This window comes from Mytilus galloprovincialis, chromosome 6 (genome assembly GCF_965363235.1).
Source record: "Mytilus galloprovincialis chromosome 6, xbMytGall1.hap1.1, whole genome shotgun sequence".
NCBI classification, from domain to species: domain Eukaryota; kingdom Metazoa; phylum Mollusca; class Bivalvia; order Mytilida; family Mytilidae; genus Mytilus; species Mytilus galloprovincialis.
Window position 1 is genome coordinate 23,875,772 of NC_134843.1, and position 71,588 is coordinate 23,947,359.

The 71,588-nt window shown below is 32.6% G+C and overlaps 1 protein-coding gene across 1 annotated transcript; it reads right to left on the reverse strand.

Annotated features, from left to right (window-relative positions):
- Positions 1 to 3,035: 3,035 nt before the first annotated feature.
- Positions 3,036 to 38,204, reverse strand: LOC143078546 (uncharacterized). The gene is made up of 6 exons (XM_076253407.1): positions 37,945 to 38,204; positions 24,387 to 24,512; positions 17,428 to 17,452; positions 4,828 to 4,856; positions 4,579 to 4,581; positions 3,036 to 3,043 (listed from the first exon to the last, which is right to left on the reverse strand). The coding sequence occupies exons 1-6, from the start codon at positions 38,162 to 38,164 to the stop codon at positions 3,036 to 3,038; spliced, it is 411 nt and encodes a 136-aa protein (XP_076109522.1). The 5' UTR covers positions 38,165 to 38,204.
- Between the last annotated feature and the right edge of the window lie 33,384 nt (positions 38,205 to 71,588).

A 71,588-nucleotide genomic window follows, 5' to 3' on the forward strand; every position in this document is an offset into this window, starting at 1 on the left:
TCGGTATAATTGTACCAGATTTTATATTTACGACACATATTTTCAAAAACTACACAATTTCAGCTTTCCAATGAGCTATTAAAAACCCATGTGGTATTTAGTAAATTAAATTTCTAAAATTGTCATCTCCGCCGCTCTACTAAGGCGAGTTCTGACAGATTGTTCAATGGAATTATACCCTGTTACATAAATGGGGCGAGTTGGTAAACAAGAGTGGGACGATTTTTTAGAAATGTGGCGATTTAGTGTTGGCCGATTAGACAGCCGGGCGAGTTTACATGGTTTTATATTTAAACATTGTGTTCGAGGGTTCCTAAAGGATATATACAATAATATATAAAGTATATTATAATGGTTGTGTGGCGCTCTAAAATATATTTTATGAATTGTAAATGGTTTTTCGTCTAATCTTAAACAGCTGGGATGTAAAATACTTATCCCATTCGGACCTGGCCATCGGGATGATCTTACACTTACACTGCGTCCTCATGTGCTAAATATTACTAAAATTCTCCCTCGCCATGTGCGTCCGAATTTAAAACATTTCTTTTTCTATGAAATATTTAAAACAACAAAACTCTAGGTATAGGTTTAGTTGCTCGCAGTAACTTTTATCATCTTTTCTAGCAAGCAATTTTAATAACATTGTAAACCAACATATTATAACACCATTATTCAAAATACAAACACAATTGTACAACCGCTTGTCTCATACATACCATTCAGCAGGTCGGTTATTTTGAAACCAAATTTGATGCATTAAAACATTCCGACTTTCGTAAAATAGTCATTCAAAAACTCGAGAATGATGGTCGAAACTAAAAAAACAAAAATGTTGAGGATGGTCGTAACGTAAATTTGTGATGGTCGTAATTCTGTTTTAAATAAGACCGGATAAGGCAAGTCAAGAGATTTAAACGTGTCTTTTATTATATGCATATATCATCCTGGATTTTAAGAAGTCATATTGTTGTTTGGTGAAATCAGGTGATAATAAGGTGCACATGTATGTCCAATGACGAGGTCCATGAGTAGTAGCCATGATTTTTAGAAGTCATATTCAATTTGTTGTTTGGTAAAATCAAGCTGCTAATAAGGTGCACAGGTATGTCCAATGACGAAGTCAATGAGTAGCTTGTAGCCATTCATACAATATAAACATATAGCATAGGCATAATTTTTAACATGCATACCGGAGTTTGTATGTGATAGTATGCGTAGTACATTTAGTTCTACCTGAGTCCTTGTAATATTATCCTGGCTACAAGCTTAAGCCTGGCTACAAACTAGTATTTTGTTTTACCCTTAAATTCAGCGCGTCTAGCAGTGTAAAATATATATCAACAATATTCCTACTTTCGAGGTTAATACAATGTTCATTGCGACACCATGGATTCAGTTTTCTTTCCGTACCAATACTTAGAACTAATATCAATGAAAACCCGCAATATATAATCGTAATGTAATCGATAAAATAATTCAATAATTTCATCTCCCGACATGATTGCAGATAAAAAAAAGTCATGAATAAAATAAAATTAAAAACAAATATGAGGGAATACACATGCATTTGATAATTTTATGCCTTAACGTACAGTAAAAAAAAACCTCAAACTTAACGTACTTTTTGGCTTAATGCGAGTTGATTAGTTTTCGCCGTTGCTCCTAAATGATGAGCGTTTGGAATACAACAGAACTGTGTATATTTAATAATTCTCTAGCTTAATTTTTACATACCATTATCAGAGTTACAAATAATATTGTTTCGAGCAAATCACATATGACATCTGAATATATTGCTTTTACTTTTAAAATACATTAATAAGAGTTTGTCTAGCTACTCGAGTTACGGTCATCTTTCAAAGTTATAACTATCTTGTGTCGGTTACGATCATCATCCAAAATACTATAGTTGAATTTACGACCATCACACATTTAAAGTTACGACCATCATGCTCGAATTTTTGAATGACCGTTTTACGAAAACTGGAATGATTTTATCTATCACATTTGGTTTCGGTATCAACAAACCCACGAAAAGTGTATATGAGACAAAGGGTTTGGCTCAAATGAACCTTTAACTGCACGAAAATCGGAAAATAAAAACTTATCCCCAGAGTTGTCTCCCATCTCCGGATGGTCATTACTTTTAGTTACGACCATCCGCTTACCACCAGTGTATAATATAGCGGAACCGCCGAAGTCATTCACGTGCATATATTACCCATATAATATTTACAACCAAAACACAAGAACCCGTTATACAACTACTCTCACTAACCAGTTTTGGACTTACAAACTATAACACAGGGAAAACCCCAAGTCTAATCGAAAAGAAATTTAATTAGGGAACGATCATCTGACTTTAAAAAAAAGGGGGGTAAATGGTTATGATTTTTTCCTTTCAAATATTCTGATCCCCAATTTGATAAAAACACAATTGATTAATAGAGTTGAAGAACTGAAATATTTTAGACATTTTGGTGATTTGCAGAAACTACAGATGTTTCGATTACGAAATAAAATAGTAGGCTGCAGCGTGCTTACAGACAAAAGGATTGAGATGTTTAAAATTACTGCATGTCTATCTTTTCTGTTTTTTTTTTAAACGGAATTTCTCCTCCAAGGGGTATTTGGCACAAACACAGGATTGACAACCTGTTTGATGTTGGGCAGTCTACACGTGTTACACAATTACAAAACGAAAGTTGTAGTTTTGCTTGAACAAAACGGTCCCGAGTTTGAACCAAGAGCACTTTTACACTCCGATGAAGTTTCAAAAAGAAGCATTCATTCTTAAATAAAAATCAATTGGAAATATTTCTGTGCATCAGAATCATCTCATCTCGACTAATCGATTAATTGAAATTAATTTGCAACTTACATAGAAACGAACCTTTTTGGATAACAACTGTTGTATTCTTGACAGGACATTTTGTTTTAGAAAAAATGGTGAGTTGAACTGGTTTTGTGGCTAGCCAAATCTCGCGCTTTTATGGCAATGTTAGAAATAACACTAAAAGGACAACATTACATCATAGGACTACAATACAAATAAATAAGACTCATCAGTGACGCTGAAATAAAAATAGTCAGGAAAACAAATAAGTATAAAGTTAAAGAGCATTAATGACCCAAAATTCCTAAAAGATGTGCCAAATACGACTAAGGTTATCTATGCCTTGGATAAGAAAATATTATTCATACTTTTGCAAACAGTTACATTTATAAAAAATGACAATGTAATTGATATTCATGTCACCACATGAGTGCTGACTACCACAAAAGAAAAACAAACACGTAAAGCAACCTAGCACAACAGATCCACGCATTGTCTACCACACGACTTTGTCGACGCCAAAAAAGTGACGTCCTACGTAAATTTCTAAAAAAATGATATACAAAATAGAGTTCAACATAAGGTTTGAAATAATCGTATTTGATGTATTTATAACAATCACTATCAATACATAATTGTGTTTAGTTAGGAATTAGATACATCATTGTATTATCTAACTGTGTCGATATTTCTTCTGAATCAAACTGTGAAACAAACAAACCGTGTACGTTGATTTGCTTTATACTAAATTCTCGCTAATGATCTGGGTGATTAATTATCTATACTTTTATATACGAGTAGGAAGTAAACAAATATATAACTACAACTACAAACGATAATACATCAAACAAAATACGATCAGAATTATAAATACAACATCATAACCAAAAACATGAAGTTTTGATAAAATATACGTTTTATAGCAACGCGAATTCACACTCAGCAAAACAGTCATATTCGGGAATAGGTCATTTTGGTACTTAGCGTACATGGTAAACTATATAATCTGAGACGTGGTAAAATTGTCCTTAGTTTAGGCAAAGACACATCGTACGGATAAACCAATTCGTGATGATGTTCATGAAATTTACGTAGTGTATTTTTAGTCTTTCTTCATTATAACTTTGTGAGAGCAGTTTCTGCATAAGGAGTACACCCCTGTATATGAAGTCCAGAAAGTGTAAACATGCTGGAGCCTAACGTATCAACTGAGATATGTAAACACCATACGATGGGACAGAAGGTAAATTACTGTGTCAATATTGAGAAAAGATAAAAGTATGAAGCAGTCCTTCTAGTATCAGTAGTATCCCTAATTTCAAATTCACTGGGATATATGATATATAGGTAGTGACTGAAGTATGAGTTATTCAGTGATAGGACATCATCAATATATCTAAAAGTAAAATTAAAGAATTTCGCAGGGTGCTTTTTATTTTTGTCCTTTAGAAGGCTCTGAATGAATTCTGCGTAATACGAATACAAAAACAAATAGGCCGGAAGGGGGCACAATTAGTACCCATTGGATTACCGACTGTATGTTGAAATATCAATCCTCAATAAATATATTGTCGATAAAAAAGTTCAGCATTTTGATATCATCTGCAGTATATTTTTCTGGTAGTCTAGTAGTTACTCGGTTAATCTATACTTGATACTCGGTACTCTTTATTCAATCACTTTCCCCGTTTATCTTATTCTGTTGAAAATATGCACAAACGAAACACATACATACATACCTTCTTAAATCAGAACAATACTCAAGTATTAGTGGATCTGTATCTACTTACCCTTCCAGAGGACCTGATAACAACCCCAGTGTTTAATGGGGTTCGTGTTGCCAAGTCTTTATTTTTTTATCGGTTTAAAACTACCACTCAATAATTTCATATCTACCATACAATGTAGGACAAGAACAATAATTACACGAAGTTTTTTTTCCACAATGTTCTTCTATATTTCATTAGTATAAGGCAAATCAAGCTTACCTTCATCTTCATCTGTCTCATTTGATAGTCTAGAAAATAATCATAGTGATAGCAGCATTATAAAAGACATTTGGTTATAACTAACAAAGCAATTCACTATTACTGTTATCACAAATCTAGTATCAATATGTCTGCAGCTACCAATGATAATTTGACGCATCTGCTACGTTTAATATGACACAGCTAATATTTCGATTTAAAGGGCTCGACCATTAAATCGCGTTATCAGAGGAAGACCAGCAATAGTTCATTAGCAGGTCAAAGTAGACGCGCATGTCTAAATTTATTACACTACATATAAATTAACTGCTCTTGCATTCTCATCACAAATATTGCAAACGCTATCTTCAAGGATTTATATTGATCTAAGGTCAGACTATTGATTTAATTTATTATACATATGATTACTTGATATTAATTTTAATACATTCAATCGATTTTATTTGTTATATATATGTTTATTATATGTCTATATAACGAATTATGATGTTTAATTTAATTTAATTTTAGTTTCATTCACATTATTGCTTTGTCTTTTATTGAGGCATCTACTGTTGATGCTATCCACGCTAATTGCATTTTGTTATGCAGATTATTTTGGCAACTTCCTATGAGGTATGTAATTTATATTTAATATTCGATGCTCGCCGGGAGTCATCTAATATGGCTAGACAATACAATTATACATGGTACACCTAATTGCTATTTGATGTTGCAAATTATTTAAGAGAATTATACTTAACTATGCTTCCGTTAAGAAATATTTGGTAAATGCTTTAAATTGACATTTGATTAATTGATTTATCATCAATTCTTTTCCGTCACAGATATCGCGTTGTTTATTTCATGTTTACTTTTATATTTAGTTAAACATATATTTTAGGATTGGTAACTATTTTTTATTTTACACTGTGTTTATTTATTGGAAGGTTAGTGATGCCTAGGGGAAAAACTGTCGCGAGGGGAAAAGGAGTTAAAAGAAGGAGAACAGCCCGTGTTACTGATAATGACAGGACAGCTGCACTGTCTCAAACAGAACATGATGTAGTGCCGCCACGGACGCAAATTACAACATCTAATGCATCAGGACCATCTACCACATTTAACAGTTCAGTGGATTTACCGAATAATGAAGAGTCGTATTCACAAACCATCAATGAACAAGGTACATTTCAAAATTTTGAATCTAATGTTAATTCTGTACATGAAATTGCTAGCATCAGCAATGATTTGGGTAATAATGTGTCTTGCAATATCAGACAAAAAATCTTAAATGGTGAATATATTGATCTGGGTTGTTTATTGTCGAACCCAGTACCTATTGATGATAATTCTAATACTTTAATAATTAAAGATGGTGTTCTACAATCTAAACCAAAAGCATCAACAGTCAAGATTAATAGTATTAGTCAGTGGACTGATGCATTTCTGATTTTCATTGATATTTACCTGTCAAGTCATTTGGGAGAGGCAAGAGGGCTTCTGAAATACATGAGTAACATACGACTGGGAGCTAGTAGGGTTCCCGGTTTAGGCTGGAAGAGGTATGACGAGCAATTCCGTTTAAAAAAAATAAGTTTATAGTTTATAGCTTTATAGTTTCCACATTAGACAGTGACAGTCATTTTTTTAGCAGCAGACTGTTCATGTCACAGGTGTTGATCAAAACGGAACTTCACATAAGTTTCCCCCTTTTTTCTTTTTTCATTGTGTCCAAGTACATTGAACAATCGGCTTGAACATATTTGTAAATTTCATGAAGGTGGCGGGAGCAAATCACATTCTGTACAAACAGCATCTTGTTCATCATGGTCTTCATCACGATTTTCACATGTTCTCTCAAGTTTGTTCTGACTTTTATGTCCTCTGAACAAACATTGTCATAGTAAATGCTTATCATTGTTATAAAACTGACCAGCTATTATGAGGAATGTATACAGATATATTTATATTAGATTTAAAGTGTAAAATATGTTGATTTAAACAAGCAAAACATGTTGCAGACGTCTGTCTCCATTTTGTGTAGATAAACAAATGACTTTTTCTATTTTTAAACTTTGGTGAGTTCTAAAAAGGGAAATAACTCTTGTAGATTTCAGGCAATTTTTGGCATTTTTATCCAATTTTTACTAAAAAAATCTAATGAGCCCCAAAAATGTTTTTGCAGAAATGAGAAATATACATCTTTTGGAATAAAAGCTATTTTTTAGTTTATTCAGGAATGGATGCGTTTTTTCATAAATTAGTAGAAAAATTGGTTCATAATTGCATTAGAAATTGCCAAAATTCATACTAATAACCTAGATTAAAAATGTCAATTTGAGTTTAATATCAGAAAAAGTGAAAAAATGTCCCTGAACAAGTATTTAAAAGAAACTGATATGATATAAACTGCGCCAAACATATTATGCTGTATATAAGTCACTGTAAGTCGAGAAAAGCAAAAATCAGCTATTTTCAACATTTCAAAGCCTGTTGCCATGGTAACCATACATAATTCAGAGTGGCATGTACAGACTTTTTTCATATTTTATATAAATGTTTGTTGTCAGAAAGTTTCAACAAAATCGGTGACCACCCGTGCCCAACTTTGGTTGACGGTTACAGAGAATGGGTGTTAAATTGTTATTTTTCTCGGATGTTTTTTTTAATTCAAAATGTCACACTGAAGTAGGTACAAGCCCAAAAACTCGATGATTTATTATATACATGTAGCAATCACAACGAAAATTGGCCGTAGCAGACAAATTTCAAATCAACGAAAAGTTTTTTTTCTAAATCTTCAACAAGAACGTTTTAGAAAAAGTATGATATGTAACAAATACATTAATTTTATCGTTAATTCCCCAACTGTGTAAATACAAGTACTAATTACTTGTCAAAGGTACCAGGATTATAATTTAGTACGCCAAACGCGCGTTTCGTCTTCATAAGACTCATCAGTGACGCTCATTTCAAAATATTTATAAAGCCAAAAGAAGTACAAAGTTGAAGAGCACTATGTTCCAAAATTCCAAAAAGTTATGCCAAAAAACGGCTAAGGTAACCTATGCCTGGGATAAGAAAATCCTTAGTTTTTCGAAAAATTCAAAGTTTTGTAAACAGGAAATTAAAAAAAAAATGACCACATTATTGTATGCAAGTCAACACCAAAGTGTTGACTACTTGGCTGGTGATACCCTAGGAGACGAAACGTCCACGAGCAGTGGCATCGACACAGTGGTGTTAAGAGTTATCAAAGGTACCAGGATTATAATTTAGTACGCCAGACGCTCGTTTCGTCTTCATAGAGAATTTTACGTTTCAAATGAAACTTACGTACGTTAACGCAAGAAACTTAATAGGCTTAAAATTAGACGGACTTATAAGACATAATATAATTTGTGGTTGTCTCACTTCGACGGTTTTTATATTTCAGATTTCAGTCGCCTTAAAAGTTTATCCATGCACCCCTCTCCTGCATCCGTATCAAAAAACAATGACCATTTATTTAGCTGAACGAAAATAAAATGTGTACAAAAAATAAAAAAGAACACATTTACAGAAAAATAATCTACCACAAACGTTTCTGGTATTTGAATGTCAATATTTTCCATTCCTTTTTATCCGTCTTCCGTCTTCTCGGGACTGAGGGAATTATCGACCTCACTATACCAAAATACAAATAAGTCTGCATGGTCGGCATTATATCGAACTGACAGAAAGGAGTTCAACTATCTGACTATACCTCATAAGGTCGGACCGTTGAGTCAATTAAGATAAACGGTACTGTAGTTCCATCGGTTTAACTTAAGAAGTAAATCGGCTAGATAATCTTTGTTCACAAGTTGACAGAGTAACATGTCGACAGGTGTACACAAGAAAGGTTGACAAGTTGTTCATATAAAGGTCTACAATGTTGACAAGTGTTAATGTTAAAGTTTGACAGGTCGACACATTGAAAAGTCGATAAATGCATAGGTCGACAGGTTGACACGTGTAAAGGTTAAAAGGCATAGGTTGACAGGTCGACATGTTGAAAAGTCGATAAAATGCATAAGTCGACAGGTTGACAAGTGTAAAGGTTAAAACCTAGGTTGACAGGTCGACATGTTGAAAAGTCGATAAATGCAAAGGTCGACAGGTTGACAAGTTTACAAGTAAACAGGCCTACAAAAAAATGTAGGTTGACATGTCGACATATTGACAAGTCGATAAATGCATAGGTCGACAGGTTGACAAGTGTTAAGGTTAACTCTCGTGTATTGTTGACTTATGCGTTGGACTTGCAATCAAATAAAATAACACCCAAAACGGACTGATTATAAAATTTTAAAATGCCTAAATATTAGAAAAAAACTACAACCTACATGTATATATTAATTAACCTTAACTACTGAACTTGTACAAAGTCCTTAATCTTTTATCAACTTCATCTTTTTTTAGAATAAATAAGTTCAGAAACTCATTTTCCCGTATAATCTATGAACGCGGCACTACATGTTCCCAAATTAGTTGAAAAAAAACTATCTTTTTTTTAACAAAAATAGGAAAGTAAACATTGTTAACTGTATATCATTCAAAATATACCTGTGTCCCCTGCGAACAAAGTTATGTATGTTCAGATATATGACAAGTGGAAACTCTCGCTCGTGGAATAGGCTATTTCAAATAGATTTGAACTAAATGGAAAAAGGGAGGCAAACACAATTATACAACGACCAAGTTAAGGTGTATTACGTACGTCAAAATATAAATTTATTGAAAATAAAAACATTTTTGTCTGCAAGTTCAGATAATCATTGAGGATTAAGTAATATCTACTGTGTAGTAATTTTATCTGGGGTTAACCATCTGGTGTCTAGGGCAGTATTGTACATCATGAGTGTAGAAACTTTATCTCCCGCCTCAGGCCAATGTGTGCTATGGTCAAATAAGGAAATGGATTAGCCAGTTTTGGGAGGGACAATTAAGATCAGATTATTGCATGAACTTGGACATGCCGTCATTCAGCTAATTTCTCTGAAAGAAAAAAACATCATTTATTTGAAACTTGGAAAATATTTTTTTTAACTTTTTGCAAAAAGATCGCTGTGTATAGCTGAAGCTGAAATTGTGAGGTTGTAGTTGTTTTTCAAAAAAGGAGGTTACTTATTGTATGCAGATTTGGGTTTGATATTCAGAGTGCCGACTGCATTTAAAGACTTTGCCAGAGCTGATTTCCAACTACTTGTGAAATTCCATAGATCTGAGGAAGGTCCATCTTTGTTGAAAGTACGGCTATTTTTCAAGTAAAAGCGAACCTTAAATTATTTTTTTTATAACTTAAATTTTTGCTTTTAAACCATGGTCAGACGTGCATTAATTTTTGGTGACTCTTTTGTTCATAGATTAGAATCATTTGTGTTTAACAATGGCTACCAGGGATGGTTTAATTTGGGGTTTGATGGTACAGACATTCAAGTAGAATATTTCGGTTTGGGTGGAAGCACACTTCGTCCGGGCCCAAAATGCGTACAAAGGCAAGAATTTATAAAAATTATTGATGATTATATACCTCATTGTGTTTTTATTCAAATTAGAGGCAATGATTTATCCACTGAATCAAATCCCGCTAGATTGGCAAAGGATATACTAGTTTTTGCCGATTACATAATCAAATGCTATAATAATGTTCGTCACGTGATTATAGGTCAGTTGCTCCCGAGATACTCCGGGGGTTTGAAAGACAATTATAATAACAAAGTTATAGAGATAAAAAAAAAGAGCTACGAAAAACTGTACATCAACGTTGTGATATAAGCTACTGGCAACACAGGGTTTTTTGGAAAAACACTAGAGCACTGTTATCAAATGACAAGGTGCATTTAAAAACTATAGGCATGGTCAAATATGCAAAGAGTATTCGTACAGCTGTAGGTAGTCCAGCTCGAAGTTAAATAGTTAATTTATCACTTTTGTTTGATACTGATGCAATTATTAATATACAAAAATTTAAGATGGAGGCTCTTGTCATGTGGTAAATTTTACTTGACAAATATTATAGTAATTTACTGAAAATATGGTGCTCCATTACTACTTAATTTATATTATTTAACATATGTTTCCTCTGTCTTGCTTTGGTTTATTATGGTTGTGACACAAGAATGGTTGACATTGCTATTATGTCTTATATTATTAATGGTTCAGTTGCATGTAATGTTTTACATGTGGATTAACTACTTAATCATTTTCCATGTACATACATGTGTATTGACTTTGGTTCAAGCAGAGGAACATGCTAAATTGTTTTTACTCTATATAGTTGTGTCACAATAGGGTAAATTGTTTGTAAAATTTAATTTTACATGTTTTTTATACATATATTATTTGAAGTTCTGGAGTTACTATATCAGTATATTTTAGATTTTAAATTCAAGATTGGTTGAATCTATGTATTTATTAACACATGAATAGGATTACAAATATGCCAAAAAAAATAATTTGTGGATCATAATTTCCCTCAATTGGCCATATTAAGAAAGAAACTTTTGTATTAACAATTAAAATAGTATACACAAATATTTTTTTTTTCAGTCTTAATTATTTCAGTCAGAATGCCAAAGCAAAGAACAAAAAGAAAAGCTGCTCCTGCAAATTTGACTGAGGCGACAATTAGGGATGTGTTTGAGATGGAGACTACTGCCATGCCGCCATTAAATAGACCCAGGGCAAAGAAATGAAGGAGTACTAGGACACAACCGCAACAAGCTGATTTGACGGACGATACTATTATAAATTCTTCCGACAATAATCTCCCTAACAGTCCATCCGCTTATGACATTGCTGAAGCATTATTTGCAAAGTTGCACAGTTCCGGCATTCAACTAGTAAAGGACAATAACGTGATGCCGACTAGTGCGATTTCAACCATACTGAATCCTTCATTACAAACTGGTCATGCAAGCTCAACACAGTGTATGCAGATTCCATTTATTACAAGTATACCACCGTTGACAACTATGCCAAATGACAACAGTGATGACCATGACTCATCATTAACATTATTTCAGCCACCCTTATCATCAGATGCGGATGTCATACCTGGTTATCAGTTCTACTCAAGCTCTGATAATGTAGACACTCCCTATGCATGTCATATGTTAAAACATTCAATACCTATAGATTTTCATGTTAGTTGTAAGCTAAAAAATGATGTTTGGGCAGACAATTATGTAAGTTTTGACTTTTTGCTGCCGTCTAATATTGAGGAATATTCCTCAATTTTGTTTAAAAAATATTAACATCACTATTTCAAATAGGACAAACAAAAGGGAGCTCCAATCAATTCATCAGTAGATGAATGCTTTCGACATATTTATGTCCATTTATTTAGGGAAGTCTTTGAATTCTGCTTTGGCCTTGATAAATTATGGTTATACTATTCGTGGTTTATGTAAATCTTTGGGGTACCAAGCAGCTAGAACATATGATGAGAAATTTAGAAGGGTTAGAAAAATTCTAGATTTGAGATGGGATACTATAAATGACGAGTTATGGAGGTCAGTATCTCTGGTCCAATAGCAAAATGAATAGTGTCACATCTCAAGATAGGAGCTCTTTTATGAATACCTCTAAAAATACATTTCCAAGAAGGGTCCAACGACATTTTCAGTTTCCCATCGGTTATTGTTGGGCCTTTTGTAAGTCCGGGGAATGTACCTAAAAAAACTATACACTTAGACACCAGTATGCTCATTGCAGCACAAAACATTGTATCCTCACTTGTACAGAGGGCCAAGTTAAACGAGTAACCTCTGCCAAACCTTCCTTCTCTGGTAAAAGTTCATGAATTGAATAAACTTTTATCAGGTTACAAACAAGAGAAATTGATACATGGTTTTACACATGGGTTTTCAATCAATTCTTCTTTTTCAAGATCTGAATTAAATGTTCCTCGAAATCATAATAGCGCCAGAGAAAATCCAGTTGTAGTACAATCAAGAATTGAAAAAGAATTGAGGCTTGGGCATATTAAAGGTCCCTGCAAAAATGCACCTTTCCCTAATTTTGTTTTTTCCCCTAGTTCTAAAGAAAGAGCCGAATTTATCTAGATTAATTCATGATTTGTCCTACCCTAAAGGAAGTTCAGTTAATTCATGTATTTCTCCAGAATTGTCAGCAGTGCAATACCAAAATATTGAGACAGTTATAGAATTAGTTCAGTTGTATGGTTCACGCTGTCTAATGGCTAAAAGTGGCATTAAAGACGCATTTCGCTTAATCATCATTTATTAGGATTTCAGTGGGATAGTAAATATTATTATGACGCATCTCTACCAATGGGGGGATCTTCGTCCTGTCAGTTATTTGAAGCTTTTTCAACGGGACTTCAATGGATTTTAAATGGGAAATTTCACATTCATGGGGTATCTCACCTACTTGATGATTTTTTCTTTGTAGGAAAGTCTGGTACTAGTAATTGTTTGACAGCATTGCACACTTTTATGAGCCTTGCTGAGAAAGTGGGGGTTCCCATAAAAATGAAGAAAAAAAAACAGAATTCCCAACAACATGTCTTGTAATATATGGGATTGAAATTGATTCCGTACAGATGGTTGCTCGTTTACCTGATGAAAAAATTAAAAAAAATCACTATTACTCAATAAATACAAATGTAAACGTAGTGTTAATTTAAGAGAGTTACAGTCATTATTGGTTCTTTTGAATGTTGCCTGTGGAGTCATTGTTCCAGGTAGAACTTTCTTACGCAGATTATTTGATTTTAACTATGGGTCATACATATCCACATTATATAATAAAGTAAAATTCTGAAGCAAGGCAAGGTCTTAAATTATGGGATTTCTTTATTAAAGATTTTAATGGTAAATCATGTTTTTTATATAACGAATGAGTTTCCTCAGATGTTTAGAAACTTTATTCGGATGCTGCTGGGACACATTGGATTTTCTGCTGTTTTTGACAGTAAATGGTTTGCAGGTGAATGGCCACAGGAGATAAGAAATTTACCCATTACAATAAAAGAAATTTTCCCAATTGTTTTGGCAATTGATATTTGGGGTTCGTTTTTAGCCAACCATAATTTTTTTTTACCGATGATGCAGCGGTTGCTGCAATAATAAATAAAACATCTTCAAAAGAGAAGAATATTATGAAAGTGGTCCGGAGATTGGTACTAGCTGCTTTTAAATACAATATTCATTTTCGAGCTACATGTAAGCATATTCCTGGAAAGACCAACGTAATTTGCGACCTGTTGTCTCGTTTTTCTTTTCAAAAAGTTTATCGGATAGCTCCATGGCTAAATCCTTCTCCTGTTTACATTCCACCTCAATTTTTAAATCTGTAACTAATAAAACTCATTGGTTTTTATTTTGTCGAACATTCTGGAATTACTAGTAGAGGTCAACATGGTTTGCTCTACAGTCTTTTGTACATTTAAGTATATTTGGGAAGAGATCAACATGGCTTGCTCTACATTTGTTTTTTATTCATCATCCAATAAATGGTGTTTTGTGAAATAAATATTTATTTTTGTTGGTTTTGTTTTTTCTATATTATTATTTCTAGTGAACATTTTAACATGACTATCATTAACAATTTTTTTAATTTTTTTTTCCACATGTATTTTCGTCTATATGGACAGTAGCGTTCACCTCGGCTTGCTCTGCGTTTAAGTGATCATTAAGGGCTTATTTTCCTTAGCTTTAAATACTGTCTTCCCTAGTTCTGGACAGGGAGTCCTCGGGTGGGGATCGCCTTTGGGGATTTGTGGCATTTTCTTAACCCCACCTTTGCTTTTTAATTTCATTGTCATTTATTTGCTACTATTGATATTGTTAATATGTCATTCTCAATTAATGATAAATTTTGAACAAATAACATTTTGCTCAACTTCAGTTTTATATTAACAGCAAACTTAGCTCGGCCTCCTCCATAGGTTTGTTGAACATCATCTTTAGGAACCTTGGCTGTCAAAAATATGATTTTTATTAAATTTACAAGTTTTAAAAATGGTCAACGGGAGGTAACAGTGACCATTTTTTGAAATGTTAAGGTATGTTACGTATTACGTACGTCAAACACCTAAAATTCTCTCATAAGACTTATCAGCGACGCTCATATCAAAATATTTATACTAACATTGTTACATTTTACCAGCGTCTCAACACAGTTACCTAAGTCTTCAGAATAATACAACAGAACAAATCAATGACACTACAATCGGACTGTAGGTAAAGCATCAATAAAGTGTTGAATCTGTACCAAAACAAATGATCGATACATTTGGTACAATCAGAAAAGACAATATTGTTTGTTACACAAGCCGTTCAAGTACCAACTGGTGTAAATTGTTGTCTGGCTCACATAGACGGTAAACTTTAAAAGACGGAACAGTGAACAGATATAGATAAATCCATATTGAGGAAAACAACATACCAGTTGAATGCGTCCGATATTTTTTGGGTTTTTGACATTAAAGCAGAGATGCTGATTGATATCAGATAATTAGATTACTAAATGTTTCTTTTATTTATATTCAACCGTTTTTTATGCGCCACTTAGAAGCTATACGTTTTTCGGTATTTGAAACCGTTCGTTCGTTTGTTTGTCTGCCTGTCCGTACCCTCGTTTGTCTGTCTGTCTCGTTTAACGATAAATTGTTTTGTTCAGGTGGTTTGTGATAACTATTTTGATCTGAGCGTCACTAATGAGTCTTATGTAGACGAAACTCGCGTCTGGCGTATTAAATTATAAATCTGGTACCTTTGATAATGCCGGAGTCACAAATTGGCGTATAGACCGGCGTGCACCAGACGTACAGAGAAAATTGACAAAGTCCGTATAGGTTAGTTGCACGCCAGAGGAACGCTAAGCAATCGTTAAAAGCGCGTTGCACAAGTTTGAAGTACGTCGAAATACAAAGGTATACTCTTGGTGAACGCTATAACTCCCGGAAATTGTTATGCAGCTTAAAAAATTTCATCTAGCTCAAGCGTTAGTCAAGCGTATACCTGTACGCTACACGCACGTAATACATACGCTACATGCGCATTGAAAACGCCACATATAAGTTTGAGACACGTTTAGGGCACGTTGTGTACGTTTCAAGGTCGTTCGACTTTTAACTTAAACGTATGCGGGTGTGTTTGTAGCAAACAACCAATAATTAAACGTCCCAAAAACGCCGAAAGGACGAATTATCGTTTAAGATACGACCGGGAAGCGACTGAAATACGTTTAGGGGACATTTTTCTTAGCGTGAATTCCATTTACGTTAGACAACCGCCATACATACGCTTACATACGTTACATGAACGCGCGATACACGCTGATGTACGCTTATCGTACGCCTTATACACGTTAAAGGCTCGTTGTACACGATACATATCTGATTGAAAAGTTGAATGCATCCATCCTTTCTCAATTTTATCCAAAATTACAAGCGTATTGGCAGCGTACATGATGTTTTACCACGCCCGGCGTACGTTGGAGCTATACGCTGATATGTGACGCCGGTATAACTATTGTACTCAAACCAACTTAAAACTTAGTCCACATGATCCCTATGATATGATATTTCTCATTTAATGCTAAGTTACAGTTTTCACCCCAATTTAAAAGGTTCACTGAGCATAGAAAATTATAGTGCGAATGGGACATCCGTGTACTATGGACACATTTTGTATAATATTTTGTTAGTTTTAAGTTAAAAAAAAGCTATGAAATACATGCCCGCTACCAATCACCTACCAACATTAACAAGTTAACTGAAGCACCATGTTTTTTTAATAATAAAAAAACTAAATTTGAATATCTATTAGTGGATAATTCATATTTAATGCTATTCAGGGGGCATTATCATTGGTTTTAATAAATAAAATAAACCAATAGTTTTAGCCTTGAAAATTGTTGGAATACATGTATGAAAGTAGATGCTTTGACTTATTTTTATATTCTATAACTAGCATCCATCGGGCTATTTAAAACAAGATTTACCAAGTTAATCAAATGAAAAATCTCACGGGAAAATGGCAAAACCTCTTTGTAAACTTTAAAACCAAAACGTGCAAATCTGACGTTTAATCGCAAAGCTAATAAAACACTTTGGTATCTTATCTTAAATTTATATTTCTCGAAGTCCAAAAAAAAAACACCACTGCTGCTTGTTATGATTTCAATGTGATTGATGTTTCATTAATTAAGGAAAATCCTTATCCGGCAGTCCTTTCACATGCCATTTTGTGTGAAAACTGTAATTTGACTAGCAGGTCGAACAACTGATGTTCTTAAACCCTGTCGGCTGCCATTGACAATTGCCAAAAAAATTGATCACAAGGTGTAACAAAATGGATCTCTATACAATTTATTACGAAGTAGAAAACAATAAATTTGCGGCAAAGATGGTAAATCTCAACAAAAGGTGATAATTGTTTTACACCATATACAAATTTCGACAATCAAATAGAGAGAGAGAGAGAGAGAGAGAGAGAGAGAGAGAGAGAGAGAGAGAGAGAGAGAGAGAGAGAGAGAGAGAGAGAGAGAGAGAGAGAGAGAGAGAGAGAGAGAGAGAGAGAGAGAGAGAGAGAGAGAGAGAGAGAGAGATTTTAACATACAAACCTTTTTATGAGCGTTTTGTCTTCACCTAAAAAATATAATACAATCACAGTAAATGTCAAATGATAGATCAAAGTTTGATCAAATTTAGAACTGTCAATAATAATTGTAAGAATTAATCATCAATTCAAATCAGAAACGATATATAAGAAGGTTTTAAAATTGGTCCGTCTTCTACATTTTTGCAGTTTGAATTACATTTCCTTCCTTGTATTATATTACATTGTTTGGAACGATACTGTATCATTTACTTAATATATCAAAAAGATAAGGATTGTTTTAAATGATAGGAGCTGTACCAACTTACAATACATGATAAACCAGAATAAGACAATACATGTATAACACGATTTCCCGTTACGTCTTTACATTATATTTGCCTGGTTTTGTTTAACAAGCTAGATATAATAGACACCCTGTAGTCTTATTAATAAGATATCGGGACCATGTTTTCTATACGACGTTTCAATTTTGAATTTAAATTTCTATATTGATAGATAAACTGGAGTGCTTAAAAAACAGACATATTAACGCATCACACTACAAACATAGAAAAGCGAAAAGAATATGCAAAACCATTTATTAAATGACTAGACCCCCAAGAGGCATCGTCTGTTGTCTGTAGTGTTTCGTTATTGTTCGTCCATTTGCAACAAAAATGCAATATTTGAACATTAAGCATTCTTTTTTCCTTGGTTAAGTTTTTTTTTCTTGTGTATGATTTTTTTTTAACTTTTTCATTCGATCAATTTCTCAAATTTAACATAACAGGAATGTCCCTGCCATACATATTGTAGTGTCTGACCACCAATATGCCAATCTAGTTAGAACATAAAAAAATCACGCATTACCAGATTAGAGCACTGAACTGAAATAGGTGCTTCTTACATGTATTATGCATGCAAAAACTAAAGGGGGAAAATATGCCTTACATTATAATGTATGTGAAATAAGTGATATTCATCAGTTACAGATTGTTCACTTTCAAAACCAATTTATTCCAAGGAGGTGTCATGTAATTGTTTGATTTGTGCCTGTTATATCATTGCAATATTCCTTGTGTTAGCTGGTGATAGCATAGTAAAATGTAAACACTACAGGAGTTCATCAACATCCAATAACTTTTTAAAGTAAAAGTTTTTTACCGTTTATATTCTTGACCTATAGAAAATGATAAATATGTCATAACCATAACTGTACTATTATTCAACAAATGTTCCACTACTGATGACTAACGAAAAACTGAGCAATATTACGTGACACTTCATTGCCTTCTTTTTTCATAACAAACTTTTAGGTAATGGTTGCAAAAAGTCTTTAAAACAGTATGAAAAGGAGAAAAAAAACACAAAAGTAAGATGTATTTTCTGTTAAAGGTAACTATTACAGTCAGTTTAAAGTGAGCCTTGAATGTTGCGGATATAAGTGACTACATATGGTTTAAATTTTACAAACTGACCAACAATTAAGAAAAAAACAACCACGAAAACCAATGACTATGATATTTATTTTCTTATTTGACACTTTAAAGTGAAAACAGTTCATTTTTACACTTTAAATTATAAAAATCGCATTTTACATACCACAATGAGAACCTTAACCTGAATTTGTGCTATTAGAGCTTTCATACATTTTGATGAAAGGTACGAACGAACGTAAAGGGAGCGTGTATTATCTTTCCAAAATAACAATTAAGAGTCTCTGTTTTATACGGTAAAACAGCATTTTTTTTTAAATCAAATTTATGTTTAAAAAATTTAGCATTTCACAAACAATACACGCGTTTATATTGAAAATACACAAAAACAGTGTCAAATACACTAACGTGCGATACGTTACTTATGATAACCATAATTACACACATTTGCGCGGGAATTGTCCAAGCATGAGTTTTATGATTAATATTTGAATGAAATTATTGAAGAGCGTTAATCTTAATTGATCAGCAAATTGTCAACGTGGCTCATCGTGATTTGCAATACAAGGATACTACAGTGTTTTGAAAAGAATATGTAGCAATTATTTAACTTCAAAAGGGGGAGGGGGTTATTGTTATTTAAAAAATTCAATTTTATTTTTAGTTTTACGACGCTTTCAATCAAATTCTTTTGTTTTAAAATTTTAACACTATATGGTATGGCGAAAATCGGTATTAGGATTATTTGTTTTAGCTTCAACTTCTGAAATATTAAGATTAATATCTCAGATAATTATGATACTGATATGATAACATTATATTTATGGCCGGTTAAGACGAATTCTTAATCTTAATTATGACATGGTGACATCGGATGGAAGGTGGGCGTTGAAAAGTGGTTTATAAGGTGTGTATAAACTTTTCCTACAGTTTGTTTTTTTTGTATTGAAACATAGATCTCTGAACTTTCACAAGATTATTAATTGTGCAGCTGAAATTTTTGAACTGATGTAGAATTTGTCACATTTTATTCAAGGTTAGTTAACTTAGCGAAACTTTTTAAACAGAGTACCACTTAATTGAAATGATTTTTTCTTATAGTTTGTATTCCTCAAATACCCTGACACATAACACAATCATAACATATATTTACTTGCTGTTGTTTATATTGGCTCACCTATTTTTGTTTTATTTCTCCTTTAGGACAAACAGGTGATTCACTATGCCAACAGATAATATTGAACTTTTCAAAAATACAAACAAAGGAAACAGAAGGCCCGGTAGCCAACCACTGCATTCAGCATTATCATTCGATAAAATTTTTAAAAGTTATCGCCATAAAGTATTTGGAACAGAAATTTACAGAAGAACTAAAGAAGCCTTTTGGATAAAAAAAAAATAAAAATTTTAGAGCCTCATGGACTCAACACAATGTATGAACGATAATGAAACATTCTATAAAAAAAAAAAAAAAACGCGGCAAACAAACATCATAATATTTACGATAACGTAAGGTATCCAAGCGAAGTAATTGTTGTTTCAATGTTTAAATAACTGACTAATATTTTTTATGCAGTTAAAGATTGGATTAAAAAAAATAGTGAGGAGATATATTCTACCCGTGGTTTTAACCAGAAGTTGATTCTCAAAAATCGGTAGATCTACTGCTTAATCTTCGATCACAATCTTTGCAATTTTGCAGCAACACAACGACTTTTGATTTTTCTATGCTTTACACTACTATTACCAATGCCCAGTTGTAAGATCGACTTCATCAACTTTCATATTTTGTAAAGAACCAGACTGAATCTACCAGAAAGTATACTGAAGATGATATTATCAAAATGCAGGAATTTTTGATCGATAATATATTTGTTGAGTTTGGAGGATTCATATTTCAACAGACAGTCGGTATTCAAGTGGGTATTAATTGTGCACCCCTACGGCCGATTTGTTTTTGTACTCGTATGATTCAGAATTTATTCAGAACCTTCTAAAAGACAAAAAGAAAAGGCACCTTGCTAAATTCTTTAATTTTAATTTCCAATATATTGATGTTGTCCTATCATCGAATAACCCATATTTCAGCCAATGCTCACATCTTATATATCCCAGTGAACTTGAAATTAAGGATACTATTGATACCAGAAGGACTGCTGCATACCTTGATCTTATCCTCAATATTGACACAGATGGACGACTTCACACGAATATTTATGATAAATGGGACGATTTCAACTTCCCAATTATCAATTTCCCATTTTTCAGCATTATTAAACATATCCTCTGCCCCTACGTATGGTGTTTACATATCTCAATTTATACGTTATTTTTGTGCATGTTCACACTATACAGACTTTATATACAGGAGTGTTTTCCTAACGCAGAAACTGCTCCAACAAAGTTATGAGGAGGACAGATTAAAAATGACACTATCACGAATTGGTTGGTCCATTCGATGTGTCTTTGTCCAAACTAATTAAGGACATTTTTACCACGTGTTAGATTGTGGTTTGTCATTACGTCGTCTGATCTTTTAATTACCGAACGTGACTTATTCTCGATTGTGACTGCTTTGCTGGGTTGAATTCGCATTGCTATAAGACGTGTCACGGTACTTTTCCATCCCAAATTCATGTATTTAGTTTTGATGTTATATTTGTTATTCTCATCGGATTTTGTAAAATGGTAAGTAAAATCTAGTAATTCATTCTTTTCAGTGTACAATTGACTATTGTTGACAATATCCTGGGTTAACAATTGACCACTTAATAACTATCAAAGGTACCTCGCTTATAATTTTATACGCCAGACGAGCGTTTCGTCTACATAATACTCATCAGTGACGCCGACAGTGAATACGTTATGTTGATAGTATATATATATATATATATATTCAACTCGTCTAAACATCAACCCAACAATGTTAGATCTGTAAATTTGCTTTCGCAAATTTTTGGTTCTTCCCTCGCCGGGATTCGAACCCATGCTACTGTGATATCGTGACACCAAATCGCCTGCACTGCAGCCGTCCCGCTAGACCACACGACCACCTGGGCTCTATATATATATATATATATACATATACATTGTATATACATTATGTACACAGCCATGTATCACCATCATTGATGGCGATCCGATGGATACATCTGTTGTAGGGTTGTCACTGACTCAGACGTACTTATATATATATATATATATATATACAACTCGTCTAAACATCAACCCAACAATGTTAGATCTGTAAATTTGCTTTCGCAAATTTTTGGTTCTTCCCTATATATATATATACAACTCGTCTAAACATCAACCCAACAATGTTAGATCTGTAAATTTGCTTTCGCAAATTTTTGGTTCTTCCCTCGCCGGGATTCGAACCAATGCTACTGTGATATCGTGACACCAAATCGCCTGCACTGCAACCGTCCCGCTAGACCACACGACCACCTGGGCCGTGTGTTACCTTTCCTCGTCAGTTTTAATCTAGCGGCGTACTACAGTACACGATATATAAGGCATGGAGATGTTATTGTTACAGATCAGCTAAATTATCTATAGTAAAGGATCTTACAAATAAATGTAATATACAGTCACAGAAAATAATTATATTTTTAAGTACATCTGAGTTAGTGACAACTCTACAACAGATGTATCCATCGGATCGCCATCAATGATGGTGATGCATAGCTGTGTACATAATGTATATACAACTCGTCTAAACATCAACCCAACAATGTTAGATCTGTAAATTTGATTTCGCAAATTTTTGGTTCTTCCCTAGCCGGGATTCGAACCCATGCTATTGTGATATCGTCACACCAAATCGCCTGCACTGCAGCCGTCCGGCTAGACCACATGACCACCTGGGCTCTAAATAATAGAGCTTTCATTGGCCGTGTGTTACCTTTCCTCGTCAGTTTTAATTTAGCGGCGTACTACAGTACATGATATATAAGGCATGAAGATGTTATTGTTACAGATCAGCTAAATTATCTATAGTAAAGGAGCCTACAAATTAATGTAATATACAGTCACAGAAAATAATTATATTTATATTAAATTCCGTTCGTTCACTTTCAGCTTTATATTGTGCAAATAATATTTGGTGTATGAAAAGATATGACTTTGTTTATGAAAATGGTGACAAAGCATGTAGCGCTCCTCTGATCAAATTTGTTTTTTTAGTAATCCAACATGCTATTTGTAGTAGCAGTAGGTCACGAAAGAACTGTAAGCATTGGTTAAACAAGGTTTATACATGCAGTCTCCATGTTGAGGACCGCACTGTGACCTATAATGGTTTTCTTTTACAAACTGTGACTTAGATAGAGAGTTGTCCATTGGCGATCATACCACATAATAACTCAGGAAATACGTGGGTTATATGATGATGAATATACGGTAACAAAGAATGTAGCTACGTTCGAAAGTTGTGAAGGGTTGATAGAATTAGTTGAATATAGAGAAATTTTAAACCTCATAATGCATGTATTCACAGAACTGGTCTCTCGTCCATTACCGTATGAATGGTATATACTGAACATGTTTTGTTTCACAAAAACCTATATCCAAAACAACTTTTTGTTGATGTATCCTTTTTGTTAATGCAAAACAATACACATGTCATTGAATCATTTCAGATTTAAGATTTTATAAACATGTCTGTGCACATTTAATTTTCTTATTAAGTATTAATACATGTATATATCTTAAAAATATCTCCATGGCAACAATACTGCAGTTTCAATTACATTTTATGATATATGAGAATATCAATTTTATAATGCTACACGAAGCAGCACACTCACAACGTTAACTGAATATTACCCTTGCTTTGCACAATATGTAATTTTGTTTTATTTGAACTTGTTTGCATTGGTGTCCATGTTGTTTGCAGTTGTACGTGCTGTATTTGTTTTTGTTGTTTGTTTAGTCTTGAAAGGCAAAACAGAGGTTTATAGTGCATTTTAAAACTTGGTTAAACCCCCACTACATACAATGCGTCCTACTTCAAATGTATCATATCTGAATCATTCGTTGATCGTTGCTGTTTGTCTATTTTTCCTTGATGAGTGATACTAGTGGGTTTGTTGTACTGTTAAATATTTTTTGTAATTACAGTTACCTCTTTTTTGTGTATTATTCATTTGATAGGTATGTTAAATATTTTCTTTTCATGGCTGACCAGTATTATAGTTATCAAAGGCTTATCATTTGGTATGCCAGACGCGCGTTTCGTGTACCTTAGACTAAGCAGTAACGTGCTGATAAAAAAAGTTAGAAAGCCAAAGAAGTTTGAAGTTGAAGAGTATTGAGGACCGACATTCAAATAGTTCAAAATACAGCAGAGGTAATCTTTGCCAGGGATAAAAAAAAATATTTAGTATTTCGAATAATTCATACTTATGCAAACAGTAAATTTATAAAAATAACCATCTCATATATATGCATGTCAAAACCGAAGTGCTGTCTACTAGGTTGTTGATACCTTGGTGTAAATAGTTATCAATTCTACATAATTTGATACGCCAGAATAACATACCATTAATGTGTCGTCGGCGAATAAAATATATGACTCCAATTACAAAAATCACTATTAAAAGAGCACTAATTGACCCAGTAATCCCTCCAACTAAGGCTGAGGACCCAGATTGATGTTTAGCTTGGTCTGAAATAAAAGTTATCAAATATTATACATAACAGACTAAGCATCCTAAATAAGATAAAATGAGCATTTCTCCTTCGTTTGTTTGTGAACTATGCACTAATTTTCACATCACTCTTTGCAGTACAGGTCTTTTGCACTAGCTTAAATTTTCTTAATAATATAGCATGAATCGACGTCTGCATTCTGTAATCATGCACAATCTGTATGCAACGCAAATGCTAGGTTACTGAAGAAACATCAATTTGATTTTAAATGTAAGTTATGGTTTGAGGACTATCTTGTCTTGTATTGTCCAGATGTGTTTGAACTTTATATTTTGCCATTTGATTAAGAACTTCCCGTTTTGAATTATTCTTGGAGTTCCGGTTTGTTGTTATTTTTCATTAAACTTTTTGTTGGGTTACACTTTATAAATACAGTTGTTTCTCAAGCAAAGTCACTTTTGGGGAGATTTATAATATTCATAGATCATCTATCTTGTTTACGTTTTGTTTCCTAGATATGTTTTGCTATCTTAATTTGGGAATGTTACAAGTACACATACACATACATATTTTATATACATATATCATATCTAGGAAACAAAACGTAAACAAGATAGATGATCTATGAATATTATAAATCTCCCCAAAAGTGACTTTGCTTGAGAAACAACTGTATTTATAAAGTGTAACCTATAAACATGATAAATAATGGATATCAATAGGTCACTAAGTTTCATAAAATTATAAGTTATTGTTTTGTAAACCGAGGTCCAACAAAAAGTTTAATGAAAAATAACAACAAACCGGAACTCCAAGAATAATTCAAAACGGGAAGTTCTCAATCAAATGGCATAATATAAAGTTGCTATCTTAACTTGGGAATGTTACAAGTACACATACACATATACATATGCATTTTGTTAAAATTGAAATATGTGGACACTCTTTAGTCGAAGAAGGGGTAGTACATACTTTTAGTGTAAGTTAAGACTTTTGGAAGTTCGGGGCATATGAACGTTGAAAATATGCCGCACAGCCCTATATTTTGACCCTTGAAAAAAATCAAATGAATCACAAATTTAAATAATTCAATGAAATATTATATAAATATGATAATAATAGAACGATTGATTACAACATAAGATTAACAAGGGAGGTTTTTACTTGTCTGATAAGAAAACTAGCTCTGATGTTCTTGTCCATAGGGGCTTCAAAGACGCTAAAATATTCATAGAAAATGAAGAAGAACGTAGTGTATTTTTGTTGTAGATATACAAGTTCTCTAATTTTCATGCTATTTTCACATTTCCTGACCGGTGTGAGAAAAAATTTCTAATCTCTAGTGAAAAATTTGTTCTCAGGAAATGATTGGTTGAAATTTTATTGTGACGTTAAATTTCCTTTGTTTCTTCCGAATTTTTCTATTGTGACGTCATGAAAAAAGGCGACCATGTCTGATGACGTCACATAAAAAGTACACAACTTTCTTCAAATCTTTGAAAAAGAAGGATACAAATCATTAGAGAAACAGATTCCACCACTATAACTCGTGTATTATGATATTTCTCCAGTCTCGACAGTTAAATTGTAACTATTTAAAAAGCTCGACAAAGCCTCGCCATTCAAATATTAAATTTTAACTGTCTCGAGTGGAGAAATATCGTGACACACTTGTTGCAGTTGTGGAATCTATATAACTCGGTCACGTCCATTCGCCTTTTTTTAGATGTTAACCAACTGATTTTTATAGTTTGTTCGTTTGTTGTACTGTAATACCACTGTCCCAGGTAAAGGGAAGGGTTGGGATCCCAATAACATGTTTTACCCCGCCACATTATTAATGTATGTGCCTGTCCCTAGTCAGGAGCCTGTAATTTAGTGGTTGTTGTTTGTAGATGTTTCACATATTTATTTTTGGTTCATTTTTTGTACAAACATTGGGCCGTTAGTTTTTTTTTTGTTTGAAGGGTTTTACATTTGTCATTTCGGGGCCTTTTATAGCTAATCACTATGTGGTATGGACTTTGATCATTGTTTAAGGCCTTACGGCGACCTATAGTTGCTAATTTCGGCGTACTTTGGTCTCTTGTTGAGAGTTGTCTTATTGGCAATCATAACACTTCTTCTTTTTATAATGATTATAATTAAAGGTATATATACTGTTTTTAATTCAAATAAGGGCTGAAACAACAACCCCCTACAGGAAGTAATCGATCTTTGCTGAAAACAAAGTAAGGTGGATGGATCAAAGCGGGAATGGACGTATCAAACAATGGCATTTGTTTCGATAAGGTTATTTCTAATCAAAATGTTCCACACATTGTAGATTTTGTAAGAATAGCGAGTGCGCTCATCAATTGTGTTCGTGCTCCCTTGATACACGATTTTGGAAATGATGAGATCAGTCAACATATGCTTCAATGATCAAGTTGTAATATCAATATTGATTTTCCCTTATAAGTCTTTGTTAGATTTACACTTGTAATGAAACTGTGCAAAATCTATCTGTGTTTCAAACTAAAAAAAATAGTGTCATCTTGTCCAGTAATATAGAAACATTTTCAATTTTCAAATAACATTTCATTGTCTGGAAGAAAATAACCATTACTTGAAGTTAACAAATCATATTTCCCTACTCTCCAGAAAATGCCTACCGTCTATTGATTGAGCATAGCAATTCGGACATTACAGTTTTAATCAGATGCTGTGCTAACATCGCATCAACGATATGGTAGCTTGGACATAGTTGTTGGTAATCAGACTTGTAGATATACCGAAAAAATCTTAAATGCTAGGGATATTCCTTCGGAAACACAATCTAGTTGGAACCAGTGACAATATAATTGTGAAAGAGTGACTCGTTTACTGTTTGTTCTATCAAGTTATTTTTATTGATATTCTTTCCATATGGGTTGAAAATAAAATGTTGACTGTTTATTCGAATATATTCTCTAACAACATTATACATTATGAATAAGTATGAATTTCCCTTAGTATTTAGATTAGATTAACATTCAGTATTTTATTACTTGTAGTTACTGATTCCACTGTAAACTGAAATTCACAATGAAGGATAACACTTTATAAACAATTATATTTACAGTAACACTTATTTCTAACATAAACAGTAAACTAGTTTTATCAAATACGAAATGTAAATGCTTTGTGGTTTTTTTTACATCTGTTTCTTTTTGGGTAAATTGTACTAACATATGTGCCATTTAAAAGATTTCATTTGTAACATAATAAATTGTTGAAGTTATTAATGTTAAGGAAAACACATCACCAATTCTGTTGAATGAAATAATAAACAAGAGGCTCTCAAGAGCCTGAATCGCTCACCTTAAATTGTTTGCTTAAATCTTCCATCAATGATTTTTGGGTTTTCAATTTATATAAATGGTTCTTCGATTCTGTCATATCTTCTTCAAAAGCAAAAAACAAGAGTGGACACACTGATATGTCTCGTTTGTCTCATGTTCATAATATAATTTATGATGAAAGTATAAAAAACATTGTATACCCCAAGCATTACATTATTGCTGTTTACAGTTTATCTACATCTATAATAATATTCAAGATAACGACCAAAAACAGCAAAATTTCCTTAAAATTACCAATTCAGGGGCGGCAACTCAAAAACGGGTTGTTTGATTCATCTGAAAATTTCAAGGCAGATAGATCTTGACCCGATAAACAATTTTACCCCATGTCAGATTTGCTCTAAATGCTTTGGTTTTTGAGTTAAAAGCTAAAAACTGCATTTTACCCGTATGTTCTATTTTAAGCCATGGCGGCCATCTTGGTTGGTTAGCCGGGTCACCGGACACAATTTTAAACTAGATACCCTAATAATGATTTTGGCCATGTTTGGTTAAATTTGGCCCAGTAGTTTCAGAGGAGAAGATTTTTGTAAACGATAACTGAGATTTACGGAAAATGATTAAAAATTGACTATAAAGGGCCATAACTCCTAAAGGGGTCAACTGACCATTTCGGTCATGTTGACTTATTTGTAAATCTTACTTTGCTGAACTTTGTTGCTGTTTACAGTTTATATCTATCTATAATAATATTCATGATAATAACCCAAAACAGCAACATTTCCTTAAAATGACCAATTCAGGGGCAACAACCTAACAACGGGTTGTCCGATTCATCTGAACATTTCAAGGCAGATAGATCTTGACCTGATAAACAATTTTACCCTGTCAGATTTGCTCTAAATGCTTTGATTTTTGAGTTATAAGCTTAAAACTGCATTTTACCCCTATGTTCTATTTTTAGCCATGGCGGCCATGTTTTTTTATGAAATGGGAATTAAAACACAAACTTTATTCTAGATACCATAGGAATCAATCAGATGAAGTTTGGTTTGAATTGGTTTAGTAGTTTCAGAGGAGATGATCTTTGAAATAGTTTACGACGGACGGACGACGACGGACGCCAAGTGATGGCAACAGCTCACATTTCCTTTTAGGAAAGGTGAGCTAAAAAAATATTTAAAAGTGAATGTATGAGAATGTGTCATGATATAGATAAATACCAATACTTTTATGTACGATCGTATGAATGAAATCAAATCGGAACTAATCAAAATGATAACATGCAATAAAAATTCATTTTTTTCAAATTAAAGAGATTACCATTTTTAAAAATCGTACCTTATCACTAGTTCCCTGGCTAACTTGTTGATAATTACTTAGCTCATTACTATTAAACTCTATGATTCTGCTAGTTTTGTTAACACAGATCGGACAATTGGATTGTTCATTCATATTTTGTCGAGTAATATGCCATTCAGTGTGATTGTCTTAAATTCAATGTTGGCAGTAACTTATCAAAAAATGTGTTGATATGCTTCATTAACCTCTAAAAACCGGCAGTATTCAAAATATGACAAATATTTTTTTTTCAATTACGAAATTCAAACTTCAGAATATAAAAGCTCCTTATTTCAACCGTTGCCAAGCACTATTTTTGTTGCTAAGCTGTTTGGAAACTAAAATATGAATAGCTTTTATTTCTCACTGATAGATATTTTCAACAAACACCACTCTTATTTGCTTTGATTTCTATCTGTAGAATAAAATAACAAACAAATTAATGTTTGTAGTTCTGTTTAATTTGATTGTATTTGGTTCTTAACCGTCAACATTTGCTTTGCTACGTTCAATACCAACTTTATTATAATTAAAAACCAATTGTTCAGAGAACCATTGATGGTCTTTCCACCAGTAAGGATCTTTTTTATATGAAAATATTAAAATTCGGTTTTAAATGTCAATTTTAGCGTCAAATGACAGCTTATTTGACGCTGATTCCAAAAATATATGGTTTCTATACAAAAAGATATACATAAGGAAGATCATTTTTTACTTCCGGTTTAAAAGATGTTATTTCCGGTATGTTTTGATAGTTTACTTGACACTGATTCCAAAAATAGATGGTTCTATATACTTTTACATTAAATTAGTACAAAAAATGGCTACTTCCGGTTTACAAAAGGTCACTTCCGGTTGGCTTTTTCAAGGTCACATTGCTTGCAACCTTTTTCCAAAAGTCCCATGGCTTTATCATGTATATATAAGAGGAAAAGTAAAGGTCAAAATCTAGAACGTTAAATTTACCTATGACCTTGAGCTCAATTTCAAGGTCATCAACCAAGGACCTCAAATCAAAAGACTCTAGGCCTTTACTTTATATTGTTAATGAGTTATATTACCATACAACTAATATTAGATATAAAAGGGGGCAAAACTCGCATTAAATGTTACGTACACTTTTAAGTAAAATTTACATGTTACGACATGTCGCAACTAGCAATTGTGTGAAAATATTTTGTCGATATCTTGTATGATTTCTGAAAATAAGAGATAACAAGCCAAAATCAAAAATTTGAACATGATCTTGACCTTTGACCTTGACCTCATTTTCATACTTTTTGAGCAAGGGCCTCAAATCAAAAGACCCTAGGCCTCTATCACTTATGGTTTTCCAGTTACAAATTTATTTCACTTATTTCAATACAAAAGGGGAAATTACTCTCATAAGGGGTCTTCGTAAAGCTTCGGTCAAAATAAAACGTAACATCCTAAGGATATAACGAGCAATTTGGAAAAATAAATTTGTCGCTTTCTTTTACGGTTGCGGAGGAGATCTGATAACAAGAAAAACAGTGTTTGGGGAGATAACTCTTACAAAGAAAAGTGTTCGGTTAAACAGGGTGAGTTTCAAAAGCGTATAGACTGTATGATCTCATATACAAAAAAACTAAGCGACTTCTTTTGAAACATTTTTACACCGCAAGAAAAAAATTAGGCGGAAGAAAAAAAAAATAATCAGAACAAAATCAATAGGGTTTCCACACGAAAGGTGGAAAGACCTAAAAAAGGATGAATAAATATCATATAGGACTGAAAACCAATTGATGGGAATTCATCTTCACACATTCTCTGTATGTTTAACTCAGTTGGCAAAAAAAAATATGTACTGTTGCTTTGCAATAATATTGTTGCTAGGTTGTTGCTAAGCATTTCTTATTCTTCACTTCAAGCTATTCTTACACAATCCTTTCGGTGAGGAATTGTGTTAACTTGCATAAATAAAGCCATAAACAAATGATACAACATGTATTTAACGAACCCGTTGCAAGCCAACTTTTCATTCACCGGAACACAAAATTAATCAATATTTTCAAGTTTCTATTCAAAGGCTTTCAAAATTATGAATTATGAAAAAACACTACAATAATTTCTGGACCAATGTGCAGTACGATTTTGATAATACGAACTATCAAACAAAAAATTAAACATTGCCTTTTAAACATGACAAGACAATGTACATGGTCATATAAACCCACTTGGAAGGCTTTATTATTCTTTAACTATCTAAACATATATGTCATTGTACAAAAAACTTTCCTGTTTGCACAATTCCCTATGGTCAAAATGCAAAACTACATTTTCTAATTGTATAATGCTACCTAAATGTTCATTTTAACCATCCAATAAATGATAAACCGAATACTAGTATGGCTAGAGAAATTAGGATAAATGAATTGAAGTCTTCCCTACTTCTTTAAAGGTATCCATTAAACCTGATCGAGTCTGTTAAAAAAAAGCGAAATAACTAATTATAGCTCCACTTCAAACGCCGTAACCAAAAACAGAAATGATATAACTACCATGATCCTGGCATCAACTGCATATATGTGTATAACGCCTTAAAAATGAATTTAACAATTTTGATGGAAAGCGAGAGGATAAGGACTATGGTGGGTTTATTTAGTGTACATACATTTTCCTGATATTCAAAGTGTCCTAGGATTCGAAGTGTTGTATCTAGGTCGAAACCCGAGTCCTATAATTCCGATGTGGAAATGACTGAGCAAAGGGGATGTATTTTCAAAGCACAAGAAGAAATATGCCTGTATATTTAGAAGAAATGCAGACAGACCGACGATCATTTGTAGTAGACTTATGTAGAATTGACGTTTTTTATTTGATAGAAACATGATTTGATTACTTTTATTAACTATAAATTAATTAATTATTAAATTCACGGTAAAATATTTAAACGTCTTGCGATTAATAATCTTCTATACTGCAACTATAGCTGTGTTTATTTCCTAAATATAGTGACATAGCTATATTTCGTAAAATGTCAATTTCATCATAGAACACTTCATGACATGTACAGTTCTTGTCTATTCGTTTTTTATGTGTTTTGTTATTTGATTATGTCATGTGATTATGGACTTTCCGATTAGATTTTTCTCTAAATTCAGTACTTTTGTGATTTTACTTTTTTTTTCCACCATCAGGGATCCATTAAGGGATTAAGATAAGTTTGACATTTGTGTTACGATTTAAAAAGCTATCAATGTATTCATTTAAGTTGCAGTATAAAAACAATATTAGGTCAATGTCATAAAAATATATAAACTTTTTTGTGCTCGGCCCAAAACTAGTGAAGGGCTCAGTAGAACCTTGCCCTTCCCCAGTTTCTTATTCTCAAACAAAAAAGTTTCTATTTTCCTGTCATTGACCTAATATTGTATATTTCTGTTGACATTTCAGCGAAGTCATCCAATAACTTTTTTTTTTTAGTTCCGGCTAAACTTTTCCGACACTCTAGCGCATGGATATGGATTTATACAATGTTGCTAAAGACCTTCGAAACTAGCCATAATTTTCATTCTCACTCTTCTCGAGTGATATAAAAATTATCACAAAGAAAGATCAAAGGAAAAACACAGATAATAGCAATACTTACTGATTATCAAAATATATGTCATGTCTGACCCCTACTGATATAATTTCAAAGTACGGACATAAAAAACAGATGCCTACGATAATTGTTAAATTATTATTCATCTAAGTTGTGTGCTATATTCTAAATATCAAATAAACAGAAAATAATTAACTTTGACCATGTCGCATCTCGATTTGACCCACAATACATTATAAGATTTTCGTTATAATAGAAATTGTCATAAGTACATTAACTTGTACAGACTAAAAAAAAATATTACAGTCTGTGTTGAATTGTGCAATTTAATTCCATCTTTATTAAAAGCATATTGATACCTATAATCTATAATAATATCTAAAAAATAGTTCGATGGATTGTTTATAACATAGTTTTCCGAAAGTAATGTCAAATCTACTAATATACTAGTCAACAAAAGAAACGATACATGAGTTTTTTCAAATTGAAGATAAAAATTTCCGTTAATAAGACCAATATTGAAGGTAGTAATACTTAATTATTTAGAAATATAAATCCGTTTAAAAAAAAGTTTTGCTTGCATGACGTTTTTGGCGATTTAATTTTACAAAATTTACATAAAACGACAATTTAAAAAACAGAACTTAGAAATGGAAAGTTTACAATGGGAAAGCTGAAATCATCTCTTGTGTCGTAAAGTTTTGTTTTCAACCGACCCTCATTGTCAATTTCTAGATGTAAGACAAGATATGAGGCCGACTTAACTGTATCTGTAGTATCCTTTATCTCTATCTGGTTCGATGGGATAGATGCGTTCCACATAGTCACTAAATTTTGAATTATTTAGTGAAAGAACATCATCTATATTGCGGAAAGTAGAGTTAAAGGATATCGCTTACTTCTTATCTTTCTTCCTAAGAAGGTCCTATATGAAGTTATAATAATAACGAAACAAGTCGGCAAGAAGAGGGGTACAATTTGTTTTCATTGAAATGCAGACAGTCTGTTAAAAAAACACGTCCTCCGAACGTAACAAATATGTTGTCAATCAAGAAATCAAGCAACTTGATAATGTCAGTTTCAGAGAATTTTTTGTTTGAATCAGAGTGATCCTTTACAAAGTAGGATTTATCAATCCATAAGACACGATACTTGTATCTACGTTGGCCATTCTTTTTTATGAAACAAAGCAATACCAACTCTTTCAATTTGTCTTTTAGTTTGGAATGTGAAATACTTGTGTAAAGTGTAGAAAAGTCAAATGTTTTAATACTACTAAGTATTACAAGATGACAGATAATTAGATTGTATGTACTTTAAACGATCTTTGCAATTTTTAAGTATCCACATCTGATTCACGCCACCTCAAGAATAGGCAGTTTCACAATAACTTTGAAGCCCGTCTATGATTGCTGATAAAATAGATGTTAATAACATAGAAAGAATTTTCGTGGAGCACTTGGAAGACCCAGCAATATACCATTTGTAAGGACACTTATGTAGTATACAGTTGGGTGCAGACCAAGCATTACATAAAGTAAAAGCAAGTTAACGCGGCGTGCACATATTTCGTTAGTTAACTTTAAATTTCGCGTTTACTAGTAAACGCCCGTTTACTTCATTTACGTTAACGCGGTCAAAATGGAAATTTCTAATGTCTACTCGAGTAAACGCGCGTTTACTCTGTGTCCGTTTAGTCAGTAGTAAACGACCGTTTACTTCAGATTTCACAAGTTTAATTTTACGTGCACGTAAAAGTAAACGGGCGTTTACTACAGATTTCTAAATTGTATTTTTACGTGCACTTGAAAGTAAACGTGCGTTTACTTTTCGCGTTAACTAATTGTGTATATTATAAAATAATCGTCGCGTGCATAATTTTGTACATTTATTTATGTTGTTAGAATGACTTAATATTTTACGTATTTGTGTTTTAAACCTTAACATTCAAAAACACTTTTTATTACAAATATAAACATTTATTAATTGCAAAAAAAAAAAATCAGTTCCAAAAACTTTCAACAGCGGCTTTTCTACTTTTTCTGTTCAAAATTTATATGTACAAATATCAACTTAAACTTAATATCCTCTCACGAATGTAAACTGAAAGTTTTGTAGGTTTTACAGTTCCAGGACGAATTTCCATTTTGTTCTTATATGCAATTATTAATTTTCAATAAATTAATTAATTAATTAAAGAGGTGTCATTTCATTAAATGCAATCGTCAATATGTTGATCAAAAATGTACAGATGGATATTTTGATGTACCTTATCATGTGATATATTAGGTCAGTGTATCCAGGATACGAGGACAATCTGCGTTAACGCGCGTTTACTACAAACAGTAAACGGGCGTTTACTTTATTATACAAAATTGGAAGACACGCCTTGTTCGCGTTAACGCGAAGTAAACGCCCGTTTACTTCGCTACAAAATTAGAAGACGAGCGGTTTTTGCGTTAACGCGGAGGTAAACGCGAAAGTAAATGCCCGTTTACTATTTATGTCTACTAAAATTTCGGAGTTAACGCAGAGTTAACGCGGCGTTTACATGAAGTGCACGCGAGTAAACGCCGCGTTAACTTTTAAGGCCCGTTTACATGTAATGCTTGGTCTGCATCCAACTGTAGGTATCCAATACAGTGGTGAAAGATCCAGTGCTGCATCTTTGGTTGAAATTCTAAAGGAACATAGAACAGACCTATGATTATCCTGGATTTCCTCTTTGGTAAGTGTCGTGAGGTCATATGTTGAGTTTCCAAGTGAATTGTCAATACCTAATTCGTTTATCAAGCAGGTAATGTAATGAGTTTTACACACAAAAACGATACTGTTTGTGGCTGTATCTGCGAGAACAACTACATATTTGTCATGGAAGTAGGATAAGTGTTTTGCAACACTCGGGTCTTTAAAGATGGACGTAGCATGGGCATTGATAGACCCATTCAGTTTCCTAATTCTGATTTGTATCTCACTGCCTTAATCCATTATGAAAGAGTGTCTACGTCTTCTTTCTCGCGCTTAGTCTTTTGCCTGACATAATCCTCGACTCAATCCATCAAAATTTTAAAGTTGTATTTCAAATTGATGGATTTAGGCTCACGATATTTCGGACCTTTTGATAACCCATTTCATAGGGAAGTGTTATTAACAATGTTGAAATCACCGGTAATAACATGGCCATCCGTATTAAATGTGAATTGGGAACTAGCACAAGTGCAATCAGGAGTTTTAGACTTGAAGTCGTTAATATTGAGATCCTGCAAAACCTGCTTGTAATTTAAAATTTAGCTGCAATAGGTTTGGTATAGGTATAAAAAATAATCTTAAATGATCTTAGAAATAAGAAAGTTTTTCGATTGAACTCATTTATGATGAAGGATATTGCCTAAGTTGACGCCATCGAGACCTTTGTTGGCAAAAGAAAGATTTATGAAAGATCTTTTCTCTTTTTCATCTTTTCCAATGCGGACTGGCTTGCAATATCCGAAATTATAGCTGTAATTTTGTATTGGTTTGAATGAGGGTTTGTAACAGTGGTTTCCAAACATAAATTGAAAAGAGAATGAAGTTTATAAAGGGTTAATGAATAAAAGTTTCGTGCGAATGTGATGAATACCTTACGGCTTTTGTATAAATGGCAGCAAGTCATTAATAGAGACATCAAGCCGAGTAGGTAATGTTTAATGACTATGACCATGACTGCGTCTACGTCATCACATTCACCAAGCTACAAGAAGGACAAGATAGAATACCTATACCATTAATGTTGTCATTGCATCCATATGGTGTCGCAGTTCCCAATTGTCTAATCCAGTAGTCCTCTTTTTGTCTACGGAGAGTCGTCGCAAGATTAGAAATGTTAGATATATGGTATATTTTTGCGATAATGCGAGCTATCATAGAAACGATTCAATGATCGGGGTAATTAAAATGCTGGTAAAGAATGTCGTTTGCATTGAAGTTAATATCTGATCTATGACCGCACATACGATTATTTAGCCTTTTTTTAGTTTCACCGACGTATACAAATCCGCAAATGTTGCACTCTAATCCGTAGACGACATTTATTGATTTACAATTCAGGCCATTGTGATCTTTGGTAAAATGTGACTTCTTGCATGAATTGCTAGTAAATTCAGCATCTGACATTAAACTTTCACAAGTTTTGCAGCCTTTGGTCTCACATTTCGAGTGTTGTTTTGAGTCATCAAAATCCAAAATGTCTTTAAGGAGAACTAAACCTGGCTGTATATGTGAAATATTGCTATAGTCACTAGTATGTTATCTGAAGGAGTCATGTTTGAGATATTAGTCATGTCTGGTGATGAGGGGACACCTGCTGTATCAGACGACACCGTGTCCATTTTTTGGGGTTATATTAATTTTTATCTTTTTTCATTAACCGCATAACCCTAGTATATTTTTACTTGAGGCCCCTTGGTCCTCACTTAGAAAATGAGGTCAAAGGTTAAGATCAGGTTCTCTATTGAAATTTTTCATTGTTTTTAGCATTTTCCCCATCCTTTTTAAAGCTATATAGAAAAGAACAAGTGCAAAATGTTTGCTTTATTGTAATGAAGATATGTTACATTTAGTCTGATACAATTTAATAGCATCTTATAGGAGTTAGTGCCCCTAGCATGTCTTTATTTAAGTTATTTTTATTATAACTTCAACTAAGTTCATTATAAAGCCATATGACCTTAAACAAAAGGTTGGGTGACCTATAACCTTAAAAATAACAACCGGAAGTGACCTTGAGATAACCGGAAGTAGCTCTTTTTGCACTTTTTTCATGAAGAAGTACTCGGAATCAATATATTTTGTAAGTTAGATATATTTACTTATCACGAAGGACTAGAAAAGACTTTGGATAAACCGGAAGTGGCCAATTATCTCCTGGTTTACAGACAAAAGTATATAGAAACTATTATATATATTTTTGGAATCAGTATGATAGAAGCTATCATATGAGAAGTGACATTTACTTCACCGGAAGTAGCAAATTTTCTCCCTTATTTCACACAAAAGTATAACGAGACCAATTATTTATCGAATCAGTATGAATAAACTACCTTTTTATCAAATTTTCTTTGATGTGGAAAGACCTTCAATTGTTCTCTGAACATTAGGTTTTTAATTATATATATAATGCTTCGTATAGCGAATGTACAACAATTATGTTAAAGTACAGAAATATTAAGTATAAATACCTTGTACTCCACATGACGTGCCTTTTGCTGTTGCATTACCAAAAGAGTTGTTTCCAAATACGTCAAAATTGAATTGACCTGCTGGCATTGTCAAAGAATATCTTTTTGTAATTCCTTTTTCATTTCCGACTACTCCTGTGCTATACATTTGCCAAAAACCATCTTTGTCGGTAACTATTATATAAAACATCTGTTCTTGCCCACCATTATAATCCGTCATCCAACTCAATTCGACTTCTAAGATTCCACATGTTACATTAATTTTAGTTGATTTGTAAGGTTTTTCTATAAACAGAAAAATTATCATGGAATTTTCTCTCTCAAAATATCCAGTAATGACACCAATTTTGATTGTCAAATCGAAATTAACATTTTCAAACATAGCTTTGGTCCGGGTCCGTGTATATTTGCGTCCATTCGTTTTTCGCTTTGAGATATCAAAAACCCAAAACCAAAGTGTTTTCATTTTTCTTTTTAGATTTCTCAAAAACTAAAGCGGTAAACAATAGTGTTTTAATTTTACGTTTTGATTTCTTAAATGACCAAATTCATGAAAAACAAAAGCGTTATTGTGTTTTCGTTTTTTATTTCTCGTTAACCAAAACAGAAAACAAAACTAATTTCCGTTTCCGTTTTTACTTTCTCAAAAAGCTAAATCATGAAAAACAAAAGTGTGTTCGTATTTCTTGTTTGCATTTATTTGATAAAAAAAGAATTCAATTTCTGTAATTTGTTCTATTTATTTCGCGTTTTATATTGTACAAAGTGTTTTCATTTTCTGTTTTTGATGTGTCAAAAAGCGAAACGGTGTACAACGGTTGATTTTTTTCATTTTGATTTCTCATAAAACTAAAATCACAAAAAACAAAATCGTTATAGTTTTTTATTTTTCATTTATCAAAAAAACAAATGAAGGACTAAAAAGTTTGATTGTGATCTCGTTTTTTATTTCTCGTTTAACATTATTCGTTTTTGCTTTCTTAAAAAGCAAAATCAAGAACACATAAGTGTTCTTTTCTTTCGTATTTGCCTTCACTTAACATATGAAAAAATTGATTGATTGATTAATTGATTGTTGGTTGTTTTACGCCGCATTATGAAAAAAATGACATTATGATTCAATTTCTGTAATTTGTTATAATTATTTCGCGTTCAACACTGGAAAATGTGTTCCTATCGTGTTTCAAATGCATAGATTTTATAACGTTCCAACGTTGTTTGAGTTATAAGCCATGTGTTCTTATGAACAAAGTCAAAAAAGACAGCCTGACTTATGAATGTAAAGGATTCAAACGTTTTCCAATTTCCTTGTTTTTATCTATATTGATAGTAAAAAAAAATCATTATATTCAAATAAAATTAAAATAATGCAATCATGATATATATTATATAAAGACGGTAAATATGTATATTTTGATAACAGTATCACATTTACAAAGGAGATCACTACTTAGCTAATACATACAGCTCGTTCGTTTAAGTATACATAGTGGTTTTCAGATTTATAGTACTTAATGTAGATTCATGGTATACCACCATCTTGGATTGGTCAATCACGGTGGTTAAACTGTGTTTTCTATTTAAAGAAAACTTGTTAATTAATCGTTTTATACAAAATATTTTAACAAATATCATTTTTTTTGTTTTAAAATAATTTTTTTCAAATGAGCCATTTTAGGGGAGATAACTCTTTTAGTACAAAATTTATACTGGGCTAATAGGGAATTATTCTATTTTTACTTGTAGCAAGAAAACAAGTTCGGTGACACCATGTTTTCTTTTTATTTTCTAAAAACATATTATGAAACCTTTCTTCTCACAATTTATTTCAAAATTTTATCTCATAGAGTTTTTTTCATGCACACTAATGAGTGTTTTCATGATCAAACTAACCAAATCTTGACAATTTTCAACGACACATAACTTGAAAAATAGCACGGTGACCCATACTTTTTATTAAATTTTTGAAAAGAGCATAGTAAAATCTTCTTTTTGGCAAATTTTAAAAAATTCGGTCTCAAAAAATATATACTTGTGATCTATCTTAAATCGGACATAATGTCGATGTATGGATAGGACTTTACAAATATCAATAATAAGGGTTAATGAGCTTTTCTTTCAGGTTTTGAAAGGTCTATCTGCAAATATTACATAAACATTCAGGACAATAATCTCTTTGCCTAACTATGATCATTTGATTGGAAAACAAACTTCCGGAAGTTAACAATTCAAATCGGGGATTACCATTCAATCATTTTACCATTGGGGCCTATAGGGATGAGTCTTGAGATTGATAAAGTCTTTTCCATTCGTAGAAACATCACTTGTTAATTTGATGATATAATCAATGCACATATTTACTTTCTTAATAATATGTTAAGATATTTTATTGTTTAATTTGTATGAAATATTTCATTGTATAATTTAAATTTGGGATTCATCCAATATTTGAATATAATAGTTCTATTATTTTTAGGGAGAAAAGCAAGAAATTTTGAAAGTCTTTGTTTCATTAATCAACCCGTTTTTATTCATAAGGCCAGCGGTCTATGTTCTTCTTAATTTTTACGATAGTATGATACTAAATCCCTAACGGAAGGCATTTCTATTGATTTTCATATGTTGAAGACATACTCTTTTTATCAGTTTAATTTGAGAGCTGGAGCTGGCATGGTAGTAACTGGTAGTAGTCTTTTGTTCATTTATGTTTCATTGTTAGTTTGCTTAGTATTTGTTACCTATTTTGACTTCAGACTCAGTCTTCTTTTAAACTGAGTTTTACTGGGCGTATTGCTATGTGTTTCTTTATTCTACATTGGTTAAAGGTATAGGGGAGGGTTGAGATCTCACAAAACATGCTTAATCCAGGTTTCCGTCCTTTGTTAGTCTTGTATGTTTTTTGGAATTTATTTCATTTATATATTTTGGAGTTAAGTGTGACGTATATTTTCAATTGATAAGAACACGATTTTATTTCGGGGCTAGCTGAGGACCACCGGCGGGTGCGGGATTTTCTCGCTGCGTTGAAGATCGATTTGTGGTCCTCGGCTGTGTCCTTTGGTCGGGCTAATCACGTAAATGAAAATGAACACTACACTGGCATATTTTAAAGTCAATGGCTTTGAAAAAAAGGGAAACATTGTACAATATCAAACAAGAAACATTTAGAACAAGTTACAGAAATTGAGTCCAAAATGTCGACTTCTTTATGTTTAATGAAATAAAAAATGAAATAAGAAACACTTTTGTTTATAACTTTTGCGTTCGGTAATGGAGAAATCAAAACGCTTTCGTCATGTTGGTTTTTGGTTTTGATATTTCAAAACAAAATACGAAAAGACGAAGATATACAAGGATCGAACATATAACATAGATTTCGCAGTGCAATATTGTATTTCAAAGCTGTATGATGTATATTTTAAGAGTAACCTCTCAATCAAAAGAGGGGTTGTGTTGGTTTTGATTCTTTTCCGCGTTAAATAAGTTTTCGACGTTTTTGTATTGCTTTTAATTTTTTTTTAAACATCGTATCTTTTAAATTATTTTTTTCCCATGATTAAGAATTAATATGACAATGCAATGCCTATATGTCTGATATATACATACCCTGGGGAGTAACCATGTATGTGAATATTGCATTTCCAATATCATTGACAACAACGGCTGAATACAGTCCAAAATCGTTTTCAGTTAAATTAAATCTTGAAAAGCAAATATGATGATCGAAAATATTGTATGTACTACAATTTGAATCAGAAGTTAGTCTTTTTTCTGATGCATTCTTGTCCTCTTTGTAGAACCATATTATATCACCAATCGGATAGGCCACAATGTGTTCTAAAATTGTAAGGTTTTGACCAACAGCAAGTCCTATGGTATCCATTGATCCATTCGCGTGAGCATAACGCCTTGGGGAACCTATTGTATAAACAATACTATATTAAGTCTTGATGTAAGCAATAACTAGTTACAGACACCTTTATTTATATTAGCTTGAAAAACAATGTGAATTCATGATTGGTTTAATGGTTATAAATGCATTGTACAACTTCAAAGATACGAGGCTGATTATTCTATACACCAATAGCGCGTTTCCTCTACATAAGACTCATCAATTAAACTGTGCATGAACAGCAAAATATGCAAACTTTGAGAATATTAAAAGTCCATCAATGGTAGCATTTCAAAGAAAAAAGACATTAGATATAAAAAAAAAGACGTAGTAGATCTAAACCCAACCGTAGGAAAACAATTATTCTAATGTTTCAAAAAATTCATGATATTATCATCAGCAGTAAATTTACAGATATAATGGACATATTAGAAACATTTTCAAGTCACGAAAAAGAACTTACTGCTGGACTGGTTTTTCTCTTAAGAACGTAAAGTTTATACGCAGTGCCATCGACACAATGGTGGTAAAAAGAAACATAATTCTTGGTTTAAAGAAACATATAATTTAGTTACCTTTTTTATTAAATAGGCCAAAATATAATGTGTTTTTATATATGGTTTTTATTAAATAAAAGTAAGCCTAATTTAGTAGTGTGTTCAGACAATGAATTGTCCAGATAAAATGGGTTGAGACTGCATTTGGGGTATGTATGCAACATCTAAACACAGCTAACCGTAGAGGTTCATAAAAGAGGGTATAGTACATAACAAAAAAAAGTATTGCTTTCTTTAATTCTTAGAGGATTTATTGTTTTTCAAACCTGTTGATTGTTTTTATTAAATGGAAGTGTGTTTCGTTTGCTCTCAGCTATTCTTTTTTAAAAAATCAATTCTGACATCAAATGTTCTAGCTACGGAACCGAAGCTTTTAGGTCCTTATGTTATTTTTTGACTATTTGCGGACCATAGATTTCATTCCTACTTCGTTTAGGGATGGATGTGCAAAGTTCAACAGGAATATGAATGTGTGCTATATTCCGGGTCTGAAATGTGACCGACGGATTTGATTTATTTATTAAAATCATAACAAAACTATCAAATCAAAAATACCATTTAGGTTATAAAAACTAACAAAAAAATATTTCCTAAAACAAAACAACAATCTTCAAACTTGCTGGACTATTCAATACATACAATATGAGCATACAACAATAAAAAAAGAGGAATGAAGTGAGTGACAGTTGTCTTAGATTATGACCTGATAGTGTAAGCTACAAAACGATTAACGGCACGAGATAAGGTGTGTTTGAATCAAGGCAGACATTTTGACTAATTTGTGTTTTAAATTGCTATTTTTTTCGTATCAATTAACATTAAACGAAAGATATTTGACACACATATGAACAATGTATTATTGCTTTAATCGGAGTTAACAAAAAATGTGAAAGTAACACGTAATAATATTTTTTCGTTCAAAATATGGTAAATTCAGCTAAAAAAATGTCTTACTAAATTCATGAAATACTTGTACTTAAATGATATAGATATTTTAAGTTTTCGTTATATGAATAGTTTATTTTTTTTGGCTAAATGATTAAAAAAGTATTATCTGAACAAATAACGCGCTGTGCAATAATTTTTATTTTTCGCGTTGAAGATGACCCGTATGGTGCGGTATTTCCTTTACCCGAAATAACCACAAAATTTTGAAAAACGTGACCAGGGAGCTTACGACAACATTCATGATTGAAAAATATAATAATTTTTCAATTGTTTGCATATAAACATATCCGTGTGTTATCCGTTAACTTAAACTCGTTAACTAGACGCCTTTTTGGTATTGGGCACCCTACTACGATCTATGTTGACTGGACTCAATTTTGCTTTTTTGGAGTGCCTTCCCATAACAATTTTACAAGCATACTGCGTAGCATTTTCAATACACTTTGCGAAGGTTTCTTATATAGTTCTTCACAGTTTGGTTTGTAGTTTTGCATTTTGGTCACGGTGGAATGATAAAGCATGAAATATAATGTGCAATAACAAACACTTTTGAATAGCTTAAGATTAGTACAGCCTTTTAAGTGATTTACATGAACATCAGAATTGTGTAATGCATGCATTGTGGGTATTCCTCTGTATGACAGTTTGTATTTGCAGATTCATATTTGACATTGGTTCATAAATCCTTTTCCACCTTTTTGTTGCTCTAATTTTGCAATTTGATTTTACGAAAAATTCTATTTCATCTGATCATTTGATAGATTGATCTCAATAGTTTCGAAAAATAATACCGAGGTAACACTATAGACGAACTACTTAGACCAGTTTGACGAGTCACATTTGTAAAAAATAAATGGGTTGATATGAAAACAATAACAATCGAAACCAAGGAGTAAACAAAGACTCAAAAATCCAAAGGAAATTTACATCAACAGTTACAACTTATAAATAAGAAACAACACGAACTCCACTAAAAACCGGGAGTGAAATCAGATGCTCCGGAAGGGTAAGCATTTGCTGCACATATACGGCACCCGTCGTGTTATTTCTTTGTTCAGTTCGGTAATGATGGAAGGTTATTATGACTGAGAAAGAATATCAGATAAGATTTCTGACACACTTTTGTCATAATGGCCGATCAGTTTATGATGGCGACCGTAAAATTTCTTGAGTGATGGCCTTAGTTTGATTGATTCATAGCCCTGTTTTAGTAACTTTTTAGAAAGCAGTATTCCTCGTTCAACAAAATCAACGTACTTTGAGCTAGCTCTAGAGTAACGTTTCAATTGAGACACATATACTCCATATGCTGGTGCCGCTGGGATGTTGCTACACAGAAATGGAAAGTTGACTATAGGAAAATTAAAATCATTGCGTTTGTCTTAAATTTTGGTATTCAACCTACCATCAGTTGTCATTTTAGAAAAAAATGTATAAATATGAAGCAGATTTATCTGTGTCGGTAGTATCTTTAATTTCAAGTTCACTTGGATATATTAAATGTAAGTGATCACTGAATCTATTATTATTAAGAGACAGTACATCATCAATACACCGAAAGGTGAAACTAAAAGACTGGACTAATTTCTCTTCTCCTTTCTGTACAAGCCTTGCATATATTCTGCTTCATAGGAATACAAAAACAAATCTGCAAGAAGAGGAGCGCAATTGGTACCTATTGGGATTCCAATAGTCTGTTGGAAGACTAAACCTCCAATTTCAACAAATATGTTGTCAATTAAAAAGTCCAGCATTGCAGTGATATCCTCTTCGGTGTATTTTTTCCTTGACTCTGTATGATTTTTCACAAAGAAATGCTTCTGAATATTTATGTCTTTATAAATGTCAACTGTTTTGGTAACATACATTTTTTGTTAGTATGATTCTAATCATATAGCTATATGATACTGTATGGTATGGTATTGTTAAAAAGATTAGTCAATCATTATATACACCATATTAAACAATTTTATAAGATTAGTAGTTGACCTTGGTAAAACATTTTGAGAAATATGTAAACAGACAATTATATTGGCGGGAAAAACAGTATGATACATTTTGCGACCATACTTATGCTATATTATTATTCCCGTATAAGATATAGTGTGCGTAACATGTTAATAAAATGTTAAAAGTATTGTGTTTATAGACATTATGTGTTATCATCGAAATATAAAACAGACAACTTACAATTAACAAACACTTCAATATTGTCCAGCGTAGAGTACTCAATGTTTTCAATACTGTTCATCACCTTGCATGTATAGTTACTCGTATCAAAGCAGGTTGCATGGTCAATAGTTAAGTTTTTCTGAAACAGATTCCCGTTACTTTGCAATATTTGTTTACTTCCTTGTTTCATCCATATCATAATCGGAGGAGGATTACTGTGTACAGAACACTGTAAAATAGCTGTACCATTCTCTGCTATTGAAGACCCATACAGTGCAGAAATTGCATAAACTCGTGGAGAATCTATATATCAAAAGAGTGTCGAATAAGTTATTGCAGAAACAAAATGATGACGAAAATCAAAAATCAAACAATCGTCCAGCACTCAATAGAAACGTGAATCGTTACAAGATTTTTTGTTTTTATAACGATCAAGAGATAGTTCTGCAGGGATAAAACTTTCTTAGTCAAAATAACCTTTAATTACGTCTGTCCACAGGACATAAATATTTTGTATTTTAGCCTTGCACATTTGGGTATGAAATAGTGATAGATTGTTCATATTGTTGTCTCTGAATTTGTAGCATGTTATGAGTAAGAAAAGAAAACTTTTTGCAAATGCCCAATGGTAGACGATTTATCCCTTTAAGCATCAGACTATGTCATGATCAAAATCATAACAGTCTCGGAGGAAGCAAATTTGTTCAAATTATTCCAAAGACACGGACGTTTTTCTTTTTTGTTCGCTTTCTGTTGTTTTATTATTCTGTTCAGTGGTGTTTTTTAATTTTTTTTCCTTCTCATATTTTTTGTGTGACCTAACGTTCAACTTCGTTTCTTCGACCTGAGGCTTTTATCTGTAATTTAATAAAATTCACTTAATACCCTATAACAAAATACAAAAAAAAGACAGAAGACAACAGACTGCAGTTGAAAGTATTTATTTGAATGACATATTTTTTATTATACTCAATTACTACCATATGCTTAGTTTATTGTGTATCTGCCTTTCGGTGATCTTAAATCTAATTCATACATTAGATTCGGTTTTTGTGTGTTGTTTTCTGTGTATTTTTGTTAGTTACGGTTTTTTTTCAGCAACATTTCCATTGTTCACATCGAAAGTTATGTAAAATATGTTCATCGTGCCTGTTAGGTAAAATATCACCGTGCAAGTTAAGTTAAGTAAAATATGTTCACCGTGCAAGTTAGATATAACAGTTCACCCTGCAAGATAGGTAAAATATGAAGTATGTTGATAACAAACGTTTTAGATATTTCACATTAATTACATCTATAATTATAAAACTGTATTTCCTAGTATGTGTATACTGTCCTCGGACTGCATACTCAATTAACCCATATATTTGAAAAAAAACAAAAACATTTGAAGTAGAAACCAAATTGATGTCTTTTTCAAGAGTTCTTTTTATCAACTATTATCGATGAAAACTGTAAATAAATAAATACAAATAAAGTTCTTGTCCTTATATGGTGTATGGATTTCTGACTTGTTAAATATCTTACAAAAACAATGCAATGCGACACAAGAAGCAATATGACAATCAATTGTTGCATCTACTTACATAGAACGTCTACTTCTGCCATCGCTTCACTTTGCCTTCCAAAACCATTAGATCCTTTACAGGTGTAATTACCTCGGTCGTTTGCTGTTGCATTCTTTATAGCATAATTAGAAATGTTTGCAACGATACTGGTCGATTTATACCATTCGATCGATGCATTTCGCGGATTTCCATCTGTTTCGGTACACGCCAATGTAATGGTCCTATTTTCGACCACTATGATCGGCTGTTGGTTTTTAATGTTAATAGTTGAAGCGACTGTAAATATATTTCAAAAATTTTATTCAAGACAAACATATTATTTCTGAGTATTTGATATAATCTGTAATATTCATATTAGCTTTCAGATTCTTGAATATACATGTTAGTAAGTAAATCGAATATATTAGGACCACTGCGCTCATCTCTTGAATATTTAATACGGATGTTGCTTGTGTTTGGCTTTTTTAATGATTTAACTGTATTACTGTCGATTCATTTATTTTCCTGGGTATCAATTTTCGTTGATTGCTGAAATCTTGCATTTTCGTGGATATTTGATTTCGTGGTTTTCCCGATCTCTGGCTACAGAGCCTATTGAACATAAATAATTCGTTGAATATTTAAATTCGTGGTTCACATGTACCCACGAAACCCACGACAATTGGTTTCCAACGAATTATAATGAATCCACAGTAGTGTATCGTGTGTTCCTCTTAGCAGGCTTGTTTTGTCAGTTTTTCAAAACATTATTGATTTGACATTGTGAATAAAGGATTTAAAGTTGTTAATGTGCCCGGGCTAGAGATACTTATGCTTTTTTGTTTACGTTTGTGATAATAATATACCACTACTTTTTTAAACGACCGCCGAACCAATTAGTTGGAAGCTTCTGAATTAAGTAAACAATAAGACAGACTATTTATGAGTCGTTTAAGAAGATATTATTTAAATTTTCTACTCAAGATGACCGAAAAATGTTACATCAAAAAACATTATTTCAATAAAATAAAATGTTTTATATTTACACATGCAATATTTAATTTTTAAATATCTATTCATAATACTTTCAGTTCAATAACGGATGGACTGGTTTCCACTGATGTTTTTTCAATATAGCATCATTGTATGCGAAAGGCGAAGGATATCAAAGGGTCATTCAAAATTATAATCTAAAAAAAAACTGATCAAGCCACTGCAGCAACAACAATAAGACCAAAATATTAACAACAGTCTACCAAACAGAATAGAGAAAATCTTAAATTGAGCAGTATGAGTCGCACTGACACGTGGGAGTTGTCGCAGGTGCTCTAAGAGAGTGCGCAGATCCCGCATTTAAATAAGAGTACGCCATGTTGGATGTTACACGTACATGTTTTGTGTGTGTTCCTTGTTCGGTGCGCGCTCGAAAAATTTACCGTTTGCGTTTCTATTATCACTCATATGCTCTAGTTTCTATTATTTTTACAAATATCATAGCTGAGCTAAAATAAAAATCACCAAACTTTTGTTTAGGCAAAACAGACTTTTACACAACAAACTGATTCACCAACTAAAATGTTACAAAATATAAGACTGCAACATAGAAAATATACATGTTTGTTTGTGTGTCTTCGGATTTAAACTGTACGACAAAAGAAATGAATTCGACTTGCTAAAAGTAAATTGTCTATTTCCGTTCTGCAACGTTCCAGCACTCCGGCGTATGGAGTTCAAATTTCTCATAGTTTTCATATAGGATTTCGCATTCCCATTGAACGAGAAAACGTTTGCTACAAGGAAGGCAGTTGGTAAAAACTAGTATCCCTCGGATCCGAACAAATGGTCCAGTGAATTTTATACAGAATTCCGAATTCAAATACGATTCGGATTGTATAAATCCCTAGGTATTTCGTAAAGTCCACCATACTTACAATAAACATTTAATGTGAGAAAATTCTTCTGTGTGTCAGGCAACCAAAGACGATGCTGTCCTATGCATGAACAGTTTTTACCATTATCCTCTCTAGTAAGTTTCTTTTCAATTCGTGACTCAGCTCTATCTGTGAGCGGAAAACCAGTTGGTGTAATTTGTGTAAACCCACCACACAGCCAAGAAATATTAGCTACAGGATTACCTCCATATATTGCACATGTTAAAATAACCGTGTTCTCTTCAATTATGGGTCCATTTGGTTCTTGTATAATTGGTTTAAATGATACTGGGGGGTCTTCAAAAGAAAAATGAAAAAATAAATTCTAAATACAATAATATATCCTTTCTTACAATCATCGAAACACTGATGTAAGTAATGTTATATCAAGTGCCTACTAAATCAACCTAACAATATTAGAGTAGATAAACTCATATATACCAGGATAAAATGTTGCTTTTACGCCAGACGCGTAAAAGACTCATCAGTGACGCTCAAATACCCCAAAAATTTAAAAGGTCAAATAAAGTACGAAGTGGAAGAGTATTGCGTAGATTTGATTATTTACGTAATCAAAGGCCCGGGCTGGAACCTGTACTTTTCACTTCATACTTCTACTCCAACACCGCCTAGAATTGTTCAGACGCCTTATCCCTTGCTCAAACTACGGCTTATCGTAGGAATTAAACAATGACATATACGTGCGAAATCAAGGTCATAAATATTGACTCAACTACACTATAGCAAATGCTTAATCCAAAATTATGCCATTGGTTCTGAGGCTATATTTTCAATCGTGTTATATGCAATAAAAACTCTTACTGCGTCAGACGTTTTCCGAATTAAGGGACTTACCTTTTTTACCGTGAAGACGGGGGCGCTGGTCAGTTTGAAAATAAACATTCATAAAAAAACTGATCCCCATGCATACTGACCACCCCTCCTTCCCATTTAAAAAATGATAGGTCCTTTAATTGAGTGTACATATTACATAGTATTATAGATTCCTTTTTTGACTAGGTTTACCACCTCCCCTATTTCCCACTTAAGAAATGATAGCTCCCTTAATTGAGTGTACATATTACATAGTATTATAATTTTCCTTATTTGGTTAGGTTTACTATTGATTATCATGAATATCTTCTTACATCTGACGTTCAGCTTAATACTTGATGATTTGTTCTGTGTCCATACCGGGTGAGAACCAATGCATGTGCACACTTTACCATTTTGAACCTTAGTTACTGTGAACTGTATAATGGATATGGATTTATTATTTGGCGGGATTTCTGTGGGAATAGTCGAATGTGATCCATCACACTGCCATGTGATAACTGCCAGCGGTTTACCACCTATTACCTCGCATGCTAGAGTTATATTTGAACTTTCATCAACAGATCCATGTGGTGTTTGTGTTATTGATGGGGCATTTTCTGGTGAGACTGAAAAATAAACAACGGTTTGTAAGCAATATTTTACAAACAAGACATCTTGTGCTTTCAATTACCCAAAAAAAAACATTAAAAATCTGGTTAGTCTTTAACGTAAGACTGACAACCAATCTGGCACACATAATATGTTCAAAAGCATAATATCATTAAAATAATCATTTCATCCAAATGTTAGGTTTAAACTACCATTGAGCTAGGGTTTTGTCTAATTTTTGAAATAAAAATTCCAAAAGGTTCTTATTATTCATCAATTTCAAGAATAACATTACTATCACGTAAATCATATTGCAGAACTTTTTTTTTTAATATTTTGCTGTTATTTACAATACTCAATAGTACACACTGCCTGCTAAATGTAACCGATTTTCAACAACACATAGACATCTTTGAAACTAATATATTGCAACATTATAAGTCAGAGAGACATTTCAGTTGTGTCTTGTTTTAGAGTTTTAAAAACTTAAAATTGTAATCGGTTTGTCAACTTACCAACACAACTAACGCTTATACTTGAAAAACAGTTTGGGTTTGCCCATCCATCTCACAAAGAGAAGTCAAGACCATAGACGGACACAACACATAGTTTACTGTTTCAGTCAATTTAACGGATAATTGAAAATTGTCAAGGTTCACAATGAATATTAAATGGTTACATCTATGACTTTTTGTAATGGCAGATTTATGTTCCTTGACATTTCAAATGAGTTATTGATTTTTTCTTTGTTTCCTTTGTAGTACAACAACTGAATGTTTGGTATTTTTTTTTTCTTATTTAGACCAATCGTTGCAGAATTTGTGAACTTTATAGTCACAAATTGATTCAACAAATTCCGTTTCCCTACAATGATTCAAAACTCAATACTGGGATTTGATGTATGCCCATTATTTTGATAAAAATATAAAACATAAGTATATACCCATGTAGCAAATCTCATTCACAGACTACAACCATGTAGAAGTAAGCAGCTGTAGGCATTCAGAAAACTGTCATTAATGAACAAAATCCATATTGCTAAGCAGGTAATTGACTGTACATTTTACTCATAATTCAGTGGTTGTCGATTGCTTGCTGTACTTCATGTTTGTTTTCTTTATTTTTTGTGTATACATTGTTTTCGTTTTAAATGTTTATCATTTGTCATTTCGTGTCCTTCTATAGCGGACTATGCTGAATGTGTTCAACTCATTGTTGAAAACCGTATGCTGACCTATGTCTGTTAATCTTTATGTCATTTGATCTTTTGTAGGATATTGTCTCATTGACATTCATACCGCATCTTCATACTTTTATAATTAGTGCACTCAGGATCTATTGATAAAAATAATTTGAAACGAAAGGGATCACGTTGTGTGGCGTAAATTAACGACCTTCAGTAAAGTTCGGTATTTAGAAACGGTCAATATTAGGTATCACAAGTAATTGTATCTTAGCAGTTATGTTTAACATGTAAGTAAAAAAAAGTAAAAAACCTACTTGTATTAACCTAAATTAATGTCTCCAAAATGAAATAAATTCAAACGTGAAAAATTCACTTACTAGCTAGTATACACTTTAAAATACTTGTCTTCTTGGCAGTATAAATTTCATTGTTCATTGTAGAAATGCATAAATTCATCGCAAAAAAAACTAGTTGAAAAAATCTATTAAAGCGTAATGATTTTCGTTACCACTAGACGTCCAGAATAGCTTCAATGACCTTTTCCTTAGTTTATACTAACTAGGTTGACTTCAAACAAGAGTTTCTAAAGGCGAATGAAAAACAATCTACCATTATCTTTAAACTTCACTTTCCGATATATATATGATTTTCTCTCATTGAATAATGCAAAGTTTGGACTATGTTGAAGGCATATATCCTTTTTGGATTAATTTTTTACATACGAAAATAAAAAACAAAAAAAGTAAGCAATGCACGTAGTTGTTAAATTTGATTTATGATTTTGTGCAATGTTCAATATATGTTTGTTTTTGTTCTAATTGAGATTATGACACGGTGATGGCTGCTGTGCTCCTATTTTGACACTTACATCTAGTATGTCTGTTTTGTTCACGAATCGGTGTCAATATAATGACATTTGATGCGTCAATCATATACGTGAAAGGTTTCGCGCTACAAAACTAGGTTCAATCTACCCTTTGTTTACATAAGAAATCAGGAATATGACAGTTGTTGTCAATTCGTTCGATGTGTTTTATCTTTTGATTATGCCAGTTAACTTGGAACTTTCCGTTTTGAATTTTCATCGGGGTTCAGTATTTTTGTGATATTACTTTTTCCCAATGCATTTGAAAAAAAAACCCAACTGAAACAGTTTCGTCTACAATATTACTTGACTCACATCTCAAGATCAATGATGCGAGGCGATTGAGAACAACCCTTTACGACAAAAGAGATGATTTCAGCTTTCCAATTGTGGACTTTTCATTTATATTAGCAATCTTTCAGAAGTGCCTACATATGAAGTATATATATATTGATACAGATGGGTGCGGTCCTAACCTTGACAAAAGTTAACTTAGAGTTAACTTGTTGACTGCTTTTTAAGTTAACTTGAGAATTTTTAAGCAGACCAGCAAGTTAACTTCGTCTAGGGTGGACCAGACCTACGGTCCGCTTTTTTATGACTGCTGCAGACCTATCGACAGGTCTGTTCCAGACCAGACCTGTGGACAAGTCTGCTTTTGACCAGTCCCGAGGACAGGTCTGCCCCAGACCAGACCTGTGGACAGGTCTGCTCCTTACCAGGCCTGTGGACAGGTCTGCTTCTGACCAGACCTGTGGACAGGTCTGCTTCTGACCAGACCTGTGGACAAGTCTGCTATTGACCAAACCTGGGGACATGTCTGCTTATGAAATGTTATCGTTTTTGCGACTTTTCATATCAGACTTGAGCTTTATTAAAATATGTATAAACAACATTCGCATATTGTTCTTCCCAAGAAGGCCTCTGATAGCAAATTTCTTTACTCGCTATACATTTACTAGACATTATTAATAACACCACAATTCTTTCTTTTTATTTTTATATATTCTTATAAACATTAGTCAATTACATAGAGCTATCATATTTTTTTAATTAGAAGGCGGATAGAAATTAGGGTTATCCAACGCATCGGAACTTCTTCTTCTTGTCTCCGTATGAGCCTCCTTTAAATAGGAACTTCTTCTTCCAAATCTTCACATCCTTTGTAGGACAACCACACCGTTAAGGCATGTAAAACAAAACCCACCACCATACAAGTAGGAATATATTTACACTATAATTTGAATAATTCCATCCTCCACCGCTATATACAGGATCACTTTTGTAGTTTCACATATATCTTGTTGTATGTATTCTTAGTTGCGTTTAAAATTGTTAGGCTAGTTACCGGACATATATACAATCGGATTATATATGTTTACGTAGTAAAATAGTTCATTCTTAAGAGACAATGTAGTAAAATAGTTCATTCTTAAAAGACAATGTTGTAAAATAAGTTGCTACACTCAAGTTCGCACTAATAAAAAGAATAATAGATTTGCAGCAGTAAAATGTAAAATAGTTCGCCTTTCGTGATATGATAAGAAGATCTAAAAGCTAAAAGAAAATCACTTTCTTTCCTTTTCATTTACTTAAAATTGATTAAAATGTTCATATTGCCTAAAAACTTAATCCACGCATATAAATAGACAATTTCACATCATAAAATATAAAACAAGATTTTAATATTTCGTTGCATCTATATATTAGCACTTTGTGCGACGTTTACGATCTAGGCACGCACTGTAATGTAACAGCAATTGTCATATGTTTATTAATATAGTTCTAAAAGCTTGTCTTTAAAAGGTAAAATATTTTATCTCACATCTATATTGGCACCGGCACACCCATATTACGTATTTGTTGGAACAACATTCGTATATCATGGGATATCAACATCTTTGTCGACGTTAATTCGTTCCCCGTTATTTACCTGTCCCTTCATAATTTTTACTTTACGCATTTATACATGCATGGATATTTCATTGTTATTCTACTAATTTGGATTGGATTTACTATTCTTTTTCCGCAGAATATTCTAACGAAAATTGTACAGTTGTACAGTGTCCGGATATGTACGATGTGGTAAAACTACCAACAATCTCGTCAATTTCGTCAGATTTGTCGAGAGATTTGTGCACATGAATGAAATAGTTGTCACTTGACGTTTAACTACAAACAAAATCAATCAACCGACATAATAGATTAACAGTATATATACTATTACTAGAAGAGAACCACAAATACATTTTTTATTATGAATACAGAGATGAAACGCTGACATTCTCAATGTATGCGGAAAGAAAAATTGCATTAATTGTTTTCCTTATTGCTTACATTTGCCGTCCTACTAACATGTTCACAGGAGTGCCAGAAGAAGACATAATAAGGCGCCATCCCATTTATTTTATACATTGAATCCAGACATCAAAAATATGGTTGATTTACTATGCTGATATATATATAGATTTTTAAATTAAAGTGCACATATGCAGGTCAGTTTTTGGTCGATGCAGTCAAATAATTTTGTTGTATAAGTCAGCATGAGGTATCAAATCTACTGAAATTTTGTTACGTATCAATAATTTGAATAAAAGGAGGACATGCTGACATCCAAAATTAATGCGAACAAAAATTTGTTGTTATTATATTGCAATATTACTGTCCATTGTATTAGACATTGAATCCTGGCATAAAAAATATGGCTTATATAAATTTACTATGCGGGTATACATGGTATATATATTTACAAATTAAAGTGCACATATGGTCAGTTTTGGTCAATGCGGTCAAATCATTTTGTTGTACAAGTCAGCATGAGGTATCAAAACTACTGAAATTTTGTTACGTATCAATATTTTGAATAAAAGGAGGACATGCTGGCACCCTAAATTTATGCGAACAAAAATTTGTTGTTCATGTTGTTATTGTATTGCAATATAGCTGTCCATTGTATTATACATTGAATCCTGACATAAAAAAATATGGCTGATTTACTATGCTGGCATATAGATTTACAAATTAGAGTGCACATATGGTCAGTTTTGGTCTTGGTCAATGCGGTCAAATTATTTCATTGTACAAGTCAGCATGAGGTATCAAAACTATTGAAATTTTGTTACGTATCATTATTTTGAATATAAGGAGGACATGCTGGCACCCTAAATTTATTCGAACAAAAATTTGTTGTTCATGTTGTTCTTGTATTGCAATATAGCTGTCCATTGTATTATACATTGAATCCTGACATAAAAAATATGGCTGATTTACTATGCTGGCATATAGATTTACAAATGAGGGTGCACATATGGTCAGTTTTGGTCTTGGTCAATGCGGTCAAGTTATTTCATTGTACAAGTCAGCATGAGGTATCAAAACTATTGAAATTTTGTTACGTATCAATATTTTGAATATAAGGAGGACATGCTGGCACCCTAAATTTATGTGAAACAAAAATTTGTTGTTATCAGCTGGTTATTGTATTGCAATATTGCAATCCATTGTATTATACATGTTATACATTGAATCCTGACATAAAAAATATGGCTAGATTACTATGCGGGTATATATGGTATATAGATTTACAATTTTAAGTGCACATAATTATGGTCAGTTTTGGTGGAAGCGCTCAAAATATTTTGTTGTACAAGCCAGCTTGAGGTATCAAAACACTGTAATTTTGATACGTATCAATATTTTGAATAAAAGGAGGACATTCTAGCACCCTAAATGTATGCGAACACAAATTTGTTGTTATTGTATTGCAATATTGCTGTCCATTGTAAGGTACATTGAATCCTAACACAAAAAATATGACTGATTTACTATACAGGTATATAACTTTACAAATTAAAGTGCACATATGGTCAGTTTTAGTTGATGCGGTCAAATAATTTTGTTGTACAAGTCAGCATGGTCAGCATGAGGTATGATCAAAACTACTGAAATTTTGTTACGTATCAATATTTTGAATTAAAGGAGGACATGCTGGCACCCTAAATTTATGCGAACACAAATTTGTTGTTATTGTATTGCAATATTGCTGTCCATTGTATTATACATTGAATCCTGACATAAAAAATATGGCTAATTTACTATGCGGGTATATAGATTTACAAATTAAATGGACATATATGGTCAGTTTAAGTTGATGCGGTCAAAAAATTTTGCCGGACAAGTCAGCATGAGGTATCAAAACTACTGTAATTTTGTTACGTATTAATATTTTGAATAAAAGGATGACATGATGTCACCCTTAATTTATGCGAACAAAAATTTGTTGTTATTGTATTACAATATTGCTGTCCATTGTATTATACATTGAATCCTGACATAAAAAATATGGCTGAATAACTATGCTGGTATATAGATTTAGAAATTAAAGTGCACAAATTGTCAGTTTTAGTTGATGCAGTCAAAATATTTTGTTGTACAAGTCAGCTTGAGGTATCAAAACACTGTAATTTTGATACGTATCAATATTTTTAATAAAAGGAGGACATTCTAACACCCTAAATGTATGCGAACACAAATTTGTTGTTATTGTATTGCAATATTGCTGTCCATTGTAAGGTACATTGAATCCTAACACAAAAAATATGGCTGATTTACTATACAGGTATATAACTTTACAAATTAAAGTGCACATATGGTCAGTTTTAGTTGATGCGGTCAAATAATTTTGTTGTACAAGTCAGCATGGTCAGCATGAAGTATCAAAACTACTGAAATTTTGTTACGTATCAATATTTTGAATTAAAGGAGGACATGCTGGCACCCTAAATTTATGCGAACACAAATTTGTTGTTATTGTATTGCAATATTGCTGTCCATTGTATTATACATTGAATCCTGACATAAAAAATATGGCTGATTTACTATGCGGGTATATAGATTTAGAAATTAAAGTGCACAAATTGTCACTTTTAGTTGATGCAGTCAAATAAGTTTGTTGTACAAGTCAGCATGAGGTATCAAAACTACTGAAATTTTGTTACGTATCAAAATTTTGAATAAAAGCAGGACATATGAAGGCACCCTCAATTTATGCAAACAAAAATATGAAAAAATTTGCTGATTTAGTATGCTGGTATATAGATTTATGAATAAAAGTGCTCACATGGTCAGTTTTGGTCAACATTGTCAAATAATTTTGTTGCACAAGTCAGCAAGAGGTATCAAAACTACTGAAATTTTGTTACGTATCAATATTTTGAATAAAAGGAGGACATATGCTGGCACCCTAAATTTATGCAAACAAAAAATTGTTGTTATTGTATAGCAATATTGCTGTCCATTGTAATATACATTGAATCCTGACATAACAAATATGGCTGATTTACTATGCTGGTATATAGATTTACAAATTAAAGAGCACATATGGTCAGTTTTAGTTGATGCAGTCAAATAATTTTGTTGTACAAGTCAGTATGAGGTATAAAAACTACTGAAATTTTGTTACATATCAAAATTTTGAATAAAAGGAGGACATGCTGGTACCCTTAATTTATGCGAACAAAAATTTGAAAAAATATGGCTGATTTACTATGCGGGTGTATAGATTTATAAAAAAAAGTGCTCACATGGTCAGTTTTGGTCAACACGGTCAAATAATTTTGTTGCACAAGTCAGCAAGAGGTATCAAAACTACTGCAATTGTGTTACGTATCAATATTTTGAATAAAAAGGAGTACATATGCTGGCACCCTTAATTTATGCAAACAAAAAATTGTTGTTATTGTATAGCAATATTGCTGTCCATTGTAATATACATTGAATCCTGACATAACAAATATGGCTGATTTACTATGCTGGTATATAGATTTACAAATTAAAGTGCACATATGGTCAGTTTTAGTTGATGCAGTCAAATAATTTTGTACAAGTCAGTATGAGGTATAAAAACTACTGAAATTTTGTTACATATCAAAATTTTGAATAAAAGGAGGACATGCTAGTACCCTTAATTTATGCGAACAAAAATTTGAAAAAATATGGCTGATTTACTATGCAGGTATATAGATTTATAAATAAAAGTGCACACATGGTCAGTTTTGGTCAACGCGGTCAAATAAATTTGTTGTACAAGTCAGCATGAGGTATGTATTCAGTGCCCGTTATCATTGTAACCAAGATCGTTTTTTAATTCATAGATTGGCAGATCACAGATAAATTTGTGTTTCAAGCAACGTTTTATGCGAACTTTATTTTCAAATATTTGTATTAAATCCTGTTTATATAACGGAAGTACTAGTTTTACTTTATTTTCGATGTTTATACAACGAAACAAAGATATTAATAAATATTTTTAAAAAATCGATGTAGAGCGGTCCTGGTTACAAGTTAACTTAGTGTTGAGCAGACCAGTCAAAAGTTAACTTGGGAACAGGTCTGGTTTCGATCGGATTTGTCAAAGCAAAAGTTAACTTTGTGGCAAGACTGGTCTCGAAGTTAACTATGTTAACTTTATGGCAGGACTGGTTTCGAAGTTAACTTATGTTAACTTTACGGCAGGACTGGTTCGAAGTTAACTTATATCAATAGCGGACCTGTTTCGAAGTTAACTTTTTGGCAGACATAAAAACAGTCCTAGGACCAAGTCCGCTTTTCAAGTTAACTAGATTTTGGTCCTAGGACTGGTCAGAGCAGTCCTAAATTTGGTCACAGGTTAACTTTGACCAGTCCAAATGACTGGTTATCAAGTTAACTTGCTGTACAGGTTAGGACTGCACCCATCTGTATAGTTCGCTTATATAACGAAAATGACAAATTAGTGTTTCAAAACTCTAGTTACTTATTTCAATGTTGCTACCGATTTAGTTGTAAATCATGTCTGCATTTTATAAGGAATTCAAAGGATACAAAGTTAAAAAAAAACATAATGTTTCCATCAATTACCTCGTAAATTTCATCGAACTTTTTAATACCAACTTTTAGTATCATGGCAATTTATTGTCCTACCTGATATTGACTCTTAGGGTAGTCCAATATAAACATAGATACTCTTTTCGTTAAACAAAAATAGATTTCTCTAAATATACTACCGACATTTACCTAAAATAACGTACTTTAACTAACAGCAGTAGTTGTCATTTTCTAGATTTAAACATTTCAATATCTAAAGGGAAACGCCATACCAAATTTTAAGACGAAAGAGAAAGGATTTGTATTTCCTATTGATAAGTTTCCCTTTTTTAGACGGAGATGTTCCTTTGACTCAATCATACGGTGTTTATATATCCCAACTCGTTCCTTATGCCCATGTGTGTCGTGGTGTCATAGATTTTAACGAACGTATTCAACGCATCACTGGTAAATTAATTAAGTTAGGGATTTCGTTACCATAACTTACTTAAACTTCAACTAAATTATTTCATGTATACATATTTGATTAGTAAACTTGGCTATACATGTAGAAAATTTACAATAAAATTGAAGTAAAAGTGCGGAAATTATTAATACAGTTGATCTTACCAATGTTGTAAGAAGATTTTTTAAATTAGTTTTCATTGGCACAACTATCGATTTGACATCAAATTATAACATAACTAAATTTGTATTCTTTTTAAACGGTATGTATAACGACATTTTATATATAAAGAAATCAACTTTCCTAGTTACTGACTGTCGATAAATTTATGTTTGGCATTGCACAAGTATTGTCTTTGTTGACTAACAACGACGTTAAAATACTAAATCCCTGAATTGTTTAGTTGATTTTAGATTCTGATGTATGATTCTTTTTTACTTTTTATAAACTGTTTTTTGTCTTTTAATTCGCTGTCAATAACAACGAGTACTCTCAAATCGTACTGTCTTGTTAATTTGACATGTTGGTACCATTTTTAATGATTGTTTTTTTTTGCTATTTAATGTATATTTATTATATATCGTCAATATACCAGCTTTGATAAGTATTTGGTATGACTATCAACTTTCACTTCGTCGTACTATGAACAACAAAATTATTGATTTTGTAAAATTATTTCCTTTCTCCATTTAAACTGTTTACCTGACAACAAAATATTTTCATTTACCTATGTATATTATTGTAATTGATTGATTTTTGTATAAGGTTATTGTTGTTTTTCACAGCGGTATACTGCTGTTGCCTTTATTTTATCACCCATTATTTTAGTACTATCATTGTATCAAAGATCAAATTTATTCGATTAGTGTATGATCGCTTTTGTTAATATGTCTTTAGATTGAAGTAAGTCATGTCAATTGATATTTTATCAATCGTTCTATGTTGTAATGTTACACTATTGTTTAGATAAGGGTGAATGTTGGAACCTGTTGAACTTTAAACCAGCTGCAATTGTTTGCATCTGTCTTAAATTAGGAATGTGATTTTCATTAAAATATCGATTGTTGATGTGGTTTATTAGTGTTTCGCGTTATTCATAAGGAGAAGACTGTTGGTTTACCCAATTGAATGATATTACACTTAACATTGTTGGGGCCCTTTATAGTTTGCTGTGCGGTTATGAATTACAGTCTTTGGATAGTGTAAACTTCTCACTAACACCATTCACCATTACACCATACACCTTGAACCATTACACTATACACCTTTCACATTACACCATGCATCATTCCCCATTCTATCTACACGATCCGAAATTATCCATAAAGCAATTAAATTTTAAATAATATTAAGATTATTAGGTCTTTCCACTTTTCTGTGGAAAGACCTATTGTGTTTGTTCTGATTATTATTAAGTCTTTCCACTTTTCTGTGGAAAGACTTATTAAGTCTTTCCATTTTTCTGTGGAAAGACTTATTGTTTTTCTTCTGATTATTATTATTATTAAGTCTTTCCACTTTTCTGTGGAAAGACTTATTGTTTTTCTTCTGATTATTAAGTCTTTCCACTTTTCTGTGGAAAGACTTATTGTTTTTGTTCTGATTATTAAGTCTTTCCACTTTTCTGTGGAAAAACTTATTGTTTTTCTTCTGATTATTAAGTCTTTCCACTTTTCTGTGGAAAGACTTATTGTTTTTCTTCTTCTGATTATTATTATTATTTATTTTTTTTTCCGCCAAATTTTGTTCTTGCGATAAATGTTTGTTTCGCAATATGTCGCTTAGATATTTCTCATATGGTATCGTATAGTTTATGCGCTTTTAAATTTCACCCTGCTAAAGCGAACCATTTTCTTTGTAAGAGTTATCTCCCTATTCACTGTTTATCATCTGTGTGCATCTCCTTCGTAACGAAAAAAGATAGCGACAAAATTCCTTTTACAAATTGTTCGTTACATCCTCAGGACTTTTTTAATTTGGATCGAAGCAATTTGATGACATTTTATAGGAGTTATCTACCTTTACAACATAAATTTGTCGGTATGTTTTTTTAACTCATAAACAGTTAACCGTATAACCCTGGAATGTTTTTATTTGAGGCCCCTAGGTCCTAACTTAGAAAATGAGGTCAAGGTCAAAGGTCAAGGTCAAGTTCTCAATTGTGACTTTTGCTTGTTTTTGCATTTTCTCCAAAACTTTGAAAGATACATATAAAAGAACAAGTGCAAAATGTCTGCTTTATTGCAATAAAGATATGCTACGTTTAGTCTAATACAATTAAATGGGATCTTATAGGAGTTGGTGCCCCTGAAATGTCTTGATATGAGGTTATTTGATTAGAACTTTAACTAAGTTCATTATAAAGGCACTTGACCTTGTACAAAAGGTTAGGTGACAAATGACCTTGAAAAATGACTACCGGAAGTGACCTTGAGAAAACCGGAAGTAGCCTTTTTTGCAATTTTTTCATATAAAAGTACTCAGAATCCATATATTTTGTCATATAGATACATAAACTGATTACTGAAGACTAAAAATGACTTCCAACAAACCGGAAGTGGCCAATTATCTCCCGTTCTACATACAAAAGTATATAGAAACTATATATTTTTAGAATCAGTGTGAAAGAAGCTATCATATGAGACCGGATGTGACATTCATTTCACCGGAAGTAGCATATTATCTCCCTTATATCACTCAAAAAGATAATTAAACCATCATTTATTGCATCAGTATGAAGAAACTACCTTCTTATCCAAATTTCTTTGGTGTGGAAAGACTTTCAATTGTTCTCTGAACAATTGGTTTTTAATTAAGTCTTTCCACTTTTCTGTGGAAAGACTTATTGTTTTTCTTCTTCTGATTATTATTATTATTAGGTCTTTCCACTTTTCTGTGGAAAGCCTATTGTATTTGTTCTGATTATTATTATTATTATTTTTTTTTTTCCGCCAAATTTTGTTCTTGCGATAAATGTTTGTTTCGCAATATGTCGCTTAGATTTTTTTCATATTGTATCGTATAGTTTATGCGCTTTTAAATTTCACCCTGCTAAGACGAACAATTTTCTCTGTAAGAGTTATCTCCCTATTCACTGTTTATCATGTGTGTGCATCTCCTTCGTAACAAAAAAAGATAGCGACAAAATTCTTTTTACAAATTGTTCGTTACATCCTCAGAAAATTTTGGCTAATTTGGATCGAAGCGATTCGATGAAATTTTATAGGAGTTATCTATCTTTACGGAATAAATTTGTCGGTATGTTTTTTTAACTCATAAACCGTTAACCGTATAACCCTGGAATGTTTTTATTTGAGTCCCCTGATTCCTAACTTAGAAAATTAGGTCAAGGTCAAAGGTCAAGGTCATATTTTAGATTTTCATATGTCTTTGATTTCCCTATAATTCTTGAATGGTTATAGATACAGAAAATTTAAGCAGTGAAAAATGTTAAGTACTTCAAGGGGCAACTTTTTTACATTATGACTATATTGATTTTACCATCATGTAAGGGACATAACTCCCATCAATGGTTTTTAAAAAGCCATATTTAGGCAAAACTCTTAAACAAAGGTCCTTGACCCATAGGGTCTTTTGCAATGACCTTGTGGAGCAATGACCTTGACGAAGGTCACAAGGTCAAAGGTCAAGGTCATCAAATTATGTGGTTTTGGCACTATTTAACCAACCAACCAATCAATCAACCAACCAACCAACCAACCAACCAACCAACCAACCAACCAATCAATCAATCAATCAATCAATCAATCAATCAATCAATGTTTCCGTTTCATGTGTTTGATACGGGATTCAACGTCTCTTTTTTTTTCGCTTGTTTTAATTGAGCCTATCAAACGTGTTTAACCAACATGTTTAACAAATATGTTAAACTAACGTGTTTAACCAACGTGTTTAACCAACCAACCAACCAACCAACCAACCAACCAACCAACCAATCAATCAATCAATCAATCAATGCATGTTTCCGTTTCATGTGTTAAATACGGGATCCAAGATGGTTTTTTTCGCTCGTTTAAATTGAGCCTATCTAACGTGTTAACCAGCCAACGTGTTTAACCAACGTGTTTAACCAACATGTTTAACCAACGTGTTTAACCAACCTACCAACCAACCAACCAACCAACCAACCAACCAATCAATGCATGTTTGCGTTTCATGTGTTAAATACGGGATCCAAGATGGTTTTTTTTCGCTTGTTTAAATTGAGCCTATCTAACGTGTTTAACCAGCCAACGTGTTTAACCAACGTGTTTAACCAACATGTTTAACCAACCAACCACCCAACCAACCAACCAATCAATCAATCAATCAATCAATCAATCAATCAATGCATGTTTCCGTTTCATGTGTTAAATACGGGATCCGAGATGGTTTTTTTTCGCTTGTTTAAATTGAGCCTATCCAACGTGTTTAACCAGCCAACGTGTTTAACCAATATGTTTAACCAAGGTGTTAAACCAATATGTTTAACCAACGTGTTTAACCAACGTGTTTAACCAACCAACCAACCAATCAATCAATCAATGCATGTTTCCGTTTCATGTGTTAAATACGGGATCCGAGATGGTTTTTTTTCGTTTGTTAAAATTGAGCCTATCAAACGTGTTTAACCAGCCAACGTGTTTAAACTACGTGTTTAACCGACATGTTTAACCAACGTGTTTAACCAACCAACCAACCAACCAACCAACCAATAAATAAATCAATGCATGTTTCCGTTTCATGTGTTAAATACGGGATCCAAGATGGGTTTTTTTCGCTTGTTTAAATTGAGCCCATCAAACGTGTTTAACCAGCCAACGTGTTTAACCAACGTGTTAAACCAACATGTTTAACCAATGTGTTTAACCAACCAACCAACCAACCAACCAATCAATCACTTAATGTATGTTTTCGTGTCATGCGTTTAATACGGGATGATAGGTCTCTTGAGGTCTTTTTCCCCTTGTTCTAAGTGACCCTATCAAACGTGTTTAATCAACCAACCAACAAACCAACCAACCAACCAATCAATCAACCAACTAATCAATCAATCAATATGTATGACTGTTTATTTATGACAGTTTATTGAAGGAACAAACTCTCAATTATTCAAGAAAATTTTTATTTTATTATTGTTCTTACGTCTCTTCTGAAAAAAAATCCACATATTCTCTGAAACTACAAGTCCAATCGACCTGAAAATTTGCAGTCAGCAGGGCATACATGTACTGAAGGTTCATAAAAAAACCTTTTGCAGATATCTCTCAAGACTTTTCCTAGAAAAAAGAAATCGCAATGCCGTAAAAATCGCTTGCTAGGTCCGTCAATCTCAGTAAAAACCTACAATAAAATGTCCGCTCCGAGATTGAAATACTAATCTGTGTTACAAACAGGTGCTGAAAAATGGACATTATCAAAAAATAATCATTAAATGTGTATTAAAGTTACACCGGAACAATTAAATCCAAAACATGCACTGCTGGTGAACTGTGATCAAAATGTCAATTTCCTACAATGACAAAAGAAATTACATTGTGTACATTCCATCTCTAGACATGTTGTCTGTTCAAAGTCCCCACCTAAAAAGGAATAAAAAGACTATCTTTTCGTTATTATAAACCCGTGTCACGTGATGTGGCGCGCGCGCTGTACCTAAAATAAAAGAAAAACTTTCCAAACTAAACATGAAACTTCTCCGGTAACAATAATATAGACCCCATACAGAAACAAACAAACAAACAAACAAACAAACAAACAAACACCCCCCCCCCCCCCAATTCAATTAATTTTAAAGGGGGAAAGACCCCCTACAATTGCTTTTTTAAAGCAATTGATTTATATTTATTATTATTATTATTATTTTTTTCTTCCGCCAAATTTTGTTCTTGTGATAAATGTTTGTTTCGCAATATGTCGCTTAGATATTTCTTATATGGTATCGTATAGTTTATGCGCTTTTAAATTTCACCCTGCTAAGCCTAACCAATTTCTTTGTAAGAGTTATCTCCCTATTAACTGTTTACCATCTGTGTGCATCTCCTTCGTAACAAAAAAAGATAGCGACAAAATTCTTTTTACAAATTGTCCGTTACATCCTCAAGAATTTTTGGCTAATTTGGATCGAAGCGATTCGATGCAATTTTATAGGAGTTATCTACCTTTACAATATAAATCTGTCGGTATGTTTTTTTAACTCATCAACTATTAACCGTATAACCCTGGAATGTTTTTATTTGAGGCCCGTAGGTCCTAACTTAGAAAATGAGGTCAAGGTCAAAGGTCAAGGTCAAGTTCTCAATTATGACTTTTGTTTGTACTTGCATTTTCTCCAACACTTTGAAAGATACATACAAAAGAACAAGTGCAAAATGTCTGCTTTATTGTAATGAAGATATGCTACATTTAGTCTGATACAATTAAATGGCAGCTTATAGGAGTAAGTGCCCCTGAAATGTCTTGATATGAGGTTATTTGAATATAACTTCAACTAACTTCGTTATAAAGCCATTTAACCTTGTATAAAGGTTAGGTGAAAAATGACCTTGAAAAATGGCTACCAGAAGTGACCTTGAGAAAACCGGAAGTAGCCTTTTTTGCAATTTTTTCATATAAAAGTACTCAGATTCAATATATGTTGTCATAAAGATACATAAACTGATAACTGAAGACTAAAAATGACTTCCAACAAACCGGAAGTGGCCAAGTATCTCCCATTCTACATACAAAAGTATATAGAAACTATTTATTTGTTGAATCAGTGTGAAATAAGCTTTCATATGAGAACGGAAGTCACATTAATTTAACCGGAAGCATTATATTATCTCCCTTATATCACTCAAAAATATAATTTAACCATTATTTATCGCATCAGTATGAAGAAACTATCTTATCAAAATTTCTTTGGTGTGGAAAGACTTTCAATTGTTCTCTGAACAATTGGTTTTTAATTAAGTCTTTCCACTTTTCTGTGGAAAGACTTATTGTTTTTGTTCTGATTATTAGGTCTTTCCACTTTTCTGTGGAAAGCCTATTGTATTTGTTCTGATTATTAAGTCTTTCCACTTTTCTGTGGAAAGACTTATTGTTTTTCTTCTGATTATTATTATTATTTTTTTTTTTCCGCCAAATTTTGTTCTTGCGATAAATGTTTGTTTCGCAATGTGTCGCTTAGATATTTCTCATATGGTATCGTATAGTTTATGCGCTTTTAAATTTCACCCTGCTAAGTCGAACCATTTTCTTTGTAAGAGTTATCTCCCTATTCACTGTTTATGATCTGTGTGCATCTCCTTCGTAACAGAAAAAGATAGCGACAAAAGTCCTTTCATAAATTGTTCGTTACATCCTCAGGAATTTTTGGCTCATTTGGATCGAAGCGATTCGATGAAATTTTATAGGAGTTATCTACCTTTACAAAATAAATTTGTCTGTATGTTTTTTTAACTCATAAACAGTTAACCCTATAACCCTGGAATGTTTTTATTTGAGGCCCCTATGTCCTAACTTAGAAAATGAGGTCAAGGTCAAAGGTCAAGGTCAAGTTCTCAATTGTGACTTTTGCTTGTTTTTGCATTTTCTCCAACACTGTGAGAGATACATATAAAAGAACAAGTTCAAAATGTCTGCTTAATTGTAATGAAGATATGCTACATTTAGTCTTATACAATTAAATGGCATCTTAAAGGAGTTGGTGCCCCTGAAATGTCTTGGTATGAGGTTATTTGATTATAACTTCAATTAAGTTCATTATAAAGACATTGACCTCATACAAAAGGTTAAGTGACAAATGACCTTGAAAAATGGCTACCGGAAGTGACCTTGAGAAAACCGGAAGTAGTTTTTTTTGCAATTTTTTCACATAAAAGAACTCAGAATCCATATATTTTGTCATATGGATACAGAAACTGATTACTGAAGACTAAAAATGACTTCCAACAAACCGGAAGTGGTCAATTATCTCCCATTCTACATACAAAAGTATATAGAAACTATATATTTTCGGAATCAGTGTGAAAGAAGCTGTCATATGAGACCGGAAGTGACATTCATTTCACCGGAAGTAGCATGTTATCTCCCTTATATCACTCATTAACATAATTAAACCATTGTACATCGCATCAGTATGAAGAAACTACCTTCTTATCCAAATTTCTTTGCTGTGGAAAGACTTTCAATTGTTCTCTGAACAATTGGTATTTAATTATTATTTTTTTTTTTTTCCGCCAAATTTTGTTCTTGCGATAAATGTTTGTTTCGCAATATGTCGCTTAGATATTTCTCATATGGTATCGTATAGTTTATGCGCTTTTAAATTTCACCCTACTAAGCCGAACCATTTTCTTTGTAAGAGTTATCTCCCTATTCACTGTTTATCATCTGTGTGCATCTTCTTCGTAACAGAAAAAGATAGCGACAAAATTCTTTTTACAAATTGTTCGTTACATCCTCAGGAATTTTTGGCTCATTTGGGTCGAAGCGATTCGCTGAAATTTTATAGGAGTTATCTACCTTTACAAAATAAATTTGTCGTTATGTTTTTTTAACTCAATAACAGTTAACCGTATAACCCTTGAATGTTTTTATTTGAGTCCCCTATGTCCTAACTTAGAAAATGAGGTCAAGGTCAAAGGTCAAGGTCAAGTTCTAATTTGTGACTTTTGCTTGTTTTTGCATTTTCTCTGACGCTTTGAAAGATACATAAAGAAAAACAATTGCAAAATGTCTGCTTTATTGTTATGAAGATATGATACATTAAGTTTAATACAATTTAATGGCATCTTATAGGAGTTGGTGCCCCTAATATGTCTTGATATGAAGTTATTTGATTATAACTTCAACTAAGTTCATTATAAAGGCATTTGACCTTGTACAAAAGGTAAGGTGACAAATGACCTTGAAAAATGACTACCGGAAGTGACCTTGAGAAAACCGGAAGTAGCCTTTTTTGCAATTTTTTCATATAAAAGTACTCAGAATCCATATATTTTGTCATATAGATACATAAACTGATTACTGAAGACTAAAAATGACTTCCAACAAACCGGAAGTGGCCAATTATCTGCCATTCTACATATAAAAGTATATAGAAACTATATATTTTTGGAATCAGTGTCAAAGAAGCTATCATATGAGACCGGAAGTGATATTCATTTCACCGGAAGTAGCTTATTATCTCCCTTACATCACTCATTGATATAATTAAACCATTATTTATCGCATCAGTATGAAGAAACTATCTTATCAAAATTTCTTTGGTGTGGAAAGACTTTCAATTGTTCTCTGAACAATTGGTTTTTAATTATTATTATTTTTTTTTTTTTTCCGCCAAATTTTGTTCTTGCGATAAATGTTTGTTTCGCAATATGTCGCTTAGATTTTTTTCATTTTGTATCGTATAGTTTATGCGCTTTTAAATTTCACCCTGCTAAGCCGAACCATTTTCTTTGTAAGAGTTATCTCCCTATTCACTGTTTGTCATGTGTGTGCATCTCCTTCGTAACAAAATAAGAAAGCGACAAAATTCTTTTTACAAATTGTTCGTTACATCCTCAGGAATTTTTGGCTAATTTGGATCGAAGCGATTCGATGAAATTTTATAGGAGTTATGTACCTTTACGGAATAAATTTGTCGGTATGTTTTTTTAACTCATAAACCGTTAACCGTATAACCCTGGAATGTTTTTATTTGAGTCCCCTGGGTCCTAACTTAGAAAATTAGGTCAAGGTCAAAGGTCAAGGTCATATTTTAGATTTTCATATGTCTTTGATTTCCCTATAATTCTTGAATGGTTATAGACACAGAAAATTTAAGCAGTGAAAAATGTTCAGTACTTCAAGGGGCAACTTTGTTACATTATGACTGTATTGGTTTTACCATTATGTAAGGGACATAATTTGATGGTTTATAAAAAGCCATTATTAGGCAAAACTCTTAAACAAAAGGTCCTTGACCCATAGGGTCTTTTGCAATGACATTGTGAAGCAATGACCTTGACAAAGGTCACAAGGTCAAAGGTCAAGGTCATGTACATATGTGATTTGGGGCACGACTTGAAGAATTTTATGTGTGTTTGCCAACCAACCAACCAATCATGATCAATCAATAATGATCAATCAACAAATCATGATCATGATCAATCAACAAATCATGATCATGATCAATCAACCAATCATGATCATGATTAATCAATCAATCAATCATGTTTCCGTCTCATGTGTTTAATATAGGGTTCAAGATCTCCTTTGTTTCTTTTTCGCTGTTTCAATTGACCCTTTCCAACGTGTTTAACCAACCAACCAATCAATCAATCAATCAATCAATCAATCAATCAATCAATCATGTTTCCGTCTCATGTGTTTAATATAGGGTCCAAGATCTTTGTTTCTTTTTCGCTGTTTCAATTGACCCTATCCAACGTCTTTAACCAACCAACCAACCAGCTAATCAAGTAATCAATCAATCATGATCATGATCAATCAATCATGTATCCGTCTCATGTGTTTAATATACGGTCCAAGATCTTCTTTGTTTCTTTTTCGCTGTTTCAATTGACCCTATCCAATGTGTTTAACCAACCAACCAACCAACTAATCAATCAATCAATCAAGTAATCAATCATGATCATGATCAATCAATCAGTCAAGTAATCAATCAATCATGATCATGATCAATCAATCATGTTTCATGAAAAATTGAAATTTAATATTGTTCGTGCGTCACTTCTGAAAAAAAAATCCACATGTACTCTGAAACTACAAGTACAATCGACCTCAAAATTTGCAGTCAGCAGTGCATACATGTACTAAAAGTTCATAAAAAAACTTGGTGCGGATATCTCTCAAGACTTTTCCTAGAGAAAAAAAATGGCAATGCCCTAAAAATCGCTTGCTAGGTCCGTAAATCTCAGTGACATCCTACAATAAAATGTCCGCTCCTAGATTAAAATACTAATCTGTGTTACAAACTGGTGCTGAAAAATGTACATTTTAAGAAAATAATCATTAAATGCGTATTAAAGTTACACCGGAACAATTAAATCCAAAACATGCACTGCTGGTGAACTGTGATCAAAATGTCAATTTCCAACAATGACAAAAGAAATTACATTGTGTACATTCCGTCTCTATACATGTTGTCTGTTCAACATCCCGACCTAAAGAGAAATAAAAATACTAAGTTTTCGTTATTATAAACCCAAGTCACGTGATGTCTTCCCCATCTGGCGCGCGCGCTGGACCTAAAATAAAATAAAAACTTTCCAAACTAAACATGAAACTTCTCCGGTAACAATAATATAGACCCCATACAGAAACAAACAAACAAACAAACAAACAAACAAACACCCCCCCCCCCCCCCCAATTCAATTAATTTTAAAGGGGGAAAGACCCCCTACAATTGCTTTTTTAAAGCAATTGATTTATATTTATTATTATTATTATTAAGTCTTTCCACTTTTCTGTGGAAAGACTTATTGTTTTTGTTCTGATTATTATTATTAGGTCTTTCCACTTTTCTGTGGAAAGCCTATTGTATTTGTTCTGATTATTAGGTCTTTCCACCTTTCTGTGGAAAGACCTATTGTATTTCTTCTGATTATTATTATTTTTTTTTTTTTTTTTTTTTTCTTCCGCCTAATTTTAATATTGCGACAAATGTTTGTTTCGCAATATGTCGCTTAGATATTTCTCATATTGTATCGTACAGTTTATGCGCTTTTACATTTCACCCTGCTAAGCCGAACACTTTTCTTTGTAAGAGTTATCTCCCTATTCACTGTTTATCATCAGAGTGCATCTCCTTCGTAACAA

Excerpts from the sequence above, each read along its gene's own strand:
- LOC143078546 (XM_076253407.1), bottom strand. The coding sequence starts at position 38,164 with ATGACGGATTATAATGGTGGGCAAGAACAGATGTTTTATATAATAGTT. Across the intron at positions 24,513-37,944 it reads CACGTCATGTGGAGTACAAG|ACCAAGCTAAACATCAATCT; the intron begins GTATTTATACTT and ends CTTTTATTTCAG. Across the intron at positions 4,857-17,427 it reads GACAAAACGCTCATAAAAAG|ACTATCAAATGAGACAGATG; the intron begins GTTTGTATGTTA and ends ATTATTTTCTAG.